This window comes from Vigna unguiculata, chromosome 4 (genome assembly GCF_004118075.2).
Source record: "Vigna unguiculata cultivar IT97K-499-35 chromosome 4, ASM411807v1, whole genome shotgun sequence".
Lineage (NCBI taxonomy): Eukaryota > Viridiplantae > Streptophyta > Magnoliopsida > Fabales > Fabaceae > Vigna > Vigna unguiculata.
The window spans coordinates 34,821,085-34,893,173 of NC_040282.1; the positions used below are offsets into that span (position 1 = coordinate 34,821,085).

The following is a 72,089-nucleotide window of genomic DNA, read 5'->3' on the forward strand; positions in this document are numbered from 1 at the left end:
AAATTTGTAAGTATATGTGGAATTATAATATAAAATTCATATGATTCGGTATTGACATTAATATAATCGAAAGTTGTCTTGGTTTTGGCGAAAGTAGTTTTGACATATGAGCTTTCATTTAAAATTATAATGGAAAACGCAAGGTTAGAAAAATATATATGAGCTTTTATTATTGTTTTTATGCTGAGTTTCTTGTCTTTTTTACTTGTTTCTTTTTTCTTTCGCTCATCTATTTGTTTTCATCTTTTCACGCCGAATTATTATGTTATTTATAATTTTAATTTTTTATACTGTTTAAACTAAAAAGATTTTCATTAACAATTGAAAACAAACAATATTTCATTTATATGATACTATATGAAAATTACGCAATGAATGTTATAATAATAAATAAATTCAATGTAATTAATAATAATTTAATTTAAGAAATAAAAAATTTAAAGTTTTGAAAATAAATAAAAATTAAATTTAAGTAATGCTAAAACTTATTTTTTATATTTGTTATCTTATTTTACATTTACCAATTAACTTATTAATTAGTTTACCGAACATTTCGAAGTAAATAAGTTAGTTTATCACTTATGAACTTAAAAATTAAAAACTTTCAACTAAGAGTTAGCATTATTGAATGATAGCTGCTCATCTATTTTTTGCCAAAAAAGATAATAATCACTTCAACTTATTGAATATAAGAGCGTCATTCACAAGAAAACTTTCATTGAGTTTTAGAAAAGGAACTTTGATTATTTACTTTATCTTTTACATTATTGCATAAGGATAAAGAAAAAATAAATTATTAAATCAAAATAATGATAGAGAAGGAGTGATGAAAAAATAGAGAACGGTAAGGGACAGGAATTGGAAAATGTAGGGTGAAAAGGGTTAGTTAGGTATGAATTGTTGGGAAAAAAACTTGTTCGGAAGAACATAACGTCTTTACTTTAAAAAATTACCCTATTGATAGAAAGATAAGATAAAAATAATCAACACAAAATTATAATATGAAAACTTAAAAATTGGAGTAAAATAGTCAGTCATCACTAAAAAAAAAATATTATCAATAGTTAGAATCCATTAGAAACAACCGATATCCATCGATAAACGTGTGCTTTTGATGGATTATTGACAGGCACATATCCATCAATAAAAGGGTCGTAGATAGGGATGACAACGGATTGGATCGAGTACGGATAGTGCCTACCCGCAACCCAATCCGCCAAAAAAAAAAATCAATCCGCTACCCGTGAATATTTAAAAAATATCCGCGAATATTTTTCAAACCCACAGGTACATGTGGATATCCGATACCCATAAATATTTAAAAAAATATATATTTTATAAATTTTTTAATATAAAATTATAAAAATAAAATATAAATTAAATTAAATTTGACATAATAAAATATACCGTTAATTTTAATTTTAATTAAATTTAACTTAATAAAATATAAATTAAATTTTAATTTTAATTTTTTGCAGGTAATGGGTACCCGTGGGTACGGATAGTATGATACCCGTACCCGACCCGTTTATAAGTGGTTATTAAAATATTCGTTACTCGCTACCAACGGGTAGTAACTATCCGTCACGGATTTTATCCGCAGATATCTGCGGGCACGAGTATTTTTGTCATCCCTAGTCGTAGATAATATTTATTGACAAATTATGTCTTTCGGTAATTACCGACAGATACCAAAGGATATGTCCGTTAATAATTACCAAAGAGCATAATCTGTCTGTAATTACCTACATCAAGTGGTGAATTTTTCGATGAATATGGTGACAGATTTATCCGTCAATATTTTAAATGTCATTTTTCAGTTCATTCTGCAATTCTAGCTTCCCAATTTTAGATAACTAATATTAGACCTGCAATCTCACATATGTACAATTAGACCTACCAATCTCATAATTATCCTAGCCAAATAATCTAAACAACTATCCAAATAAATATTTTAATATATGTCTACATATACCACACAAACATAAATGTTCTAATAACAACATTGAGAGCAAGTCTTTTTGATAGGGGGAATAATTGTAATACATGTTGTAATAACTAGAGATATCAACGGGTGGGTAGAGTACAGGTAGTAGTTCCCTCGTACCCTATCTGCTGGATAAATAATTACCCCGTACTCGTATCCATATCTGTCAAGTATCCGTTATGCGGGTACTCGCATAATTTTTTAATATTCACGGATATCCACGGGTATCCACAAATATTTACAAAAAAATAAAAATAAATATTTAACAATATATTTTAATCATAAATTCTAATAAAATAGAATACATAACATTCATAAATAGTGTTGAATGATAGTTCACAAAGAAATAAATTTTTTTTAAAACTAATTGATAAAAAAATAACATATTCAAAATCAATATGTTAATATTTTAATCATGTTTTTTTTTTAGTTTTTTAAAATTTAAATTAGAGTATAACGAGTACGAGTATCTATGGGTACGGATACTATGATACCTGTATTCGCCCCATTAACATGTAAATATTAAAAATACTCGTACTCGTTACCTGTGGGTATCCATTTACAATATATATTTCCTATCCGTTGAGGGCTTTATCCGTGAATAACCGCATGTACAGATTTTTTTTACATCCCCAGTAATAGCAACCTTTTAAACAGAATTCAATAATTATGTTGTTTAATTAATTTTGTTTTTTTTTTTTTTTTGAAAACATGATTATATATAGGGCATGTATATATGCTTTTGGAGAATAATGAGTTCTCTAGTTTTGTATAAACCTCTACAATCTTCCTTTGAAGTTGTGAGTGAGTATTGGGGTAGTAATTTTGGTGTTACGTGAAGGGGGCTTGGGTGAGAAGAATGTGTAATATCAATTTAGAGATTACAAAAACTCATGACCATATTTTCCACACTTTAAAGAGATAACTCTTTTAAAAAGAATTATCTTTATAATGATTATGTCTACACTTAAAACACTTAATTTGATTATTCACTGCTAAAATTTTTTGATTGGTGGATTAAGGTTTCCATCCTAGTAATAAGATTTTTTTCTCGTTACGTCTCCTTTTATTTGTCCTAGTGATCTATTTTCATTAGACAATCTCTTTCGCAAAACACCACACCATCTTCAACGACAATACAAAAAAGAAGGAAAATAATTGGAATCATAGTTTGCTTTTTGTAACACGACAAATTCGCGTTCCAATTTTCCCACTTTATCGTTCGTTAGTCATTATTCCAGTTTACTTTTCCTCTGCTGCTGGTGTTCTTTTTTTCTGCTTTCTCGTTAATATCAGATGAATTATCGCTATGGTTTAACATTTATTTTATAGTGATGAAAATAAAAGTAATAAATAAAGGCTAGAATTGCTGGGGTTACAAGATTGTAATTTAGTGGATGATGACGGAAGTGTAGGATATTATTTTCCTTCTTTTTTGAAGATGGTGTGGTGTTTTGTGAAAGAGATTATCTAAAACAGTAGTTTGTAGAAGATTACAAAGAGGGTTGTTGCATGCATGATACACCTAAATTGCGAGATAGAATAGGTAGCTATGTGGCATTCCATAAACATTTGACTTGATTTATAGAACTAATGTTAAATATTGATGAGAGCCTGGGAATCCCGCCAATTCCTCGTATGGGCATAATTTAGTGGATTTATTGGTATTTATAACCTCTTAGTTTAATATGATATCTCTTAACTCAAGGTAAAAAAGCGTTTTGCTCAATTTTTAAACTAAAAACTAAGAAGTATTTTTTATATTATATTATTTAAAACTTAGAAATATATAATAATGTTATATTTTAAATTAGTAGTACTCAAATTAAATTTAAATTAATAATTATAATAAAATAAGTATTGACAATAATCCAAGTATAAGTCAAAGTCTCACATTAAGTATAAACGATAAAGTTAAACAAACTAAAAATATTCAAAATTCATACAAAAGATAGAAGAATTGTTTTGGATTTGAGGAAAAAGCAATTGACTACAAATGAAGAAAATTCAAAAGAGGGATTAAAATAAAAAGAAAAAGATTAATACTCCATAAATAGATCCATCATAGTGGTATCAAAGCTGATAATTTGTCATGGTGATCATTATAACAACAACAACAACAAAAACACAACAACACCATACCCACCACAACAATAGTATTAAATAAGGGCCACCGTACACCTTTTCCAAAGGGACTTATCCTTGAGGGGAGGTTGTTAGCAATAACCCAAGTGTAAGCCAAAGTTTCACATTGAGTAAAAATAACAAAGTTAAACACTATATAAGAAAAAAGGTCTATAAATCCATTGTCATAAGATTTTTGGTTAAAAATGGTGTTAATCCCTTATCTAGGTTAGACTCATGTTATATATAATCTCTCTTAATAAATCCCCTTGAAAATACCCATCCTAAGTTATTTAACTAATTAAAAATTTCTTCCTTCTTTCTTATTTTATTTCACTTTCTTCTTTTCTCTCCCTCTCACTTCTTTTTAAAATTGACTCCAATCCTTATCTCTTTCTAGAATTTGATTTCACACCTTACAATATAAGTGAGAAATTATGGAACATTTCTATCTGACCGGATTTTCAAATAGAATAAATTTCAATTTATGCTATATATATTCTCTTTTATTATTATTATTTTATTTTTTGCGATTTAGTCACTAATATTGATGGGTTCGTTGACAAAAGTGATCCTCTAACTATGTTTTATGTTTGGATACCTTATTTCAAGTCTATAAGTTTTGAGTAGCTTTATTACTCAGATTTTTGGAAATTTGCTTTAAGGATGAACATTCTAGGTAAGGAAATCTATTTATGTTTTTAATAGAACCTTGGATAATCTTGATGTAAGGGTGATGTAGGTATAGATAGTATATTGAGAATTTGTGTGAATGCTAGAATCTGGATGTCGTTAAGTTATGTTTTTTATGAATTTATGATATTTAGGAATTTGATGTGAGTGTAAACATGCATACTTTGAGACAAAAGACCAAGATTAATTTGAAATGAGTAAAGGATGATGTTTGAGAAAATCATTGTTTGGATTGATAAATTTGATTAAATGCAACTTGTACTATTAAAATGTTGTCGAAAATTATCCTTGAGAATTGGTTTGATTTCGCTACTAAGGTTGATTTTTCTATTCTTTTGGCTTAAGTTGGGGATTTTTACTTAAGCAAAAAATAATAAAAACATTAGTGCAAAATCATGTTTTTAACTCGCCTTATAGGCCTCGGTTACTACGGAACCAAAGTCTATAAGGACACGGTAGCATTTTTGAAATTTTTTGAACTTTTTTGCCTCGGGTCCCTATCCAACCGAAGCCTATATAAGAGTTTTTATGCTTCGATTATCACTCAATCGAGACCTATAACTTGTCAGTGTTTCCCAAAATTTCAAAATTGCCACTGACAGTAGAGGCTTTGGCCTCGGCTGGAATAGGACCGAGTCCTATACGACTTTATGCCTCGGTTATTAATGGAACCGAGGCCATAGACCTTATTTAGGGTTCCAAATTCGCGAACCTTGCACTTGTTCATCTTCTCTACGCAAACCCAAATCACGAACTGGTTTTTTCTCCTCTGCGCAACTCCCCCAAAACGCAACCAGACAGGGAGCCAGTGCAACGTCAAACCACTGCGTGCCACAGCGACGCGAAACAAGGTTGTTGTTGCGCGTTCGGAGCCATACTTCAATGACAAAGATCGAAACTACTGCGAGCAAAGATGCAGACAACCTCTATTGCGACGCCATCAACCTCGCCATTGTTGCTCTGTCTTGCGAATCAGATCTGCCTCGTGCCTCCGGCGACCACCACGAGTCGCACCGCTGAAGGAACATCACCTGCGACTCGTGCGCCGTTGAAGGAACATCACCTCTGCCACTGCCGCTGCATAATCACCACTGCGAGTCGCGTGCCGCTACAAAAAACCCCTCTCGATTCGCGTCGGCGCTACATGAACCGCTGCTTGCTGCGGAATGCACCTCCATAGACCTGCAAAAAAGGCTCTGCGAAAAAGTGGCTTCGGTTCTCACATACCCGAAGCAAAAAAGTCCCTCTATGACTCTAGTTCCTTTGCAACCGAGACCAAAAGGCACTCCCTTTTGGCCTCGCCCCAATATGCCTCGGGTCTAAAACCGAAGCTGAATGACGAAAATAACTAGGGCCAAAAGCCCTTACTGCACTAGTGAAACTTAAACCTTACCTTTTGCTTTTCGCTCAAGCGAAATTTTTTTGGCTCAAGTAAAAATAGAATTGAAAATTACCTTACTCTTGACCCTATTTTTTTCTTAAGCGAAGAAATTTCCACTCAAGAAAAAATAACACTACAACTCAAGCCCAGTCTCTCCAAAATTCACTCAAAAGAAGAAATTTTCGCTCAAGTAAGAATATTTTCGCTCAAGCTAAAAAAATATTTTCTTTTATCTTTAACTGATTGAATATGTATGTTTTTGTTAATGTAAGATGAATATTAATTTTTATATTTGATTGCTTTGTGATTTTATTTGAATGAGTTATATTCCTTTACAATATTTATTGAGATTGATTGAACTTGTATGAATTTGAGGTCATACATATGGGATAATGTATGAACCATTGTTTGAGTTATTTATTAAGTATTGAAACATTTGCTATAATAGAGTTTCCCTTGTTTCACTAATGATCTAAGTCACATACTAAAATATCAAGTGGGAAGAAGTAGAGGGGAGAGTTTTTGTGTCAGATGTTAGTCTTTAACAGAACATACTTAATATGGATATCAGTCGATATTCCATTTGTTAATTATCTTTTCACACATAGATCCATGTGTGATCTTTATATTTTTGTTTGTTGTATTTGACTGAAATAGGATTATTTATGAATTATTAATAAAGTTGTTTCTTTTATACACATATATGTTTATATGATATTTAGAAATACTTTATGTTATTTATAGGTAATCTATTATAATGTTTTATAGGTTTTATGTTTTATTTTGTTATAGACTAACGAGATCTTAAAACTAACATAAGTTATACCGATTCATTTTATGTGGAATGATAATTCGTAATATCATGTTTTATTTTTTGTTTATTTTTATCTTTTATCGTTATGTTATTATTATTATTTTAGATATTTTAGGTTTTATTTAATAAATTGGAAAAGATGATTATTTAGTTTACATATTTAATATTTTGCAGATAAGCGAAAATATCAAAGAAATTAAGAAAAGTATCAACAAAATTTGATTATCAAAGTTATCAGCAACAAGATATATTTATAAAGTTGGTTACTCCAATACAAAATCAAGTACAAAGTTGCAGACCTAATCCAATTCAAAAAAAAATCTATAAAAAAGGGGTTTGATAGAGAGGTTAAAAAAAACCCTTCAGGCAGAAAAAAGACCCTTTTGGGGGGAAAACCCTATTGGGGGAGAGAGGGAAAAATAATTACTTTGGGGGAGAAGGACACTTGACCTAAAAGGAAAGATGATACAGGCACATTCTAAAAGCTGAAAGCATTCATCTTCATCATTATTCTAGTATTTAGAATGTTAAGAAGTAGCTAACTTCCTTATTTATGGGGTTTGGTATAATGTATTCTTCACTCTATGAATTCTACTATTCAATGTAATTAACTTTCATCACTCTTTTGTTCTATTCTTGGTTTAAATGCATGATAATATAGTGGACAATTAGTTTTTGGCATTGATAGTTGGACCAAAAACTTGTTACGAAATTGACAAATGTACCAAGTCGCACTAGTAATATAATGGACAAGTCCCGATATTGTTTCCCACAAATACTAATGTGATTTAATATAATTGGTTGTTTACTAATAAAGGCAAAGAATAACGAAACATTTTGGTGTATAAAAATAAAAAATAAATTCAAAAATAAAGATATAATAGAAATTTGCGCAATGGAAACAATCAACTTCATCTAAGAAATTATATTGTAAAAGTTTCACCGAGATTGGGTTCCATGATTCCATTCAAAGTAAAATCAACAAACAATATAGTTCTACTTCCTTCTCTTACATTCACATCTTTTATAACAAGTCACAATTTTGTCATAGACAAGTCTAAACTTGAATAATAAAAACTCTATGTCTAGCAATTTTTATTATTAAGTTCGTATTGTTGAACTATATGTTGATGTTAAGAATGATTAATAACCAAATCTATGTCTAGCATGTGAAATCAATTAGTTTTTTTATCCTACTCAAGTTTCCCAAATATCTTTTGGATCAGTACTCCTAAATATGCACCATATATAGAATATGCAATTGAAGATCATAATCAAGTTTCTCAAACTATCTTTTGGATCAGTAGGTACTCCCACATGTGCAAAATTTCTAAACTGTGTAGTTAAAACAAGAATAAAACACAAGAGATAATGGAAAAGACTTATATTGAATGATGAATCCACAAAGAATTAAGAATATGTTACATCCAACTCCTGTGAATGAGGGAGTTAGTTACTCCTAGACATATTGAATATTAGACTAATGATGAAATTGAATGCCTCCACCTTTCAAAATTCCCTTCTCTCGTTAAGTGTGTGTTGGTCTCTTGGCAAGCGTACCAAAAGTCAACTGTAGTATAATGATTTGAAGTAAGAGTGTCGAACCCACGAGGAATGGATTCAGTTAAAATAATTAATTATCTCGATCAGCATATATATACAAAGATTTTAATTTGATTTGACATTAACTATTGCATAAAATTAATACAGTAAAAGCGGAAAAGTTTAGAAAAATACAGTAAAAGAAACTGGGATTGAATTTCATCTATCTCCCATGTCTGTAATCTGATGAATATAATATATAACATCTGAAAATACCAATATTGATGCACACTCAAAAATCATTTATACCGATCCCTCGCGTATAAAATTCATAAGATTAGTTCCCTGAATATTGATTCCTCACATATTCAACAAACTATCCAGCATTACGGTCGAGTGTTAACAGCAATTGATATATTGAGATCTATTCCTAGCATCACAGTATATCAAGTATCATTGTTTAAATCAGATTTTCAGAAATACTTTCCAGTCAGATCTAAAAATCAAAATCAAAACATCTATTGATCAGATAGAAGTAAGCATTAAGAGCAGAACAATAATACCAATACTAAGTAAAACAGAAATGTTATATATAACTATCACCAGATTACATCCAAGTTCGAGTAGATTACATTCAATCCCAAAGAAAGGGATTAGCCACTCATGGTAGCTATCAAAATCCTAAGAACTAAAGAAGAAGAAGAAGAAGAAGAAGAAGAAGAAGAAATATGATCTGTGTTTGCTCGTGGTCACCGCTCTGCAACAAGGATCAGTTCTTCTCCCAAAATCTCCAGCTCCAACTCACTTTCTGATGCACGGAGAATATATACCCACGAAGGTCTCGCTCAAGCTACCTGATTCTCGCTTGAGCGAGACAGCATTCTTCATCCTAAAGAAAGCCTCTCGCTTGGGCGAGACATGCTGAAGCCAACATCTCGCTCAGGCGAGCAAGAATACTTCGAGCTGAAGAAAGAATCTCGCTTAGGCGAGATTGGCAGCATCTGATCTCGCTTGGGCGAGAATGGCTGCAAGAGAGGGTCTCCACTGCACGAGCGCTCGCTTAAGCGAGGTCCTGCGTCGCTTAGGCGAGAATGGCAGCAGTGGCTTTAACTTAGGCGAGCATGCTTTGATTTTGAGCGACCCTGCAGAGTTTCTTTCTTGTTTCTTCATTTCTCCTTTCACTCTTCTTCTGTTCTTTCTTCCGATCATAATTTACCTGAAGATTACACAAAATAGGGATTAATTGTTTTCTTTTCAACAAACACTTGGAAGTTCATTCTTTTCTAAATTTAGGGAGAATTAATCATGGTATAAACACAAATTAAGAACATAAGTGCCCTCATTTCATATGAAAATTACTCATTTTTGGCACTTATCAATGTGTTTTGACCTTTGTCTAACTTACTTACTGGATTGTAAAGTAAGGTTTTCACACACTTGTATACTTTAAATTGAATTTATTTCTAATAATTGTGAGACTTCCAACACTGAATAATTGTGGAAGAGAAAATATCAAGTGAATTCTTCTTCTTAGCCAAGAGCTGTAAAAAAGAAACACTACAAGAGTATCTCAATTAGAAACCAATTTTAGAAATAAAAAATAGTTAGTCACTATAGTGTTCAATTTAGATACCAATTTACAAAATTAAAAATTATTAGTTACTAAAATAATCACTATTATAAATAAAAAATTATAATTTGTCACTAAATTGATTACTAATTAATTAGAAACCAATTTAGAAATTAATTCATTTTGGTAACCAAAACATAGATAGTTAATTTTTAGTAACAAATTTTCTTTGATAGTCAAAATCATGATAGTTAATTTAGTGACTAATTATAATTTTTATTCACAATAGTAATTATTTTAGTAACCAATAATTTTTAATTTTGTAAATTGATATATAAATTAGTCCTTATAATTACTAATAATTATTAATTACTAAAATTGATTACTATCTACAAGTTTTCTTGTAGTGAAATCTTGTAATTTTATAACTGATTATATCTATAGAAAAAAAAAGTAAGTGTAACAAAGAAGATCAAAGATACGTGTTTCAGAAAATTGTGACAGTTTGATGAAAATAATATTGTTGAAGTAGTAATTATGGTATAAAAATTATACTTTTTATTAATAATTTTTATCTTCAGTTGAGTTTTGTTGTTTATCATAAAAATTAAGTTTGAGAACACTCAAATTATGTGTGAGTAATGATTTGTTTTATGAATTTATTAAAATGATTATAAGTTAAATTAAAATATTTCAAGTGAATAACTTTGTATATTTTAGGTTGATTTGAGTAAAAAAAAGAATCTCATTACAAACTTCATTTGAAAAAATAAATTATTTTTGAGGTATAAATGTTTATGGACATAAACTTTGTTGATGTAATAGTTTTATTTAATGAGCATAAAACATAAAAAACAAATGAAGTACTATATACGACATGATTTTGTAAATAGTTCATTTAAATTTGAAAAACATGTTTACGTTTTCATCCAACTCTCTCACCTTGCATTGTGCTCACTTATTAAGATTTCTTATTTAGAGGAAGTAGGGACATGATTTTTTTGAGGATGACAAGTGTGTTCACTTATTGATATTTGAGAGAGAAAGAAAAGAATAGAGAGATTCTATGATTTTCCATCTCTCCTCACATGGGTTGATTTGAGAGTCATTAATGATAAAATACTATTATATCATCAATTCATTTCCACTTTTTATTCATTTGCTATGTTTCTCGTCTATTTTAAAATTATGTTTATCCAACAAAATTTCAATATTATATGTTAATTTATTGTATTTTTATTATTATTTTTATTAATTTTTTTTCAATTTATTCATTTAAATATTATTTATTAAATAAACTTAACCCATCTAAATATAATTTTAAATTATTTTCAATATCAAAGACAATTTAGTAATCTTTCTTTTCTTTCAATTAAATTTAATTTTTAATCTATCATATAATTAAATCATTCTCAAATTTTCACAAACTTTACTTCTAAGTCACATTCAGAGTCTCAAATCACTTAAATATAACAACACAGATTTTATCCTTTAATTCACTCAAATCCATCATTTCCCTACTCCAAATCATTTCTTATATGTGAACCCATCCTAAAAGCATATTTGTTTGAGATGATTCTTAAAATCAGTAGATTTGTGAAAATGAATTGTTAAAAAAATTTGTATTCGTTTTAGATGATCTGTACAAATTTCTAAAGATGGATTTGCACGAATAACCACCTAAATCTCATCTCTCCGTAAAGCCACAAATTTGGAAGGATTCATAGCAATTTGACATTTATAACCTAACGAGACATTTGCTTTGTAGATATATTAGGGATAATGATATTCCAACAAAAATATTTGACAAGATTTTGACACAGATGACGTGGCAGGGGTATTTTTATTTTTTTTAAAATGAAAACCGTGGTCGCACGTGCAGCGGAGAGAGGGGAAAACCGCTTATGTTTATGTTAAACGTTGTTTTAGAGAGAGAAAGTTCAGAAAAAAAGGGGGGAAGTAGGGTCCGTTCTGCAGTTTGAGTGCGAACACAGAGAAGGTCGAAAGTGAGTCGAAGGGAGAATTAACGAAGGCGGTTTAGGGTTGTGGGTGCAGTGGACGAATATTTTCCGCCGGTCAGAAAGTAAACTTTAGAGAGAGAAGGGGAAATTAACGAAGGCGACGAAGTCAGAAAGTGAAGAGGGTAATGGGGGAGACTCAGGCCGGGGTGGTTTGGAAGTGAGAAAGTGAAGACAGACAAGGGGGTAAGTGTGATTCCACCAACCATTTGGGTTTGTGGTGGTGGTGGGTAATTATCAGGCAGTGCGACAGGGAGAGGAGTCATAGTTGTGCAAATCAGTGGTGGGCTATCGGAGCGAAGTCGTCGACGACAAAGGTAACGTTTTTCGGTCGTATTAACCAGAGGATGTGTATAGTTGGCTGTGGATGTGGTTGTTGGTGATATTTTTGCTTGTCACCGATATGGTTGGTTAATGCGCATTTTTTGTCTGTGTAATGTGTATGGCGTTGCAGGATTACAAGATGGACGATAATCGTGATGGACATGTTTATTTGTCGCAGGAGAACAAGGTTTGTTAATCTGGATTCATGTTGTTATAGTTGTGCAATTATAATGAATGACATTCAGTTGGTTGTTATGTTATCCAGATTTTATTTTGTCATTTCTGCAAGACGAAGTTTGTAGGTGCTATAAACAATAGACTAAGTGTGCAACAGAAGAACTATATTCAAGGCACTCCATTTTGGTGGTTTCCCATGGTAACCGATTCGGTGAAGATTAGTAGGAAACTTTTGAGTCTGTTATGTTACAACTGGGTTGAGAGAAGGGGAGGTTTTCGTATTGGTGGGCAAGTCGTAGAATTTAATCTATTAGATGTTTGTTTGGGGTTAGGTTTGAGGGTTTTGGGTGAAAGAATTGATTTAAATGAGACCATTTCTGATAGTGACACTTTGAATCTTTTTGGTGGTCAAACAGTTACTGTGGAGTTGATATACCACTATCTTTTGAAATACGATTATGATGTTGGTGGTGTGGAAGTCTTTTGCAGGATTTACATTTTGTTAGGGATATCAGAGTTCTTGTTGCCCAATAAAAAGGGTATTGTTTTCCCCATAATTTTTAAGCTAGTTGATGATATTGACAACATCGGCAAATATAATTGGGGAACATTAGTGTATGAGTATTTGGTTAGTAGCTTGTGCATTGCTTCATTGGGATTGAAGAACGAGTCAGCCGCAAAGCATTTTGATGTTGTGGGCTGTGTTTATTTGCTTCAGGTAATTACAATATTGTTTTTTATTGTGCTGAAATACTGATGTTGATTGTGCTGAAGATGGCGTTGTAATTTATTTAATTTGTTGCAGTTATGGTCATTTGATCATTTACTTGTGTGCAACACAAAGTTGACATGTCGGATGAACAAGTTTCCTCGACTTTTGCATTGGATGAATGTCAAAGTTGGTGACAAAGTGATAATGAGATCATTTGACAATAAAATGGTGAGGTGAAACTTTAAAATAGGTTGTTTGTTTTAGTTTGTTGTTACGTAGACGGAATTTGTTTATAATTATTTGTATTTTTGTACAGTGTGTTGTTGATGTGTCGGTGTCAGATGAAGAACTTCGTCACGATGTGGTTAAAGAAGCATTTAAACAATTTGGCAATGCGTACAGAAATGAAGAAAAAAAGGAGAAGGAAGAGGTTCTTCGTCTCCTGGAGTACGAAGAAGGTGAGATAGCTAGTATGGAACATTCAATTTCTGAATTAGAAGAAATGGTTGCAAAAGTTGAGGGTGAGGTTGGAAATGAAGACTCCCCAAATGATGGTTGTGCTGATGATGTGTTTGATGATGACGATGATGAAGACGACGAAATTTGTGATGACCCTCCTGTTAAGCCGCATGTGGATGAAGAAGTTGTTGTAAACGATGACGGTGGTCAACATAGCAACATGTATGACCGTATGAAGGCCCAACCACGAAGGCGGTTCAAGAGTGTTGCGACAAGAACACCTTTTTCTGTTTACGGGAATAAGAAAAATGCGAAACGAAAATGACAAACATTGGGATGATGTAGTTATGAATTGACCTCTACTGTGGATGTTATTAATGCAATAGGATGTGTGATGTGTATTTTGTTTCTTTTTTAGGTTTGAACAATCCGCAAGGCATGTTATGTTATTTATGACACATATTATTTTACTTTGTTATGTTTACTGTGTTGCCTTATTGTTGAATTTAATCATTAATGCATGATATGGATTGAGGATGACTTGGTAGTAAAAGAAAGAAAACCACCCACATGATATTATGTTTGGACATTTGTACAAAGAAAAACTTTATGGAGACCTGAGTGAATTACTGAATTGTCCTTAGTGTGAATGTTAAGCAGTCCATGAATGATGGATACAGGTATTTGTAAGTTACTTCTTTCATTCAGTTTAGTATTTATTTTCGGACTGTAGTTTCCATGTAACTCCCCGCTTAGTTGGTCTTAACTCCCCAGTAATTTTGTTGATTTATTCGTGGACATTGGGTGAGGATGCAGAATTTGTGATTCCTTGAATTAAGGATAATGATTATAATGCAGTAGTCCATATATGATTATAAACGACCTTTCCATTAGGTATGAATGGGAGAAATCTTGGGATGGCCTTTGATGACTGAAAGATTAATGAAAATGAGTTTATAACAGAACTTAAGTTGAATGCGGGATGAACAGATAAAAATATACTAGTAACTCCCCACATATGTTGTCCTTACTCCCCACTTGGTTGGCCAATGCGAGATTTGGTTTGTCTTTGCGAAACATTCCATTTGCGTCAATGGTTAGCACTTGGGATTGCCTTTCCTGACTAACATTTTAATGAAAATGAGTATACACGTCAACTTCACTTCAATCAGGGATGCGTAAAAACAAACACGTAACTCCCCACATATCCTGTCCTTACTCACCACTTATGTGTGACACGTGAGATTTCGTTTCAGTTTGCGAAACATCCCATTGCGTGAATGGGAGAAAACTTGGGATGGCTTTGATGACTGAAATATTAATGAAAATTAGTTTATAACTGAACTTAAGTTGAATGCGGGATGAACAGATAAAAATATACTAGTAACTCCCCACATACGTTGTCCTTACTCCCCACTTGGTTGGCCAATGCGAGATTTGGTTTGTCTTTGCGAAACATTCCATTTGCGTCAATGGTTAGCACTTGGGATTGCCTTTCCTGACTAAAATTTTAATGAAAATGAGTATACACGTCAACTTCACTTCAATCAGGGCTGCGTAAAAAAAAACACGTAACTCCCCACATATCCTGTCCTTACTCACCACTTATGTGTGACACGTGAGATTTCGTTTCAGTGTGCGAAACATCCCATTGCGTGAATGGGAGTAAACTTGGGATGGCTTTGATGACTGAAATATTAATGAAAATTAGTTTATAACTGAACTTAAGTTGAATGCGGGATGAGCAGATAAAAATATACTAGTAACTCCCCACATACGTTGTCCTTACTCCCCACTTGGTTGGCCAATGCGAGATTTGGTTTGTCTTTGCGAAACATTCCATTTGCGTCAATGGTTAGCACTTGGGATTGCCTTTCCTGACTAACATTTTAATGAAAATGAGTATACACGTCAACTTCACTTCAATCAGGGATGCGTAAAAACAAACACGTAACTCCCCACATATCCTGTCCTTACTCCCCACTTATGTGTGACACGTGAGATTTCGTTTCAGTTTGCGAAACATCCCATTGCGTGAATGGGAGAAAACTTGGGATGGCTTTGATGACTGAAATATTAATGAAAATTAGTTTATAACTGAACTTAAGTTGAATGCGGGATGAACAGATAAAAATACACTACAAACTCCCCACATATGTTGTCCTTACTCCCCACTTGGTTGGCCTATGCGAGATTTGGTTTGTCTTTGCGAAACATTCCATTTGCGTCAATGGTTAAAACGTGGGATTGCCTTTCCTGACTAACATTTTAATGAAAATGAGTATACACGTCAACTTCCCTGCAATCAGGGATGCGTAAAAAAAAAAACAGGTAACTCCCCACATATCCTGTCCTTACTCCCCACTTATGTGTGACACGTGATATTTGGTTTCAGTTTGCGAAACATCCCATTGTGTGAATGGGAGAAAACTTGGGATGGCCTTTGGTGAATGAAATATTAATGAAAATTAGTTTATAACTGAACTTAAGTTGAATGCGGGATGAGCAGATAAAAATATACTAGTAACTCCCCACATACGTTGTCCTTACTCCCCACTTGGTTGGCTAATGCGAGATTTGGTTTGTCTTTGCGAAACATTCCATTTGCGTCAATGGTTAGCACTTGGGATTGCCTTTCCTGACTAACATTTTAATGAAAATGAGTATACACGTCAACTTCCCTGCAATCAGGGATGCGTAAAAAAAAAAACAGGTAACTCCCCACATATCCTGTCCTTACTCCCCACTTATGTGTGACACGTGATATTTGGTTTCAGTTTGCGAAACATCCCATTGTGTGAATGGGAGAAAACTTGGGATGGCCTTTGGTGAATGAAATATTAATGAAAATGAGTTTATAACTGAAGTTAAGTTGAATGCGGGATGAACAGATAAAAATATACTACTAACTCCCCACATATGTTGTCCTTACTCCCCACTTGGTTGGCCTGTGCGAGATTTGGTTTGTGTTTGGGAAACATTCCATTTGCGTCAATGGTTAAAACTTGGGAATGCCATTCTTGACTAACATTTTAATGAAAATAACTATAGACGTCAACTTCAGATCAATCAGGAATACGTACCAAAAAAAACACGTAACTCCCCACATAGCCTTTCTTTAATCCCCACTTAGGTGTGAGACGTTATATTTCGTTTCAGTTCGCGAGACATCCCATTGCGTGAATGGGAGAAAACTTTGGATGGCCTATGATGACTGAAAGATTAATGAAAATGAGTTTATAAATGAACTTCACTTGAATGCGGGATGAACAGATAAAAATATATACGTAACTCCCCAGATTAGTTGTCCTTACTCCCCAGTTTAATCAGGGATGAACAGATAATTATATTCTGAAGTAGAAAATGAGTGTTGAATAGAAGATAACAGTGGACTGGAACTTTTAATACATAAAGTGTATTGCATATTCCCACATACGTTTGCGGTACTCTGTAGAATGATGATTAACATAGTTGTGAATAAATCACTTGAAGTCTTGAAACGACCAACATACCAAGAGTACTAAGCAGCAAAACTAAACACACAAAATAGACCGCAGAACCAACGACACAAAGAAAATCGTACTTGAAATAAAGGAAATTACATACTAAGCACCACAACCATGTAATTTGTCACATATAATCATGGATCATTTGTGTGCGCAGCGTTAGTGCTTGAGGAGGTACCATCATTGGCAGACGACCCTTGGCCATGGTCAGTCTTCTTGGTCACCATTGGGGGTTTTACAAGTTTTCGCAATAACTCATCAATGTTTGGATCCATGCATGGGGGGAGTACAATGTCAGGCCTTTTAGTAGCATGGATAAGGTCATCCGTTGGTTGACATATATCTGCCTTGAAGATCTAGTACCACAGAGTAACAAAATGCATACCAAGTCAAGGTTTGCGGAAAAAATAACAGTATGTCGTTGGCAATGTTTTAGACTGTGAGTCACACCTTCACAATGTTGCGTGCTGTAATGTTGACATAGCAAAGTCGGGGACGGGGACTGAATGCTGCAACCTATTACAAGAAGTGTTAAACTTAGACACATGATGTTATAGAATGTTGAAACATGAATAGGATTCACTGCTTAAGGTTGGCAACATATGTTCGTACTGTTTGCAACAGCAAAACAGCCCCCACTGTCAGGTTTTGTCCGAATTCTGGATTGAGCAGCACCTTCCTATGCACACTTGCCCACACCGTCGCACTGGTATCCTATTGTTGGTTGAAGTAAAAATATTAATTGAAGTATGTCCTGAACCAAGAATACCAAATGTGTGTTTTGTACGGTTACCTTAATAGATATTTGCATATCTCCTAGCCCATTAGGCTTACATTGTTTGACAATGCATGCCACAAACGGAAGAATGGTTGTGCATTTGCAACTTCCTAACTGGGTTGCATTTTCAATTTTGCCTTCCTTCAGTAGCCCTGCAGAAAAGAAGTTTTTCACCCAAATGTCATTCGTTAACTAATAGGTTGGACATATGTAAAATTATGAGTGACGGAATACCATGGAATTTTATGAACTGTTCTGCCCATAACCATGGATTGGATTTGAAATCTCGCTCGTAAGTTGCGGAGGCAATGTCACGAGCAAATTCCTGAGTGCTTGCAGCTTCTTCATCGTCCCGATTGATCATTGCTGCTTGCACATTTCCCGCAGGTCCTGGAATCAGTGTTCTTGATGAGTTGCCTCTTTTGACGAATGACTCCAAATCCTGTTCTTCAACATCAAGTCCTTGCCAGGGTTCCATTACCTAACAACGTACGACCACATCACAAAAAAAAAAATTTGAACCCAGTAATACAAGGTGGACAAAAAAGCACTTGTACATGTACACTATAAGAAATTTGGAATGGAAACCTTATTTCGTCGATCGTTTAAAATTGCCACGAAGGAATAAATTGGTGGTTTGTGTTGGGTGGCAAAGTGTTGGGCCAACGGTCCAGTACTTATACTAAAAAGTCAGTTGGCGAAATGACTAAAATGCCCTAACTTTTCTTGCATTGTAAGTTTGTATTTAAAGCGGTCTGTTTCCTGTTCCATCCAGCAGAAGTAAATGTCTTTCCAACTCCCCCACCTACCAACTCTTAACTCACCTTTATGGCACCAGCGTCCCCATTTTGAAGATGCAGTTCATTGATGTCTCATAAGTGTGACCCCAGCTACTGTAAGACTGATGAGCCATCAATGCGGACATCACCATAAAGCCATGTTGGTGGCAATCTTCATTGGAGGTAAGTCATTGACCTGTTTTTTTAAAAATTAAATTTTTTTCCGTTCAGACCTGTTCCATAGCCTCATTAATGAAGCACAATGTGTGCAGTATCACAATAAATAGAAGATGGCATCCGTGTGTCATTTGGTTTTAGGGTTCAAGTTTACAAAAGGTTTTTTTTTAAGGTAACAAAAAATAAATACAGCCCTAACAGTGGTAAGTCAAGTTGGTTGAAATATTAATGTGTGTCATTTGTAGGCATTTAATTTACCTCAAGATTGAGGTCATGGAGCCATATCAGTCAGCAGATAACATCCCGTTCGAGGAACATTTGGAAATCAATATACCAAATGCGCAGCCTGAACAAGTACACGTCAAAAGTGGTCTGCTTCACAATGACTCCGCAGATGATATTACACCCAAAGTACACATGTGTTTTGATAGCTTAGATGATGTAAAACAGTTTTATAAAAATTACGGTATTAGAAGCGGCTTTGGTATTCGGACGAGGACTTCAGCAAGGGGCGAAGACAATGAAATCAACTACATCAAGTTGGTGTGTTCACGGGAGGGAAATTATGTGTCCGCTATTCCCCCTGAATTGAAGACCGTCCCAACTAAAGCAAAACAGTGTAAAGCTTCAATCACTGCAGCAAAGAAAGACGGACAATGGTTCATTAGGAGCGTTGTAACTGATCACAGTCATGACATTAGTCCAAAGAAGTCAAGGCTAATACGGGGCAACCGTAAAGTTGACATGCATTCAAGGCAAACTGTTGAGACTAACGATGACGCTGGTGTCCGAATTAACAAAAGTTTCCGCTCTCTTGTCTCTGAAGCAGGTGGATATGAAAACGTTAACTTCATTGAGCGTGATGTTCGCAACTACATTGGTCAACAAAGGCGATCATTGTGTAAGGATGGGGATGGGCAGGCCCTTTTACGACATTTTTCAAAAATGCGGGAATTAAACAATGACTTCTTCTTTGAAATTGACATGGACGAAGACAACCGTATATGTAATGTTTTTTGGGCCGATGCGCGCAGTAGAGCGGCATCTGAGGATTTTGGTGATGTTGTGTCTTTTGACACCACATATCTGACCAACAAATATGACATGCCTTTCGCTCCATTTGTAGGTGTTAATCACCATGGACACTCCATTTTATTAGGTTGTGGTCTAGTATCAGCTGAAGACACAAGGTCTTTCGTGTGGATTTTTGAATGCTGGCTTCGGTGCATGTATAACAAACCACCGAAAGGAATTGTTACCGACCAATGTAAGGCAATGCTTAATGCAATTGCACAAGTTTTCCCTAGTACCAAACATCGATGGTGTCTATGGCACATAATGAAAAAAGTCCCGGAAAAATTGCAAGGTTACACTAAATACAAATCTATCAAGGGTGAATTGAAAAGACTAGTGTATGATTCAGTCACGGTGGGAGAGTTTGAGTTGGGATGGCACGCTTTTATTGGACAATATGATTTGTCCACAAACGACTGGCTCACCACATTGTTTGACGAGAGACATCGTTGGGTTCCTTGCTACCTTAAAAGTCAGTTTTGGGCTGGAATGTCAACCACCCAAAGGAGTGAAGGCCTCAACGCTTTTTTTGATGGGTTCATTAATTCGGGAACTACTTTGCAACAATTTGTTGTGCAATATGACAACGCACTACGGCAAAAGGCAGAAAAAGAATTTGAAGCTGACTTTGCTTCATCCAATACCACTGTTGCATGTGGATCACAATCTCTTATTGAGAGGCAATTTCAAGTAGAGTACACACATGCAAAATTTGCGGAGGTCCAGAACGAATTTAGGGGAAAGATTAATTGTTTCGTCAAAAGGGTGTTCGAAGACGGATGTCTGCTTAAATATGCTGTAAAGGAAGAGTGGTTGTGGGAGGGAAAAAAATACCACAGAATGCATGATGTTGTGCTCGACACGCTGATAACCAATATCCATTGTAGTTGTATGTTGTTTGAGTTTAGGGGGATCATGTGTCGTCACACCTTGTTGACTCTTAGACAAGAAGACATTGAGTGCGTGCCAGAAAAATATGTTCTCCGTCGCTGGTCCAAAAATGTTAGGAGGAGGCATAGTTTGATAATAGCGGGATACAATAGAAGTAATGACGACCCACGGATGCAAAAATACAAAGTCTTATGCAAGAGGTTTTACGATTTAGCGGAGGTGGCATGTGACTCAGACGCTTCATCTACGATGTTGTTCAATGAGATGAATTCTATTGCTAAAGGACTAGGTGTCCCTACCAAATCTAATCCTTTTATACTTAGCCAAGAAGGTGACATTGAAGACAATGGGGGTGAACATCCATGTGTCACTAACTGCAGTAATGTTCGCAGCCCAGTACATGTTAAGAGGAAGGGGAGACCGAGAACTAACAGATTACAATCAACAGTGGAAAAGCTATCAAAGAAAAAGAAAACGAGTGCGGGCAAAAACAAGTCACAAAGAACTTCACAGGTTTGTATTCTATGTAGGTGTATGATTATGCTTTATTTGAAATGAGTTGGTTATGTATTAAAGAATGTTGTTTGGGTTGATTACCAGGAACCTATTGACGTCGATGTGCCCTTAGACTCACAATGTACCCAACTGACAGACGAAGCCAGGATTGGACCATACATTCCGAACAGTGGTTTCATGTCGCTGCTGACATGTATGGAGGCAGAGATTGTTAACACTCAAGTTTCTACCACGAGACTCATTTGACAAGGAAGACGTCCTTCGGTCTCCGTGGATTAGTAAGTGGGGAGATGAATTGTTTTTTGGTAGGATAACCCTTATTTTTTGTGCGTCCTTTTTTTTTTTTGATGTTATGCGCATGAACTACACAAACATGATGACAGTGGATTCATTGTGTTTGGGTATTACATGTGCTTAATTGGTATCCGACGGTGGCCACGTTAAAATTTTCATTGTATTGGGCTTTTGATGTGACGAATATATGAATTGCATAATTATAAATTATTATGAAGTTAGTGGTTGGTATCATTGTTTAGTTGTACATAAATCCCATTGCATAATTTAAATTATTAACCTTAATTACATGTTAAACACAAAAACAGAGCACTTCATAGTTTCAGACAAGGGCAGCACGGTCACAATTGTGATTTGAAAACATTTGTGACTCATCCATAAATTGACCATTGAGAGGAATATGTGTATCCGTTTCCAACCCCTTAGGTCTTCCCATTAAACGGACACGACTTTTCATAACCCCCCACCCACCATTATTTATTGTGACACCCAAACCCTAATGGCAAGAAATTTCAGATTTAGTTTCATAGTTACGGACAATTTAAGCACCACCAGATTCGCATCATGGCCGCAAATTTGAGTGAAAGTGTGGGGGAAAACAATGTTCCAGCAGAAGCCGTTGCAGAGAGGACGGTATTGTGGACTTTCACAACCATCAACATTCATGGTCAGGTATGCCTTTAAGTTATATTCGCCGTTGTGTTCAATATTCGTGGGTTGGTAAATTCTTTGGTAATGTGGTTCGAAGTTTTATTTGTGCATGTAGAACTTCGCCTATGTCGATCGTCATTTTTCGGCGGCATTTGAAAACGAACTACAGGACCAATGGACTTTAGTTGATACTTTTGGGAACACCTTTGTGGTGACTTACAACATGGATACATTGAACCCAAAATTAACTAATGGATGGAAAGACATAGAGAACACATACACTGACCAATTAGTGGACTCATATGTTCAGCTTCGTTACGTTGGAGGCAATCGCTTTCAAATAACTTGTTTTGTGGGCCTATGCGAACCACACAATAAGGAGTCGTTTTTGTTAGGTGCTGAAACGCACCCTGGGACAGCCCTATACGCTGTGAAGTTGACGAAATCTCAGGCACAAGCTAGCCATCTGGTAGTATCTATTCCTTTATCTGTTGCTTGCAAAACTGGGACTGCGCATTGGATGTGACTTCATCTGACTCGATTTGTACTTGTGTTATATGATTGTTTGCAGGACCTCAACGTTGGTTTTGGTGACATCATAAGAAGCCTACAAATGGATGTGGTTTACCTTTTGGGATCAAGAAGTGGAGTAGAGTGCAAACTGCTGGTTTCCCGGAATAACAGATCAACCAAGTTTGGACAAGGGTGGAGGCAGTTCTGTGTTCGCAACCAATTGAAGGAAGGAGACAGACTTGTGTTTGAGGTTGACCATCTGCAGAAACAATGCATAATTGAGGTTTTCATCAATGGCTGCAATTGTGATGTGGCCAAGTCCATCAATTTAGACTAATTTCATAATGTCGCATGTATGACTATGTTGTTTGAACAATTATGGTATCCAACAAAGTTAATTATTTCTTCACACCTAATGGATCTGTTTGTTTATGTTATTGGCTTTATGTAGCAAACGTCATACCTAATTAGTTGTTACTTAAACATTATTCCTATTTCATTGGATAACAAATAAATTCCATTGCGTGACTTAAGCGTAACCAATTTTAAAATACATTTATTTCATATCATACACCCACACAGTTTATGGCTGGGACTAAAGTGGGGAGTTGGGCGTGGGTAAGTGGGGAGTACAGTCAAACTTTTTTAACACTGCTTCAATGTTTCCACCTCAATTATTCTTAAGTAATGTCTTTCGATTTAAATACAGTGTTCGTGCGCAATCACCACGTCTAATACACCAATCAGATTCAATGACCGCTACTGGGTGGATTCCGTTTCAGCACACAATATGAATACCACAACACGGCTATGTGGGGACCAACGAAGCTGTACCTGGGGAGTTCAGGCAAACTTTTCTGAACAGAAGTGCAGGAAGTGGACAAGAACGGGAAAAAAACTTGTTCAACCCTTGAACATATTTCGTTGGATAAGAAATAAACTCCTTAGCCGTAACCAATTTTAAAATAAATTTATTTCATATCATACACCCACACAGTTTATGCCTGGTACTGAAGTGGGGAGTTAGGCGTGGGTAAGTGGGGAGTACAGTCTAACTTTTTTAACACTGCTTCAACATTCCACCTCAATTATTCTTAAGTAATCTCTTTCGATCTTCAACAGAGTTTTTGTTGCGCAATCACCACGTCTAATACACCAATCAGAATTCAATGACCGTTACTGGGTGGATTCCGTATCAGCACACAATATCAATACCACAACACGGCTATGTGGGGACCAACGAAGCTGTACCTGGGGAGTTCAGCCAAACTTTTCTGAAAAGAAGTGCAGGAAGTGGACAAGAACGGGAAAAAAACTTGTTCAACCCTTGAACATATTTCGTTGGATAAGAAATAAACTCCTTAGCCGTAACCAATTTTAAAATAAATTTATTTCATATCATACACCCACACAGTTTATGCCTGGTACTGAAGTGGGGAGTTGGGCGTGGGGAAGTGGGGAGTACAGTAAAACGTTTTTAACACTGCTTCAACATTCCACCTCAATTATTCTTAAGTAATCTCTTTCGATCTTCAACAGTGTTCGTGCGCAATCACCAAGTCTAATACGCCAATCAGATTCAATTAACGATACTGGGTGGATTCCGTTTCAGCACACAATATCAATACCACAACACGGCTATGTGGGGACCAACGAAGCTGTATCTGGGGAGTTCAGGCAAACTTTTCTGAACAGAAGTGCAGGAAGTGGACAAGAACGGGAAAAAAACTTGTTCAACCCTTGAACATATTTCGTTGGATAAGAAATAAACTCCTTAGGCGTAACCAATTTTAAAATAAATTTATTTCATATCATACACCCACACAGTTTATGCCTGGTACTGAAGTGGGGAGTTGGGCGTGGGTAAGTGGGGAGTACAGTCTAACTTTTTTAACACTGCTTCAACATTCCACCTCAATTATTCTTAAGTAATCTCTTTCGATCTTCAACAGTGTTCGTGCACAATCACCACGTCTAATACACCAATCAGAATTCAATGACCGTTACTGGGTGGATTCCGTATCAGCACACAATATCAATACCACAACACGGCTATGTGGGGACCAACGAAGCTGTACCTGGGGAGTTCAGGCAAACTTTTCTGAAAAGAAGTGCAGGAAGTGGACAAGAACGGGAAAAAAACTTGTTCAACCCGAAAAACCTATTTCGTTGGATAAGAAACAAACTCCATAAGCGTAACCAATTTTAAAATAAATTTATTTCATATCATACACCCACACAGTTTATGCCTGGTACTGAAGTGGGGAGTTGAGCGTGGGTAAGTGGGGAGTACAGTATAACCTTTTTAACACTGCTTCAATATTGACAACACTGCTTCAATATTCACTAAACACTATTCTGAAGACCTTATTCATTTGTGATGCGTTAACTAAATAATTATTTCTCATCACCCATCTCTGATTGTAGTGTACCCTCCATGGACCCCCAGTAAAAAATTGTAACAAAAAAGGGGGAGTAACTTGCCCCTATGTGGGGACTATAGTGGAAAATTTTGTATATTACTTCCACGTTCAATCAAAACTACTCATCATACGCGTTCAATGTCCTCCCACATATATTGCATTCACTAAGTGGATACTAAACCACCAGTTTTTCGTTTTTGCTGTGCAATAACTCATAACCATTTCAACCTGCTGTTGTAAGCTGACATACAATTGTCATGAACACATTCCACAGTGTAAAATTATTGGTAGCTGCAGCATATAAATGGACTGATGTGGGTCCTTGTGGTCATCACACAATATAAACAACATATAACAAAATTAAAATACTCATTTACACAATTCATTCAACTACATAACATTGATTAATTGAAGAACACTCTTAACACTAGACCTTAATGTTTTAAAACAGCTATACAACTAGCAATCAACAGGGTAGGATTGTGTTGTCATTGACTCTACAAGTTCATATGTACAACAACTTAATGGCCTTTCCAAAAAATGTTACAAAAGTTCATGGCGTACATTATACCACCCATCCTTTTCAATGCAAACCTATGTTCTATAAAAGCGCGTTGTAGTACTGCAGGACTTCTTGCCTGTAGATATTGTCAACATCTAGGATCCAACGCCAAATGTATTGCTGTCTAATCAGTTGAAGTTGTTCCTGCACAACAACTCACAATTATGTCAATGAAAATACATCAATCTTCAACAACATTTGTAATAAAAATTCCTGTATTAACCACAACTTACATTAGTGTAATTAGGCATGCTATTGCCATCAAATTTCTTCTCACCATCCCACAACTCCATCATTTGAAGAACAATAATGCCACAATCGTATCTAAACAACAAAACAAATATATGTAAATAAACACACTTCCTCACCAAACTGCAGTGCAACTAAACAACAAAGGATAAACTCACAAGTTTGGTTGAATGGGAGTTATCTCGCAGTGAACTTCAAATTTTGGGCACTCATCTTCCGAACACTTCATCAACATCCCAAAAAGTAATCCCATATTACGAGCCTACAGTGTCAAAATAATAACGACCCATTAAGTTAACAAACTACAAATATGTGACAACCTAAACAGAACAAATATCACAATATTGTAATCTTACAACTGCGTTGTCTATTCTTCTACGATTTTTGTTGGAGTGGCCAATCGAATCAAGCACGTACAACTTCTTCTGTTTACAATTGACGACATAACACCACCAATGATCGTCATTCACAATTGGAGCAAACAACTACAAAAAAAATATGACTACTATCAATTAAGTTACAAACATTGACAAAAAAATAAAAAACATCCTAAATATTAAATCTCACAAAATCAGCAGACAAAATGTCCTCCAACACAATCAGGCCTGCACGAAAGTAGGCAGCGTAGTCTCTCAATGTCCATTGACGTCTCTTAACAATCATCATCCGTGAGTCAGTCAGTACATGGGTCTACAATAATGCAATACATGAATACACTATAAATAATCTGAAACAACATACCAAATTAAACAAACATTCTATTTACCGTATATAAAGGATTGAAATGTATTCTCTTGACATGACCATATCGACGTCGTTCAAAGAACATCATTGTGCTCGCAGCAAATAGAACAGCCTACAAAATATTATGTATTAACAATCGTGACGTATAATTGTCGGATTGAAATGTTATGAACAAGTTTCTTACCATATTGTCCACCTTCTTTCCAGGACCAAAACCCCAACACTCATTCGTACCCAGAATTTGCCCATTGATGTTGCAGACCACCCTGCAATAACAGTTTCGTAATTAAATGTCTAACTTTTAAAAATAACCAAATAACTACTGTAATACACACAAATATAACTAATACCTGTTCGGTACACCAAAAACCGTAATACTGCTATACAACTTCATGTAATCAACTTTAAATGGAGTCATTTGAGGCTGTTGCGGAACATAGGGAACTATGGCTTGAAGCGGTTCAACTTCATCAGAAATGCCTCCATGGGATGCACGGTTCATATCAAGGCCACTCCCCACATCACCACCACTACTTCCTTCAACGACATTTCCGTCATCAGCAGGAAGTTGTTCATCAGTGTCACGCTCTCCATCCTCCACCTCCACCTCATCACCGTCGTTGTCCTGCTCTTGTTGCACACCCTTCTGAATTCCACCATCACATCGCAATGATATCTCTTCGCGCATCAAAGTCATTTCGTCCTTCATCATGCGTAGCCGTGTTCTATGGGTTCTCAGCCTCTGCAGCAGAACTTTTGTGGAAGCCAACTTGATATCCACATGCGATTTTTCAGACTTTGCTTCGTCTCCAAGTTGCAACGCTTCACGAATCATAATATTTTGCTTGTCTTCTTCTCTTACCCTCCATTCCACACATATCTAATAAACATGCACACAATAAAATTATTGTTTCAGAAAATAAAAAAGATGGTATCAAGAACAAATTGTTCAAAACAAATAATACGTTGCTCTCCTGGAACAACTTCTCAATCCGTCTTGACTTGAAGTGAACTTCCGGCCACGCCAATATTCTCGGAAAAATTAACTGCAATTCTGGGCCACCCAATGAAAACCTTTCTACAGCCCAAATCTACAAAAAACAACATGATGCATTATTTCATTTTAAACATTATACAAATCAACATAATTTATTAAATGAAGTTTAGTGTACCTGCAACACTTGTGCTGCACCACTTAAGCAAAGCTCTGTCTGCCCAAGTGCCAGAAACCCCCGACTTAAACTTTTAACTAAAAAACTATGAACTGCCTTACCCCAATTGTAATTGGACAGCCCATCTATATCATCTAAAACACTACAAGGGATGTTACTAATTGTTTTTGAATTTCTAGGGAAGTAAAACACAGCAAAACAAACAAATATGTACAAACGACAAACGTTATCAACTTCATTAGAATCACTACCAACCAAACTGTGAATTATTTCAATAATGGTTTTAACGGTTACTATTTTGTCTTGCAAAAGTCCACCCACAACCCCACAAACACTTTTATCAAAATCTACATCTAACCCAACAACCGACAACCCTAAAGACATGCAAATGTCCGCACAGGTAAAAGGAATTGACCGTTGCATTACACGAAATGATTCCTGAGCAGGTAGCCAACGCTTCAATAACTCAAGCAATAGAGGGTTACATATCTTCAATGGTTCTTGCATGTCCAAACACCATTTGAATGGTGTACCCTGAATCCTTTGGCGATGCCTATCTAAGATTATCCCATTCATCTGCCCAATCCACTTTGTCTGACAAAAAGTACGCAATCGAGCCTAACATTCAAAATATTTTCAAAAATTAATACTTCATTAACATTTAAACAAAAAATTCCTGTCAACCCAGTCTACAATATACAACATAAAAATACCTTCTCATTCAATCCACATTCACCATCCATATCTTTGTGATGACATACTACACCGGCCAATACGTTTTCATGGACAAAGGATCTTTCAGTGACCCTCAAACAACCTGAAAAGAAGATGATATTCAAAGGTTGCACATAATATTTTTCTCCTCTTCTTTTGGTAATGGCCAACAACCATGCGTATCTACTGCAAAAGTTTAATGACAATAATGAAGGACAACTCTAACGTACCCAAACCAACATTATGGGGATGTAATCACAAAGCAGAATGTTTTTCTTACACAACACGGAATACCTGACATGGTTCATCAGACTCACATTTTTAACCACCGACTGTGGAAACCATAGAAATCAAATACAAATGACGAAACCGCAAAAAAATTCACAATAACGACAACAACAAACGACCACACACATACGGACTTACAAAACATGGGGTTTCTTCTAAATTTTCAACAACCTAAACCGCTATGACAGACAACACCGAAAGACAAAAATGGGTTCTCAAATATACACTAACATTCACCCTAACACCACCAAATCACTTTTCCCCAACAACATCAATAACGAACATGAAGAATACCAACTTATTCCCAAAAAAATTACAAAATTTTACGATTTAGAGAAATACTACATCATCAACCAACACATTAACCAAATGTGAAAAGGGAGCAAAAGAAACTTACAATGCAACACACACCACCACCACACGGTTGCCGCCGACCAAGCAGCGTCCACTCAGAATTCCAAATACACTACCCACTTCAAAACCGGCGTCTTCTGGATGCTACGGACCGTCTTCGGTTTCCTCGACAACGACCCTCCACTTTCTCACCGGCGAAATGGTTGCCGGAAACCCTAAACCCACTGCACCCACAACTCCGTCAGACTCACTTTCGACCTTCTCTGTGTTCGCACTCAAACTACAGAACGGACCCTACTTCTCCCCTTTTTTTCTGAACTTTCTCTCTCTAAAACAACGTTTAACATAAACATAAGCGGTTTTCCCTTCTCTCCTCTGCACGTGCGACCACGGTTTCCATTTTAAAAAAAATAAAAATACCCCTGCCACGTCATCTGTGTCAAAATCTTGTCAAATATTTTTGTTGGAATATCATTATCCATATATTAGTATGGCAAGGCATTGTACGGATTGATTTGCTCTCATTTTGTTAATAACAATTTTAATTTTTAGAAAAATGAGTTAGAAAACTTTTTCAATTATTTTTAAAGGCAAAATAAATACTGCATGCCACAATAAATAATAAAAACAATATATATAATAATAATATTATATATTAACTAATAATTTTAAATAATTATTATTATAAAAATAATTATAATAATATAATATAATTTATTTTTGTATTAATTTTATTAAATAATAATTTTTAAAATGTAATATTTTTAACTAATGTAAAAATGATTTAATACATTTTTATATCAAGGATATTTTAATAATTTTTAAATCTTATCTATTATAACTTTTTATTTTATTTATTACATCACTCAAATCATTCATTAATTTTTATCAAATTTATCTTCAAATTCACTCACTTTACTTTTTATATTCACACAAAAAAATACAGACACATCCATTGAAATCCATTTTTACACTATTTTCCAAATTCATCTATCGAGGAGAACACAACCTAAGTCTTGGTTATTTTCTGTCTACAAATAATTACATAGATAAATCAGTAGTCGCTGTCCACACCGAAGTGTCAAAGAAAATTGTACCTGATCGGTACTATTTAGGTGCGGAACCAGACGGTCTCAAGTACCCTCTGTGTCGAACCTCCTCTTGGACCTCCCTGGATTCCTCCTGGATCTCCCTGGACTCCTCCTGGATCTCCCTGCCGTCTGCACTCCGGGGGTGGGGGTACCTGCAGACACTCCGACGCTCAAGTTAGAGAGTGTTTGATATGAGTAGTAGTAGGTTAAATCAGAAAGTGTCTTTTTACCTGTTCACTAGGCCTTAATTTATACTAATTTCTTAATGGACCTGTCATTAATATTTGCGGGCCGTCTGTATTTGAGGATCGATTCCTTCCTTTTTGATTGAGGTTACACGTATCAGCTCTTTCCATTCCAGAGTTTGTTCATCTGTACATATCAATTCCTTCCTTTCTTGATCGTCTGTGCTTTCCAGTATCATCTCCTTCCTTTCTTGACCGTCTGTACTTTTCCAGTATCATCTCCTTCCTTTCTTGACCATCTGTACTTTTCCAGTATCATCTCCTTCCTTTCTTGAGGTTTGATGGCATGATGCCCCTCTGTAACGCATGCCCCTCTGTAACGCGTATTCAGCCTGCCTGCTGCCCCCTAGGCCGGGATGTACTCGGCCACCAGGATGGGAAGTACACGGCCACGCCCTTACTGGGCTGCCAGCGCTGCGCTGGAACCAAGCCTGATGCCCCTATCTGGACCGGGATGATCCCGGCCAGATTTTCTTCTTATTGGGCCGAGTACTACTCGGCCATGTACGTACACCAGCCCCCCTAGGCTCGTAGTGAACGAAGTTCACAAGAGGCTATGATGTGCTGCCTTTGGAAATGATGCCGAGACGTTCCCAACCATATGCCTTTATGAGACTTGTTTTTATTACGGGAAAAGGAGAAGAGATTAAATTGGCTCGCCGTTCGAGGCTGTCTTGTCATAATGAGGTGGTTTAGGTGGGGAGTTTTAAAGGAGATGTGCCGATTACCGTTGGATGTAGCGAGATCTTATGGTGATGAGGGGGCTACTTTTGTGAGAGTGGTCCACTATAAATAGAGGTGGGGTCTTAAGATTGTGAGACAAAGGAGTCATTTAGGAAGTGAGCCATCACCAGCCTAGTCCTTCCCGTCTGCGCTACCTCAGGTATGTCGTCCTCCTCTGCTTGTTATCTTTCCAGTAGGCATAGCGACTCTGAGGAGGAGGGGATCTTGTCCGACTCCCCGTGTAGTAATAGCTTGCAGAGGGATGATGAAGATTCTGTGGGTGCCGAGGAGTTCTCGGCCATGCGTCATCCGGGGTACGAGTGGGTAGACCCCCGGGTGAAACTCCCGCTGTCTAGGTTCAGTAAATCTGCCGCCATAGTTGATTTTCGTAAGAAGTATGATATTCTAGCTGATACAGTAGACGACCATGTTATTAGCGTAGAGCGAGCCAGGAGTGGGGATAGTGTGTGTCACGGTCGTGAGGGTCATTCGCATGACTTTTTCTTCATGTATTCTACCTTAATTTCTGATTTGCATGTGCGCCTTCCCTTTGATGATTTTACAATGGGAGTGCTACGGGTGTTGAATGTAGCTCCCACCCAGCTGCATCCTAACAGTTGGGCGTCCCTTCAGGCATTCCGACTAGTCTGTCGAGTGTTCCATTTGAGACCCTCCCCTCAGGTTTTCTTGCAGTACTACTGTACGCGTCCGGGGGATCTGGTTAGTTGGTTGTCTCTAGTGGGTCAAAGCCACCAGTGTCTACTCGCGTCTTACACGCAGTCTTTTAAAAGATTTAAGACTGGTTTCTTTAAGGTTGTCATCCGGTCCGCTGGGGCTAGATATTTTTATTTTGAGAATGGTGAGCCCAAATTCCCGTTCTACTGGACCCAACATCCCACCCCTTATCGAGTTTGGCCGAGAGCATCCCTTACCCAGGAGGATCTGTATGTGCTGTCTTATCGTCGGAGGAGGCTGAGATTGTTTCAGCCATGCGTCCTGAGACTGTGCTGTACGCGCTGAATGAATTTCACGCCAGGGCGATGGTTATGGGTCGCCATTTGAACACAGTGCTAAGTCAACTGCCAGAGTCAAGCAAACTGGCTGCTGAGATAGAGAGTTTACAGAGGGATTTGGCCGAGTCCAATAGCAGGAGACAAGAGGTTTCACTTCAGTTGGGAAGTGTAAAAAATGAACGATCTCAGCTGCTAGCAGAGCGTAATGTTTTGAAGGCGCGCTGCAGGGATTTTGAGAAGAAAGAGGAGGATTCCCAGGCGGCTTTGGAGCGTCTAGAGGAGGAGCTGGCCGCTGAGAAGAGAGATAGTGCTGAGAAGGCCGGCCGGATTTACCAGTTGGAGGGGTACGTGATGTCCCAGCACGAGGAGGGCTTCCACAAGGCCTTGCGCCAGGCTGCTCACTACTTCAACTTTGACGCGGCAGATGGACGTTTCAATATTGACGAGGATGTGTACCAGGGTTCCGTTATGGCTGTGGAGGACATTCCTGTTGCTGAGCAACAGAAGCCTACCCCGGAGGATTGACATGTTACTTTGTATTTTCGTACCTTAAAAACTGTTTCGCGAGTTTTACTTTTCTATTTGCTGGACATGTATTAACACACATCGGATGTGGTGCTTTGAACTTTGTTTTAGACTTTTGTGTTTGCATCTGTTGCGTGTGCCTCTTTGTATGTTGCTATTTGTATTTGCAGGTGAGGGTGAGATGCGTTTGGCCACCTTGGGCCGTGATGTGGCCGGCCACCATTGGCCGGGATGTGCTCGGCCGTACCTGGCCGGGATGTGCTCGGCCACTTCGGGCCAGGATTGCGTTTTGTTTAACGTTTTCTGCTCCTTAAGCTTTCGTTTGTGTATTTATCTTAGGTTTTGGCTTGTATGGGGGGATCATCTAGGGCGATGAAGCTTCCTTTCCCATTGGTATAAGTATGGGGGGATCATCTAGTTCGATGAAGCTTCCTTTCCCATGAGAGAGTGTGAAATTTTGCTGGTTTGCTTGTTCTTGATCAAGATATATGTTTTTGACAATAAACAAGAAAATTATAGGAGAATGAAATAATCATGCTTTATTTATGACTATGATGCCTCGTTAAAACCTTCTTGACCAAAAACCCTCCTTAGGGAAAAAAGATCAAGGTAGGAAAGAGTACATCATTTATTGCGTAATCGAAATCACAAAAGAGTCTGAAAAATAAATGTTTGGTAAACTAACTGTAATAAAACTTGAGATGTGAGGCATTCCAGGTAGCCGGGACAGTGGCACCGGATAGGTGCTCCAACCTGTATGCGCCGTTCCCCACGGCTTCGCTGATTCAGAATGGTCCTTCCCAATTGGGCGAGAACTTCCCCTCGTGCTTCCGAGCGGCACTTGCCATACGCCATACTAGATCTCCCTGGTGAAAAGATCGGGGTTTGACTTTAGTATTATAGCGACGTTGAGCCCTTAGTTTAGATGCCTCCTCCCGAATGCGAACTTGATCTCGGAGCTCTTGAACCAGGTCCAGGCTTGTTAGCATACTTTCTTCATTAAGACGTGCGTCGAACAGTTGGCGCCGTAAAGAGGGCTCTCCAATCTCAACCGGAATCATTGCGTCCACTCCATATGCTAAACAGTAAGGTGTCTCTTGTGTTGTTGACTGAGGGGTGCAGCGATAGGCCCATAGGACTTCTAATAACTCGTCAGCCCACCTTCCTTTGGCATCTCCCAACCTTTTTTTGAGTTCTCGCAGTATGACCTTGTTCGCTGCTTCGGCTTGCCCATTTGTTTGTGGGTGTTCGACTGAGCTGGTTATATGCTGTATATGGAGTCCCTTATAGAACTCAGCTAGCCCCTTGTCGATGAACTGTCTACCATTGTCCGTTATGACGATGCTTGGTATGCCAAACCTGCACACTATATTCTTCCAGACAAATTTTTGTACCTGCTGGGCCGTGATCAGGGCCAGTGGCTCCGCCTCAATCCATTTAGTAAAGTAGTCTATAGCTACCAACAAGAATTTTACCTGACCTTTCCCTGGGCTGAAGGGCCCTAGAATATCCATGCCCCACTTGGCGAAAGGCCAAGGGGAGGTAATACCGTGCAACTCCTCTGACTTGAGATGTATCATATTACCGTGCTGTTGGCACTGGGCGCACTTCCTTACGTACTTCTCGCAGTCTTCCTTGACAGTCGGCCAATAGTATCCTGCTCGTAATACCCGAGCTGCCATGGTTCTCGATCCTGAATGTAAGCCGCAAATTCCCGTGTGTAACTCTTCCATGATATACTGGGCTTGGTGGTTTGTGACGCATTTTAACAGAGGGTTGGAGAAACCCCGTTTGTACAATTCTTCACCAACCAAAGTGAATCGGGAGGCTTTCTTGCGCATGATAGGGTCATCGATTCCGTCTGTGTCTCCGTGCTGAATGAACTGTATAATGGGAGTCATCCACCCTTTCTCCTCTGGTGCGACTGTCTCAGCGGTATTGCATTCTGCCAAAGTTACAGTAGGACGGTCGAGTGTGGCGTGGATCACTGTATGATGTTGTCCCTTGACTTTGGTAGTTGCTAACTTCGAGAGCAAGTCAGCTCTGGCATTTTGGGCTCTATCAACATGCTTTACGCTTGCTGCTCTGAATCTGTTCAACATGCCCTGCACAACGTGATAATATCGTAATAGGAGGGGGTCCTTTACCTGGAAAGTGCCGTCCAAGTGTCCTACGACCAGCTGTGAATCGGTTCGGCATGTCACTGTATCTGCTCCCATGTCTGCTGCGAGGGTCAACCCTGCGATTAATGCCTCATATTCTGCCTGATTGTTAGAGGGTTTAAAGCCAAAGCGCAAAGCTTGTTCGAGTAGTAAATCATTCGGTCCTTGCAAAACAATCCCAGCGCCCCCGCCTTTCGCGTTTGAGGAGCCATCCACTGATAGTATCCAACCTTCCTCGCGTACGTCAGGATCTCCCGTTAATTCATTGACGAAATCTGCCAGGCATTGCCCCTTGATTGGTCCTCGGGCTTCACATCGAAGATGATACTCAGATAATTCCACGGACCACCCGACCATTCGGCCGGCGAGGTCGGGTCGTCTCAAGACTTTGTGTATGGGGTAGTCAGACTTGACTATTACCTCGTTCCCCTGAAAGTACGGTCGCAATCGTCTGGTTGTTATCACAAGTGCTAGGATTACCTTCTCCACTGTCTGGTACCGTAGTTCTGCATCATGTAGAGCTTTGCTAACAAAGTATACGGGTTGCTGGTCCCCTGCATGATCTTGTACAATGGCCGCGCTGACAGCATTGGTAGAGATGGCTAGGTATACTAACAGGGGTTTCCCCTTGCTAGGCTTCTGTAGTACTGGGGGAGAAGACAGATATTCCTTTAGTGACTGGAAAGATTGCTCGCAAGCCTCATCCCATACGAATTTTTGTGCTTTTTTCAGGAGCTTCAGCATCGGCTGGATTCTTTCTGCTAATTTAGGCATAAAACGTGACAACGCAGTTAGCCTCCCTATCAATCTCTGTATCTCCTTGATGTTGGATGGACTCCTCATGTTGACAACCGCTTGGCACTTATCGGGGTTGGCCTCTATTCCCCTGTGGGTTAACATGAAACCCAAAAACTTTCCGCCTGCAACCCCGAAAACACACTTCTCTGGATTCAGCCTCATGTCATACTTCCGTACAGCTGCCAAGACCTCCTCCAAGTCTTTGACGTGTTGTTCGAGTGAATCTGACATGACTACCATGTCGTCGACATAGACCTCCATACATTTACCGATGAGATGACGAAACACCTTGTCCATTAACCGCTGGTATGTGGCGCCAGCATTCTTTAGCCCAAAAGGCATGACTTCGTAGTAAAAATTAGCCTCTTCCGTGATGAATGCCGTTTTTTCTTTGTCGGGAGGAAACATTGGAATCTGATTGTACCCAGAGTACGCATCCAGAAAACTGAGCACCCTGTGTCCGGCTGCACCGTCTACCAGTCTGTCTATGCTTGGGAGAGGGTATGTGTCTTTAGGGCACACCTTGTTGAGGTTGGTGTAGTCTGTACACATCCGCCACTTCCCATTTGCCTTTTTTACCAATACTACGTTGGCTAACCAGGTCGTATAGGTGGCCTCCTTGATGAAGCCTGCTGAAATTAACTTCTGTACCTCTGCTCTGGCTGCTTCCCTTTTTTCTCCACCCATTTTTCTTCTCTTCTGTGCAACGGGCCGAGCTTCCCGAAAAATAGACAGTTTGTGACTGGCTACTCTTGGGTCGATGCCTGGCATGTCGGCCGCACTCCAGGCGAACAAATCAACGTTCCTTTGTAACACTTCCCGCATCTCGGGGGTCTTTACAAGTGTCCTGCTTACATGGGTGTATCGCTGTTCATCGAAATGGAATTCCTCTGTGCTTTCGATTGGTTCCACCCTCTCCTCGCTGCTGACCCGAGGATCCAGGTCTACTTCTGCTTCTCCTGGGACCTTCTCAACGTTATTCACTGCTCGTCTGGGAGGAGACTCGGGTCTTTCTCTCAGGCTGTCCGCGTAACATCTGCGAGCAGTTGGTTGGTCTACATGCACTGTGATTATGTCTCCTGAGGCGGATGGAAATTTCATGGCCAAGTGATATGTGGAGACTACTGCACCAAGAGTATTCAACGAGGGTCTCCCTAGCAAAATATTATAAGAGGTGTGAGCATCAACAATAAGGTACCGAATTTTTACCGTTCGCGTTACCATTCCTGTTCCGAACTTGGTGAACAAGTCGACGTAGCCTTTCGTATTCACTCGCTCCCCTGCGAAGCCCACGATCGGCTCTGAGTATTGCTGGATCTCCTCTTCTGGAATTTTCAGCTTCCTGAGAGTGCCCCAATATAAGATGTCCACCGAACTACCTGGGTCCACCAGGGTTTTCCTGACCGCGAAGTCCTCGATCTCTACTGATATCACCATTGGGTCGTCATGCTGGGGGTCGATTGCTTGGAAATCGTCGTCTCGGAACGTGATGGGTGGCATGTGCCGTCTGGGACATACTGTCACGGCGTTGACACTTTGTATTGCTCGCACATACTTCTTTCTTGCAGACGTAGTGGCCCCGCCTCCTGCGAAACCTCCAGAGATGTAGTTGATTACTCCTCTCAATGGTCTTTCTCTCGTATCCCGCTCATCATCTTCTTTGGGTTCGGTCCCTCTGCGGGCGCGGTCTCCTTCCCTACCTCGGTACTCTGCCGCCCTTCGTGGTCGCTCCTCGTAGCGCTTTTCTCGCTCTCCCCTTGAGGAGAATCCCCCGCCTTCCCGCTTTACGAATCTTCTTAGGTGCCCTGCCTGTATCAATTCCTCGATTTTGTCTTTCAAGGTAAAGCATTCCTCTGTTGTGTGCCCATAATTTCGGTGATACCGACAATGCTTGGTGGTATCGGCGTTTGGGGGAGTCGGGGCCCTTCGAGGGGTTGTTATCAAATCGGTGTTCAGTGCTTCTTCCAGAATTCTTGCCCTGTTGGACACGAGGGGTGTGTACCTGTTGTATTTCGGCTGCCTAGAGTCCTTGAACCTGTGGCCGGATCGGGGTGCTAACGCTCGCTCCTTGTCATGGTGCCTTTTCTCCTGTGCATCCGGTCGAGTTGTGTTGCGAAATTCTTTCAATTCCTCCATCTGCATGAATTTGGTGGCCCTGGTCCGAAGTTCGTCTAGATTGTTCACGGGCTTCTTGCATAGACTGTCAACAAAAGGGCCAGGCTTTAGTGCTGTGATGAGGTGGTGCATGGCGACCTCAGGATTCAAATTAGAGATATTCAAGGATATCTTTCCGAATCGTTCCATAAACTCCCGTAGAGACTCTCCTTTTTCCTGTCGTATATTTACCAATGCGAGAGAAGTAAGGTGGTGTGGCTTACTAGTGGCGAACTGTATGCCGAAACGGGTAGCCAACGTATCGAAACAGTCGATAGAGTTGGGTGGCAATCGTGTGAACCAATTGAGTGCTGGCCCCTTCAGGGATGTTGGGAAAACACGGCAGAGGATTGCGTCGTCCGAAGTATACAATCCTGCCTGAGTGGTGAAGACGTTCACGTGCTCCTCCGGATCAGTAGTGCCATCGTACTGGCTCATAGTTAACCCCTTCCAGTGCGCGGGGAGTGCCGCTTCCATGATCCCGTCCACGAACGGGTGGCGTCTGGCTGCTCTGGGCCTTGCTTCTGTTTGGTTAGTGGCAGTTTGTGCTCGGGACTCGTCTCGTCCGGTACCATCCCCTCCCTCTTCGTTGTTGCGGGCTTCCTCCCTATGGGGGGGATTCTGCTCAATTTGCGCTCGCATCCGTTGGTTCTCCTCTCTTAGGGCATTCAACTCTTCCTGGTTCTTGCGTCTTAACTCTTCCAAATGGCGATTCATCTCTCGTTGCATCTCTGCTGCTACTGAATTATGCTCGACTGCTGCTCTTGTCGACACCATCCTACTTGAGAATTGTCTGGCCCCACGGTGGGCGCCAATTGTACCTGATCGGTACTATTTAGGTGCGGAACCAGACGGTCTCAAGTACCCTCTGTGTCGAACCTCCTCCTGGACCTCCCTGGATTCCTCCTGGATCTCCCTGGACTCCTCCTGGATCTCCCTGCCGTCTGCACTCCGGGGGTGGGGGTACCTGCAGACACTCCGACGCTCAAGTTAGAGAGTGTTTGATATGAGTAGTAGTAGGTTAAATCAGAAAGTGTCTTTTTACCTGTTCACTAGGCCTTAATTTATACTAATTTCTTAATGGACCTGTCATTAATATTTGCGGGCCGTCTGTATTTGAGGATCGATTCCTTCCTTTTTGATTGAGGTTACACGTATCAGCTCTTTCCATTCCAGAGTTTGTTCATCTGTACATATCAATTCCTTCCTTTCTTGATCGTCTGTGCTTTCCAGTATCATCTCCTTCCTTTCTTGACCGTCTGTACTTTTCCAGTATCATCTCCTTCCTTTCTTGACCATCTGTACTTTTCCAGTATCATCTCCTTCCTTTCTTGAGGTTTGATGGCATGATGCCCCTCTGTAACGCATGCCCCTCTGTAACGCGCATTCAGCCTGCCTGCTGCCCCCTAGGCCGGGATGTACTCGGCCACCAGGATGGGAAGTACACGGCCACGCCCTTACTGGGCTGCCAGCGCTGCGCTGGAACCAAGCCTGATGCCCCTATCTGGACCGGGATGATCCCGGCCAGATTTTCTTCTTATTGGGCCGAGTACTACTCGGCCATGTACGTACAAAAATGATATTTCGTTTCAATACGTGAGAAAAACTGATTTTTAAATGCACGGATTTATTCAATATCTTTTATGAAAAATAAATATAAATGTAATACATTTATTTAGTTACGATAAAAATATTATTAAAATAAGATTTTATATATGATTCTGTTTATTGGATAATAATTTATTCAGTGTTATTTATGGTGTACTAATATGATTTTTGTCGGTATTTATTGATGGAAGTGATGATGATATAAAAACGTCATATCCGTTTTGGTTAAGAATAGGGATGAACTTTATTTTTGGATGAACAATATATATATATATATATATATATATATATATATATATATATATATATATATTAATTTACAAATGATTCATGTAAATCTGTTTATGGTTGATCAAACTAAAAACGTTAGGACAACTTTACTCATTCAAGCTCACAACATTATATATTAATTACATGTTATGATATAATATAACATTATAATACATGATATAATATGTAAGGGCTAATTTTGTATCATTCAATACTTGTCACTTGTTCACTGGTCTCAGTGTTCTTGCATCTGTCTCCAACCATGTAGTGTATTGTCGTCTAAAGTTATGGTGTTTAAAGCCATCATAAATCTCTCTTTATACTTTTTCCGGTACAACATTCCTCTTTTCCTTTTACCTCCAAACTAAGTTCAGGACAAACTCTTCCATCAAATGAGCATATTGGTCCAATACCTTTATCATGTTATTACATTCGTTATTTATAACAATATATAAACATTTTTTTTTTGAGTTCATATTTTATAATACTAATTTTATCCTTTACAATATAATTATTTATTAAATTTATTAAAATTGTTATTTTTATCTATTTTTTATAAAACTGTTTTTTTTTATTCATCAATAATTAATTTCTCTATTCATTTCACTTTATTTTTGATAAATATAAATTTATTTTATATATTAATATACTATCATTCATATTTTAAAAATGCGTATATTTATGAATTTCATTGTCATATATCTAAAAGAGGTTAGAGAAAAAAGTGAGTGTAAATCACAAGACTCTTAGAATTTTGCTTCTTATTACATTAGAATTTTGTTATTATAATGTTACAGAATTTTGCATCTCGAATGAAACAAGGAGTTTTAAAGGAGGTTCATGAGAAAGGGGCTTCATTTCTTTTAAGTATTTATAAAAGATTATGTGAGGTATTTTATAAGTTTTTATGTGAATATTAGATGTATAGTCATTCGGTTTGAAGTTGTATTATATTTTATATAAACATTATATTATATTTTATGTAAGTATTAAATTGAATGAAATTTGTTATATGGATGTTTTGGGTAATTATATACAAGTTTTGTATGTGGTAGAAAGCAGAAACGGATTTTTCATAAAAAAAATTAAAAAAAAAATCACTGTTTATATCGATTAAGGTCACAATCGGTATAAAAAGATTGAATTTTTTTATACTAGTTGGAACTATAATCGATATAGTAAATCTTTTTTTTTTTTGTAAAACTATCTTTTCTCAAGTGGACTTTCTATACCAATTTTAGAAATGGTAAAAAAAACGATATAGAAAGTTTTAACTTTCTATATTGCCTGTATTTATACCAATTCTAAAATCGGTCTAAAAAGTCCTTTTTAATTGGTATAAAAAGTTTATTCTGCACAGGTGGGTTGAAAAGTTGATAAGCCCACTTCACTTAACCCAGTGGAGAAGGAGCTTAAAAGTATGAAAAAGACAGAAAATGGGTAATATTTACTTAAAAAAACATCAGCATATTGAGAAAAAGAAGGAGAAAAAAATATTCATGTTTTTTCACAAAACTGTGACTATAAATCAATATTGCAGATTCGTTCACTATGGGATCATGCTGAACATTTGACAACAGGATTGGGACACCCTATTCTTCATTATGACCAGTTGGATCGTTGATACTAGGTTTGAGTTAGGAAATATTCAATTCGCACTGTAGTTATGTATTTAGGTTTTCTTTATCTTTCTTGTTCTCTATTTGCAAGTTTTGTTGCTTGACTGTTTGTTAGGTGTTAGCACTATTTTTTGTGCAGTTGATTAAGACTTTCTTTTTACCCAGGAACAAACCTTAGTTGGTTCTGAAGAGGCCATGCCCCTCTCCCAGTTTTTTTTTTCATACTTTACCTATTAAAATTTATGATATATTTATGACTTTTACAAAAATTAAATTAATTATAGAAAAAATTTAATTATTTGTTGAATTGTAAAAAGATAAAAATATTTATTATCACTTTTTTATTTACTCACTTACTATTAATTAATAATTTTGTAACTAAATTGTTAATGTCATATTGAATAAAAATTTGATTAAAGTTTTAACTTCAGTATTTTATTTTTAATTAATACTCTTAATTATAAATTTGTAAATCTATCGATCATCTTTGAACTATAACAATCTTTGACAAGAATAAGTATATTTTACTTGAACATAAATATTTTTTTTGTCAAACATGATTGTGAAATAAAATGGAAGATAACTTTTTAGCATACAATATAATTTAATTATTTACATCGAGAAAAGTATAACTAAAAATTTATGTTTTGACTTAATTATTGATGGGTTCAATCATTTAACAGTACAAAAAAAAATCAGTAAATATATATGACTTTATAATTATAATTAAGTTATATTTTTTTATATTGGTTATAGTGATAAAATATATATAAATTTTTTTAAATATATTATTTTGACTATCTCAAAGCTAATAGTCAAGATCCCTCACCATTGTATCCTTTGTTGATCATAATCAACTTATTTCTCTAATCTACGAATCGTGATTTTTACCTTTGCTTTGAATAGTTTTCCACCTTAAAAACTTTGATGTCTTTGTGATTTTTGTGACTTATTTTTTCTGATTTTGTTCATCATAGTTGTATCGTAAATTCATAATTACATCATAGTTTTATCTTAAATATTACACCACTATTTAATTCAATCGTTATTTTTAATTATTGAATTAAAAACGTCATCAAACAAATGCATATATCTACCCAATATATATATATATATATATATATATATATATATATATATATATATATTTATTTATTGAAGGAGGAAAAAAAGTTCAATAGCGACAAATGAAAGAAAACTCATTCCATGATTGTGAATAATAGAGTGGGACACTGACACAGTGTTTTGCTACTTACTACTTTAACCTAAAACTTCATTTTCTATCAAGGTATTACACCTATAGTAATAAATTGGAAAAGAAAAAAAAAATGAACTTGTATAGTCAATTTCGTTTTGTTATCTTGTCGTTGAAAAGAGTGTTTGAGGACGACTTCATTAAAAATTATAGTTTGAGTAGAAATATAGTGAAGAGATACTTCCCAAAAGGTGGTTATGACTCCTCTCGTGTTCATGGTAGAACATGTGTAAAAAATAATTGGACCTTGCAGCAGTAAAAGTTGTTTCACTTTATTATAACATTAAATAAAAAAGTTATGATCCTCTATGAAGCTTTTCAACAAGCAAACAGAAAAAGAAAAGATTTGCAATAATTATTTACTTCAAGCCTTTATATGGAAAGTTTGGGATGAGGGAAGATTAAGAATAATAATGATAGCATGCGACGTCAAAGCTCTAAGAAAAATTATTGGTTCTGTTCATCAACAATTTAAAAGAGTGAGCCCAATCTTATTTCTTTCTTTGGATGTAATACCTTTGCTTAGCAACTCTCTGATCTTTTTATAACACTCTTTTTCTGTAATTAAAAGTAGTTTAATTAGGAGTGGCTGTTGTTCTCAAGTTTTTGTTGATTATTATCTAAACGATACTTTTCGTTTATGGTTTTATCCCTGTATATTGTAAACGGTGACTGATCATGACAAAAAATTTTAAAATAATTAAAATAATATATTTAAATTTTACATATTTAATTATTATTATTATTATAACAAAAATATATATAATTTACTATATAGATTTTCTTTAATGTTTTTTATTATAAAAATGATAGTTTTGGAGTTCCATTTAATATGGAAATCATTTTAAATAAGTTTTTCTAATTTCATCGTCTATTTTCTTGGATATTAGATATTCTAAAGAATTAATATTAAACTTCCTCTCATAATACCAAATAATTAATATGAAACTTATCACCTATAATTCCTTGAATTTTAAGAAAGGGTTATCTAATTTAATAATTCAATCCTTAGTATCATCGATGAATATAGGTAAAAAAGTAAATTTGTATTGTTTTCATCTTCACCCGTATTTTTCCTTTTATCACTTAAAAGAATGAATCTATTATTTTATTCTTAATCGATATACCTATATTTTTTTTAAAAAAAAGAAAAATTAAGACTAAAAAATAATTTATCAAAATCTAATAAAAGATTAAAAGACGTAATTATTAATATATATATATATATATATATATATATATATATATATATATATATGTGTGTGTGTGTGTGTGTGTGTGTTAATCAAGTGACGTCTAAAACATAATTATGAAAAAACATATAGTCCAGAATTTCTCTTTCTTCATAAAAAAATAAATATAAAAAAACTCATAAGAGAAAAAATATTAAATATCAAACTAATATTTCATTATCAAGAGACAAAAGAAAGTTACATTCTTTATCTTAGAATCTTTTTTTTTATCTTAGGTTCCTTTTTATCTTAAAGGAAGAAAGAGAAATGATGAGAAATGAGGAATCAATTTGTGTTTAACTTTTTATTTATTTTTTAAAATAAAAAACAAAAGAAGATGTGCAAGAGTAATAAATGAAGAAACTTATAATGAGGAAGAACAAAAAACAATATCTCAATAAATTTTATTATTCTTTATTATATTTAATTTTATATTTTATTATTTATTAACATTAAATATTATATTCTATAAAAAATAAAAATCAATCTAAAAAATTTAAAAAAATAAAAAAAATTTAAAAAAATTTAAAAATTTTTGGGGGACCATGGTCCCTAACGACCTTCTAAGATCCGCGGTTGATTATTAAACTTTTAGTCGAGAGTTATTATTATTATTTTTTATTATAAACAGTCTAAGGTGACAAGAAAAATCAATAAAAAGAAGAAAAGTGAAAATTGAAAAGTTTGATGGTGTAAACTTCAAATTTTGGAACATGCATATTGAAAATAATATATATTATAAATTATATAAACTGTTGGAATATTTATATCAATAACAATACAACAATATTATAGTATATTCAAGTATATATTTAAAGGGATTTGAAGTAGGAAGTGAGAGAGTAATTCCAAAAGTAGGAAGTGAGAGAGTAATTTCAAATATTTTATATAAACTAGAAAAAATATTGTATTTAATTTTTTTATGATAATAAAAAAATTATAATTATTGTTATTATTATAATTATAAAATAAAATATAAATATTTTTTATAATTTTATTATAATTAATTTTCATTTAAAATGATTAATTTAAAAAAATATATAGTCAAATAAAAAATGATTAAATTAAATAAATGATTACTTAAAAGATAATATTTATAAAATAACTATTTTATTTAAAAATAAAGGTATAGTTGAAAAATAAACGTGGACAACAAAAAAAACTTTTTTTTCATCTATAGATATAAATGTATAAAAAATTTAGAATATCAAATATATAAGGTATATTAAAAATATTAAATTTATAAAAAATATATTTGAAATTATATATTAAATTATATGTGTGGGGTTTGGGATGTGGGATGGGGCTTTGTCATTATTATGGTTCATCAATGCATGTCATAAATCGATAGGGTACGAGAGACGTCATTAACGTAATATAAAATTCAAAGCACATTGTATGAAGAAATAATAAAATACATTAATAATAAAATATCGATATAGCGTGATTAATATTAATGTAATATAAAATTAATTAATGAAATAATTAAATTATCTTATTCACACCATAATATGTGAATTCACAATCATATAAAATTATATTATTCATGCTTAACAAAATATAATAAAATTTTATTATCTATGAACAACACATTAAACAACCACAAAACATGTAAACATTGATACAAATAAGGATCAAACAATTTAATTCAAACATAAACATGCTTCCAGGGAAAGTAGAGTACATTAACAAGAACTTGTATAAAAAAATTTCAGAACAAAAAACTGAGAGTATAATATATGAAATTAATTTTTATTCAAGAATTAATTAAAATAAAATACCTACATGTATCCAAAAATTACAAAAAAGTAAACCAAATAACCAGAAATTTCATTATTTATTTTTTTTTAAATTGTCCAAAAACAAGGGTGGTGACTCTTTAGTGTGGTGGTAGTGGTTGCACGGTGGTTGTAGGGTAGTAGTGGTGATTTTAGTTTGATTGTGGTGGTGATGGCAACAACATTGGTGGTGGTAGCAATAATGAAGATCATGAAATGAAGGGTAAATGTGATGAATGAGTGAATGGTGAGGACCTTGATGAAGTGAAGGTTAAGGTAATGAAGTGGAATATGAGATTAAATTGAATAAATTTAATTAAAATATGGATTTATTTGAATTTATTTTATTTTATTATAATAAATTTATATATATGTATATATAAAATTTTATTTTTATATTAAAAATATTTAAGTTAATTTTATAGTAGTTAATCAAAACAAATAAGTTTTATCATTGTTAAAAGTAATAATACAATATAATTTTATATTACTTAACATTTATTCATTTGAATCTTCAAAAATAAATATTTTAATATAAGTTCTTCATATCTTTATTTTATTTATAGTAATAACATTATTGTTATTTTTTAATTTAGGTTATTATGACAAAATATATATATATATATATATATATATATATATATATATATATATATTAAGAAGTAAATATAATAAAAAGAATATAGGTATATAACGTGAAATCATTATAATACAATAAAACTATCACATGATAATAAATATGTTTAGAGATCAATTTTTTAATTAGAAACTAACTTTTTTGATAATATTAATAATAATGACCAATATAAAGACTAATCATTGAAATTATTTTAATTACCAATTACAATTTTTTGAAATTATTTTATTGTTACCAATAATTTTTACTTTATAAATTAATATCTAAATTAGTCATTATATTGACTAATTATTTTTAGAACTAAAATAATATTTATTTGAAGATATTTTTTGTAGTTTTAGTCATTAATTAAATAATATTGATTAGTTATAAATTCTTAAATACATTTAAGAGAGAGAAGACAAAACGAAATTGACATATCCTACTTGCACATCTTAAAACTAAATAAAGTCAAGATTAACATTATGATGTTAATATAAAGTAGGAGCCAAAATGCAAACCAATTAGTATTTTCTAATAAGTATAGTCAGCGTCAGAAATGCTCTCGTTATCTTCCTACCCCACCCACAAATAGAGCACCAAGTGTACACACACATTCTCAATGTATATATTCTTATAAACAACGAGAGAAATTCTTACACATTCAAGTGTCCAGGTTTACATTTATTTATATATACCTTTTAAACTTATTTTATTTTGGATTATGAAAAAAATTTGAACATATCATTGTATTCTTCAAATGTTAACCTAGAATATTATTTAATATAAAAATAAAAAATTAGATTAAAAAAATTACATATATTAATTTTTTAAGTTCGAGAATCAAAATATATACAAATTTGAGTAAAGAACGAATTTTAAATTTAGACTAAAAATATTTTTAATTAATAATATTCTTTCAATTTAAACATCAGTTTAAAATATTATTTAACATGTAAAGAAAAAGTTGATGGTATTAAATTAAAATGATTATATCTATTAATTTTTCAAATTTGAAATCAAAATATATAAAAATTTGAAACAAGAATAAATTTCAATTTTATGTTCAAATTTAGACAAAAAAACATATTTAAATAATAATATTCTGTAATTTAATTTATAAAATGTGAACAAAAATATCATATAAAATGTAAGATATAACAAAAATCCTAAAATAAACATTTCCGAGTTATGTAAAATAAGCCGATCGAACACTATCAAATATAGATTGAAAATGTGGGGTGCAGGAAGCATTTGAAAGTATTTCAAAAATATGAGAGGTATAGGAAAATGACATGGGGGTGCAGAAAGCAATTGGGGACTTGAAATTAAGCTGAGTCCAATAATAAAATAAAAACATTTTACCCTCTTTCCGGTTTGGACTTGGAAAGGATATGACTCATTTTGGAGACTATTTGTGTGTGCAATGTCTGTATTTTCGTGACACCTCTGTAATAAAGAATCTAATAACACAAAACGAATTGATAAAATAAAATAACAAAAAGAAACAAATGATACAAAAAGAGCATTATATATAAAAAACTATTTCTTCCTCCACCCCATGTTTTCTTTATGAACTTAATAGAAGTCGGAAAAGTCTAAATTGCTCATTTTGAAATCTAGAAACATATTTTAAATTAATTAAGAATGTAATTTTGGATTATGTAATTTAAAAATTAATCCTGAGTGTATGTTTTTATTGTCTAATTTGGAAATATATTTTAAATTATACCATCTAAAATATACTTATTTAAATTCAGAAATATGTTTTAGACTATCCAATCCGGTATATGTTTAAGGTTGTGCAATATTTTTAATTTTTTATTACACAATTCAAAATAGATTAGCAGATTACACAATTCAAAATAGATTTCATATTCTATAATTCAAAATGTTTTATAGACAATTTAGAGTCTTCCCCCTAAAAGTGCAAGAAAAAAGTAATAAGATGGCAAAAGAAATTGTCTAAGATAAAAGTAACAATGTCCTAGTCAATCCCATTAGTTCATCTTAAAGATTTGGATGAGTATGTGTTCTAAAATTAGAATATGTATTTTAAGGAGGTGTTGGAGTTATATTTCAAATTATTTGAACTCCATTTAATATTCTACTTTATTCCAAATGTTTTGAATAAAAAGTTATGCTTATTGGAAAAATTGGTCTTGGAGGGTTATGTTTCTTGTCTCTTGTATTATGCATCTTTTAAAGGTCCATAGTTTCTTTGCTTGCATTCAACTCACATTTGATCACTTGTCTTATGAAAGTATAATCATGAAGCATAAAGTAGAGCCCAGGATCACCCATAAAAAAAAGTATATTCATTCCTTTGTCTACATCTTCTTCCTAGAGGAAATTCTTCAAGGAGTTGCAGTTTCTTTCCTGCAAATTGGGACCCTCCCTTCACCACTTTCATGTGGATGGTCTACAAAAGTTCATAACTTACACTTTAACGTGCATTTACACCAAGACTACTAGAACTTTTAATATTTTATAATATCTTTTCTGCAAATTTGTTATAAAATTTTACAAGAAAAGATTTTTTTTTTTAAAAAAAAAAATTTAATTGATGGATAATTTCTTCATAAGTAATTATTTATAAAAAAATTATAAAATTCGCAAGTATTTTCTACAAATTTTTTTTGAAAAAACGTTGTGCAAAATATTTTGTAAAAAAATTAGTAATAAATTCTTGCAAATCATTATTTATAACAAAATTTGTCAGTATTTTTTAGGAAAAAAATTTCAAAAAAAAAATTGGTAAGAAATATGTACGTTTTTAGTAGTGGTATCTAACCAAGTTGTGTTGCAAGCTGTTTTTCGAATATCAAACGGATCAAATTGTAAACTTATGTGTTTTATGAGATGTAATTAGTAATAGAAATATTTCAAGAACATCACAAATAGCCATTTTCATTATCTCTTATAAATGTTGTATATTTATTATACAACAAAGGTTTTCTACTTCATGCAAAACAATAATCTTTGTATGAAAAATGTAAAAGAACTACTCGAGCATATCATTCTTCAAATATAAACAAAACAGCACAACATATAAAAGCAAAAAGGTGTATATGCAGAAACTGATCTTCCCAAGTCTTAGTGTGTTGGAAAAAATCATCATCAATTAAGAATATTACCGTCTTTACCATCAAAAATCACCCTATTAACATATAAATAAGATAAAAACAAGGAACACAAGAATATAACGTGGAAATCCCAAAATCGGAGAAAAACCACGACCACCAGATAATAATATTATGTGAAAATTTGTACAACACATAGACTACCTGTTGCAACAGGAATCGCGACGGGACAATGAACCAAAAAAGAAAACGAGTTTTTAAAAAAAAAAATTGGAGTCGCCACCATAGTTATTCTGGAGAACTATGGAAAACCATAAAGATAAGACAAGTCTGCGAAAAACCGAATTTTGGGTCCGAGAATCGGTTACGCGTAGGGAAGGTGGTAGCACCCTACCGCGCCCGCCCAAAGGCGGTACCTTTAATTAAACATGCAAAGTTGATGTGGTTTTTAAAATGTTAATTTTCCCCAAAAATAATAAGTCAAGAATATATAAAAGAAACAAAAATATTTTTTTGATTTTTTGGGCCTCACAAGGATTGACCTTGGTTCTACGTATTCTCATTCAAAATGAGAAATCAGGGTTACGTAGTTCTTTAAAAGATATTTGAAAAATGATTTGATTTTTTTGGAAATGAACATGAAATTGACTGACTTTGCTCCTACGTATCTCACAATAGAGAATCAAGGATCACATAGTTCTTAGTAAAGATATCGTTGTTTGAAAATGTTGATATTTTTATATTTTTTTGGTATTTTTAAAAATGAGTGTCACACTGTGCAGGTGATCGGACAGACACTATAGAATGAAAGAGAATATTTCTTAGATTTTTTTTCTATTTTTGTAATTTTTATAATTTTCAAATATTTTTTGGTTTTTTATAAAGAAACATGTGCATAAAAAGATGGGACAAAAATTAAATGTAGGTAAGAAAAAAATAAAAATAAAAATAAAAAAAGTGCATGGAGGGTGTAGGCATAAAACAAAGTGGAGTGCAATGAGTAAAAATCTAAAAATAGAGCAAAAATACGAGGAGGGTGTAAATTCTGAAAATTTGGGGTGCAATCAACAAACACAATCAGACCATCATAAATAGGGGTGCAAGGTTATCAATTATGGTGGTGTGTGAAGTAAAACATGAAACAAATGTGACAAGGGTGTGAGGTTAGTAGACATCAGGGGGTACTCTCAGCATAAAATTAAAACAGGGGTGCGAGATTATCAATTATGATGGTGCACAAAGTAAAACATGAAACAAGTGTGACAGGGGTGCGAGGTTAGTAAACATCAGGGGGTACTCGCAGCATAAAATTAAAACTGGGTTGCGAGGTTATCAATTATAGTGGTGCACGAAGTAAAACATGAAACAAGTTTGGCTGGGGTGCGAGGTTAGTAAACATCAAAGGGTGCTCACAACATAAAATTAAAACAGGGGTACGAGGTTATCAATTATGGTGGTGCACGAAGTAAAACATGAAAGAAGTGTGGCATGGGTGCGAGGTTAGTAAACATCAGGGGGTGCTCGCAGCATAAAATTAAAACAGGGGTGCGAGGTTATCAATTATGGTGGTGCACGGAGTAAAACATGAAACAAGTGTGGCAGGGGTGCGAGGTTAGTAAACATCAGGGGGTACTCGCAACATAAAATTAAAACTGGGCTGCGAGGTTATCAATTATAGTGGTGCACGAAGTAAAACATGAAACAAGTGTGGCTAGGGTGCGAGGTTAGTAAACATCAAAGGGTGCTCACAACATAAAATTAAAACACGGGTACGAGATTATCAATTATGGTGGTGCACGAAGTAAAACATGAAAGAAGTTATTCTAAAAAATATTTAATTCAAAATTTGTTTATGTATGTTAATTTAAGATGATATTGATTCATTAAAAACTTCATCACGATTGAACTTCATAAACCAAATAAATGCAACACTAACACAATATATCTCTAACTTATTCTAAAATTTACACATTTATCCTAATTTCTTAGAAGTAAGTTCTAAACCTATATATTAAATCACTAATTTCTTAGTTATGTTAGCATACTATTTACATTAAGATAAGATGTCTATAATCCAAAAGATTAAGTTTATTCCTAGAATTAAACTCTTGGATATTTTATCTATGTCTATGTTTTAATTCATTTTCTAATGATTAAAAATTAACAAATAATATGATATTCCCATCATATATTGATAGAACATTTAATAATCCTGTAATTTTCTCTTAAAAGTTGCGTAATTTCTCTTAAAATTTGCCTAATTTTGTGAAAAAGTCATTGGAAACATATTCATTTCATCAATGAAGTTTAATGCTATGTAAGTTTCACTTATTTCTATTATGAAATTATTGTTGTATCTTATATGATTAATAAATTATTTTTAATATATAATGTTACAATTTAAATGTTCTAACCTAGGTACGATTACATTATTTCTCGTAATCGATTACATTACTTCCTATTCGATTACATTACTCCCCATAGTTGATTACCACATAACGTTAAAAGTTTCTTAAATTTGGTAATCATACTTTAATCAATTACGAAAGTCCAAGAAATATTTGTAGAAATTGGAAGATTTATGGGAATTGGAATGGAAGTCGCATGTTCTCTAGTGACATTCCTACTAAAAGTCGTGGAACCCGTGACATTCCTACTAAAAGTCGTGGAACCCACAACTGTTAATTTAAATTAGGCTTAAATACCTTTTTGGTTCTCATTTTCATTTTCGTAGTGTTTATTGCGGATGATCCTCATTTTGACAAAATGTTTAAAATGGTCCTCATTTTTACAGAATGTTTAAAATGGTCATCATTTTCGCAATTCGTGTTTTATTTGGTCTTTTTCTGTAACGCTGTTTAAATAATTAACAGAACATTGTACATGTGGCACGGTTTGTATTAGGGTGTGTTACGTGTATTGTACATATGGCTAATTAACGTTAATTTCTCAATTTAGGGGAAATTTTGCAATTAGGGAAATTTCTTCACCTTCGTCTTTCTTGAGCTCGGATTTGCAGAGGAAGCAACTAATACTTGCTATTTTATAATTGGATTGCAGTTGCGCTCTTCATTTCAATTTTCCAGTTAATCATCATCAACGAGGTAAGTGGGTTTAGGGTTTTCTGGGTTGTGTTTGCTCATGGGTTAGGGTTTTCGTAATTCTATTTTGGGGTTTGTTTGTCTTTCGATTGTTGTGATGTTCTGCATGGTTTCTAAATTATTTTCATGATGTTGTGTAGTTTGTGTATGTAGGTGGGGTTCAGTGGGGTATTATTTTAGTTAGTTTGTTTGTCAGTTGTTGGTGTAATGGTCCCCATTATTTTATTTGTAATTGATTGTTTTTTAAAAGGAGAATACAGAGGTGAGTTGTTGAGTGTTGTGGGTAAAGATGCTAATTATCAGTTACTGCCCTTAGCGTATGCTGTTGTGGAAGTTGAAAACAAAGAAACTTGGACATGGTTCCTGAAATTGCTTATTGGTGATCTTGGAGGTATTAATGTGTGTGGGACAATGACCTTTATGTCTGACCAACAAAAGGTATGTTTAATATATGTTCAATTTATTAATTTTTATTTAATGTTGTAAGTACTAATAATCATTGCACAGGGATTAGTGCCTGTCATTTAAGACCTATTACCCACTATTGAGCACAGGTTTTGCATGAGGTATCTGTATGCAAATTTCAGAAAAAGATTCTCTGGTCAAAAATTAAAGATACTCATGTGGAAGGCTACTATGAGCACACACCCAGTAGTTTGGGAAAAAGTGATGTTAACAATTAAAGAGTTAAATATTGATGCTTACAGATACGTTATTGCTATACCTCCAAGGTATCTCTACTGTACAAATACCTGGTTTAATGCAAACCCATAATCACCATGCTCGAGGAAATCAGAGTTTATTTGATGGAAAGGTGGGCCACCAAGAGAAAAAAGGTTACAACTTTTGAAGGAAACATCTGTTGGTTAGTTTAGAAGATATTTTGTTTTATGCAGTTACTGTTCTGTTTCTGTGATCAAATAAATTTATTTAATATGCTATTTATTAGGGATAGTGGTTTGAAGTCTAAGTCAGCACCCACCCATGGATTTAGCATGAAATTGTGGGAGTGGAGTTAAAATCTGTAACTGCTGTGTATGGCTTTAAAAGCTAATCTTTCCCGTTAATAAAAGGTGAGTTGACAGTACATACAAATATATTTCTCTATTCTGCTGTGTTTAACAATTGGTATTAAAGCTCCTACCTAGGGGCCTGATCCAATATTTCCTTGAGTGTGTGAGAGAAACAGTCGGTGAGAAAGTGTGTAGAAAGAGCGTTGTGAGTATATTGAAGAGAGTGAGATACAGAATGACAGACAACAACACCGACAAGTATGTGCAACCGGCGATTCCAAAATTTGATGGTCATTATGACCATTGGGCGAAATTAATGGAAATTTTTTTACGTTCCAAACAATATTGGAATCTGGTGGAACAAGGGATCGCTAAAGTAGCGGATGAAGCTGTATTTTCAACAGAAGACGCTAAAGTGCTAGAGGAGCAGAAACTGAAAGATTTGAAGATAAAAAATTATCTTTATCAGGAGATTGATCGCGAGATTCTGGATACTATTCTTAGTGACGAGACCTCTAAGGATATTTAGGATTCAATGAAACAAAAATTCCAAGGTTCTACAAGGGTTAAAAGAGCACAGCTGCAAGCATTATGCAGAGAATTTGAAATGTTACAGATGGAGGAAGGAGAAACTGTCAACTCCTATTTTGCTCGCACTCTCAAGATCGCTAAAAGTATGAAGGCGTGTGGTGAGAATATAGGTGAAAACAGTATCACTGCAAAAAGTCTTAAGGTCCATGATCTCTAAATTTAATTATGTAGTTTGCTCAATTGAGGAGTCCAACAATTTAGAGATTATGACAATAGATGAGTTACAAAGCAGTCTTCTTGTTCATGAGCAACGAATGAACGGTCAAGAAGAAGAAAATGTGTTACAAGTTACCAATGAAGATAAAGGATGGAAAGGAAGAGGAAGGGGACGTGGAAGAAATTCCAGCAGAAGTGGTCAAGGGAGAGGAAAAGGCAGACAATTCTTCAACAAAGCTGAAATTCAATGCTTTAAATGTCACAAGATGTGACACTTTCAATATGAATGTCCCACTTGGCAAAAGAAAGTCAATTATGCTGAAGTACATGATGAAGATGAAAAGGAAGCGGAAGATGAGATCTTATTAATGGCCTATGTTGATATGAAACAAGGCACAAAAGAAGAATGGTTTCTTAACTCTGGATGCAGTAATCGCATGAGTGGATATAAGGATTGGTTTGCTGACATAGATGAAAGCTTTAGACACACGGTAAAGCTCGGTAATAATACCAGAATGCCTGTGATAGGGAAAGGGAATGTTCGGCTGAATGTTAATGGCATTACAAATGTGATCTCAAATGTCTACTATGTTCCTAATCTTAAGAACAATCTCTTAAGTTTAGGGCAACTTCAAGAGAAAGGACTCACCATTTTAATTGAGAATGGGAGGTGTAGAGTTCATCATCCTGAACGTGGTCAAATTATGGAAATCAAGATGAGTAGCAATAGGATGTTCTCAGTGATTGCTACTTTGATGCCTAGAAATTCTACATGTCTTCAAGTAGAATCAACAGATGAATCCCACCTTTGGCATCACCGATTTGGTCATTTCAACTATAATGGCTTGAAAATACTCTCCTCCAAAAAGATGGTCAATGGGCTACCTTCTATATCAACTCCAAAGGAACTTTGTGTACAATGCTTAGAAGGAAAGCAACATCGAAACTCTATTCCAAAGAAAAGTAGGTGGCGCGCATCAAGCAAACTTCAACTTGTGCATGCAGATATATGTGGGCCTATCAAACCCACTTCAATCAGTAACAAAAGGTACATTTTAAGCTTTATTGATGATTTCGCTCGTAAGACTTGGATTTATCTCTTACATGAAAAATCAGAAGCATTCTCTATGTTTAAAAATTTCAAAGTTTGTGTTGAAAAAGAAACTGGAATGTATATCACTTGTTTAAGGACAGATAGAGGTGGTGAATTCACCTCCAATGAATTTAGAGAATTCTGCAGGATTCATGGCATAAAATGGCAGTTGACAACAGCTTACACCCCTCAGCAAAATGGAGTGGCTGAGAGGAAAAACAGAACAATAATGAATATGGTGAGATCCATATTGATTGAGAAACAACTTCCAAAGATATTTTGGGCAAAGGCTGTCAGGTGGTGTGTACATGTTCTCAACTAGTGTCCTACTACAGCAGTACCAGATAAAACCCCTAAGGAGGCATGGAGTGGAGTCAAACCTACAGTGGAATATTTTTGAGTCTTTGGATGCGTAGCACATGTTCACATACCAGATCAACACAGAATCAAATTAGACAACAAAAGCAAAAGGTGTGTCCTGTTGGGAGTAAGTGATGAATCCAAAGCCTATCGCTTGTTTGATCCAATCTCTAAAAAAAATCATCATCAGCACAAATGTATTTTTTGAAGAACAAAAGCATTGGAATTGGGAGAAAAACGAAGAGGCTACAACACAAGATCCTTTAGATGTGGAGGCTGAAACTGAGGAAGAAGCTGCTGAAAATAATGATATTGGTGACACCATGCAGGCTGCTACACATCCTGGTGATTCCAACAGAGTTGATACAAGTATTGATGAACCACAAGCCCATGACAATCCAATTGAAGGGAGGGTTAGAAGAAATAGACGAGAACCCAACTGGATGCTTGATTATGAAAGTGGTGAAGGCTTGTCTGATGAAGATACTTTAAATGTTATGATGACAGTAACTGATACTGATCCACTGTCATTTGAAGAAGCCGCTAGAAGCAAGAAATGGCAAAATGCAATGATGAAAGAAATGGAATCAATAGAAAAAAATAAAACCTGGGAATTGGTTGATGCACCAAATGGAGTAAAGCCCATTGGAGTTAAATGGATTTTCAAGACAAAGTTCAAAGAAAATGGTGAAGTAGATAGATTTAAAGCAAGATTAGTGGCGAAAGGATATACTCAAGAATATGGAGTTGACTACACAGAGGTGTTTGCCCCTGTGGCCAGACTTGATACCATTCGCATTATACTTGCTATGGCAACCCACTATAATTGGCAAGTTTATCAGTTAGATGTGAAGAGTGCCTTCCTTCACGAAGAACTTAAAGAAGATATTTATGTACAACAACCCACTGGTTTTTTGAAGAAAGGGAAAGAAGACAAATTTTACAAATTAAAAAAGGCGTTGTATGACCTTAAACAGGCTCCAAGAGCATGGTACAACATGATAGAGAGCTATTTCTCTCGTAAAGGTTTTGAAAGGTGTGTATGTGAGCACACTCTCTTCACAAAATCAAAGGAAGGAGGTAAAATTTTAATTGTAAGTCTTTTATGTTGATGACTTGATTTATACTGGAAATGATTGGATCATGTGTGATGAATTTAAAGAATCAATGATGTTAGAATTTGACCTGACCGATTTAGGCAGAATGAGATATTTTCTTGGAATAGAAGTTATGCAGAATTCAGATCGTATTTTCATTTGTCAAAGAAAATATATTCGTGAGATTCTAACAAGGTTTGGCATGGAGAATAGTAATGCAGTAAAAAATCCTATTGTCACGGGTACAAAACTATCAAAGAATGATGGAGGAGCCACAGTTGATTCAACTGTGTTCAAGCAACTCGTTGGAAGTCTTTTGTACTTGACTGCAACCCGCCCAGATATTATGTATGCAGTTAGTTTAATTAGTAGATTCATGTCTTGTCCTTATGAATCTCATTGGCTGGCAGCAAAATGCATATTAAGATACCTAAAAGGTACTACTGAAATGGGCATCTTCTACAAGAAAGGTCGTGGAAGCACTGATGTTGTAGCTTATTCTGACAGTGACTTTGCTGGAGACTTAGATGATCGAAGAAGTACTTCTGGATATGTGTTTTTCTTTGGTTTTGGAGCAGTTTCATGGGCCTCGAAGAAACAACCTATAGTTACATTATCTACAACTAAGGCTGAGTATATAGCAGCTGCGTTTTGTGCTTGTCAATGTGTGTGGATTAAAAGAGTATTGGAGAAACTTGATCCTAAGGAACAGAAGAGCACGTTAATCTTGTGTGACAACAACTCAACCATACAATTATCCAAAAATCTTGTTTTTCATGGAAAAAGCAAACATATTGATATAAGGTTCCATTTTTTAAGAGACTTGGTGAAGGATGAAGTTGTCAAATTGAGTTACTGCAAATCAGAAGTTCAAATTGCAGACATTATGACTAAGCCCCTGAAGCTGGATCAATTTGAAAGGCTTCGATGTATGCTAGGCATGACTGACGCTTCAAATATAAACTATATATCATAACGTGTATAGTTTAAAGGAGGGAATGTTGGTTAATTTAGAAGATATTTTATTTTATGCAGTTATTGTTCTGTTTCTGTGATCAAATAAATTTATTTAATATGCTATTTATTAGGGATAGTGGTTTGAAGTCTAAGTCAGCACCCACCCATGGATTTAGCATGAAATTGTGGGAGTGGAGTTAAAATCTGTAACTGCTGTGTATGGCTTTAAAAGCCAATCTTTCCCGTTAATAAAAGGTGAGTTGACAGTACATACAAATATATTTCTCTATTCTGCTGTGTTTAACAACATCTGCCCCAAGGTCCTTGACAGACTACAACTCAACCACCAAGGAATGAAGTGGAGAGTCAAGCAACACCACTACCAACACCAGAAGAACCATCTCAGTAGTTTAGGATGAAATTACAGATTAAGAGGAGGCCATGATAGCAGCTACAAGCGTCTTAGTTATTTTTTGGAATTTCTGATGTAGAATTCATTATTGATGTACTGCATTTTGACTTTCCTTAAACTTCGTCCAATTTCACTTTTGTCAAACATTGATGTAGTGCATTTTGATGAGGATGGATTAATGTTATGAATTTAACTTCTTCCCGTCTTAGATCAATTTAATTTTTCCCAAGCTTAGATCAATATCACTTACTTCAATTCTCAGATTAAAATGTCATTTTGAACATGTTGGGACTAATATCAACATAATCAAACTAATTCATTTCTTCATTTAATGCTCAAATTAAAATGTTATTTTGAACATGTTGAGACTAATATCAACATAATCAAACTAATTCATTTCTTCATTAACAATAGTACAAAACAGATTAGACTTTAAAAGATTACACACAATAACAGTACAAATAATACAATAACAACACAAGTGAATCCTATTACTATATGCAGCCTCTTCTCAGCAACCTTCAATGACTTCTCCAAATCATTAATCTGCCTCATTTGTGTCATAATGAACATCCTTTTCATCAACACCACCATTTGAAAAAGTTGCAACCCACATTATTGGAACCATCACTCTGTAAATCAATAAACCAAAAATTAAAACCAATTTATTATTAACACAAAAATAAAAATAGATTGTACCCAAAATTTTCTACCAATATTCTTTGAGTTCTTGTCATCCTCAAAATTGCCATCTCTCCGCAGCTACAAATCGGGGTTAATCCATTTCTCGTTGAACTACCAACAGTGCACGAAGTGATACAATACGGTTACCTCCAACGATTACAACCAGAGGTAAAGGAAGAAGATTGCAGCAACACCAATTGGGAATGGAGGAACAAGATTGTTAAAACTCACCAACTGCCCAAACATTCCTTACCAAAACCTTAGCTCACTTATTTATCCCCAAATATATAATTACCACACCTGTACAACACACTCTAATACAAACTAAATTGCGCCACCTGTATAATGCTCCGTTAATGATTTAAACAACGTTACAAAAAAAGGACCAAATAAAACACGAATTGTGAAAATGAGGATCATTTTAAACATTCGGTAAAAATAAGGACAATTTTAAATATTCTGTCAAAATGAGAATCATCCAGAACAAACATTACGAAAATGAGGACAAAAAAATATTTAAACCTTTAAATTAAAAAATCGTGTGACCACACAACTTTCTATTGGAAGTTGTTTTGCCTCCACAAATGTCTGGTGAACCAATTTCCCACCATAAACTTGTTAAGGATTACAACTTTATTATTTATAAAAATTTGGTCAAATTTATCAAAACAAAAAATATTTATACCACGGTTGACAAGACTAAATTTTTAAGTAGTATACGCCATATCAAGATTCAAAAGAGAGAGTAAAATGTTTGATAATTGATATCTAAACCCCTTCGTTGTGATATGAAAGCCAAACCAACATGTACTTGAAAAGATTCTTAAAATTTTGTGGAATCAACCCAAAAGGCAAGCCAATTCAGCAAAAAGATGATGATGACAGAGAAGTAATCTTAAAGATCAGATTTTTCTAAATGAGTTGAGATTTATAGGAAGTTACTGAACCCCAAAAGAAAACATACTCTCCGATGACCACCCTTACAGTGACGGTGACCAGGGATTCACCCTCGAACGATAGTTCTGGCCAAATATGAAGGTTCCGACACCGCCACTACCAAGGTTTCGACTCCCTCAAATGATGTTCCCAAACCGCCGGCACCAAGGATTGGACTCCTTCAAACACGGCAGCACCAAGCCTTGAAAACCACCACTTCTCTCTCCTCTCTTTCTCTCAACCCATCTATTCTTCTGCCGTTTCTCCCAACCGTAAGAAATTTAGAAATATTTAATTGTGCATCCATATTACCTTTCTAACCTTTGCCATCTAAGCAATATTTGTCACATTATCAATGTCAAAATGGGAGTAAATTTTCCCATGCAAGACAGCATTTTCCTTCTTAAAATGCACACGGTCATTCTCCATCCTTTTGATAAAAGAGAAAGCTCTTAGCATTCTATGGCCAATCTTTACAAACTGTGAGGAATATCTGAACATGTGCTATGTCCATTTCAGAAAAGAACGTCACTCTCTTCGACTTGTGAATCCTTTGCTCTTCTTCCCTCTCTCTCGCACTCATTTTTAACATAACCAGAGTAACAGTTTCAAATTCATGAAACCAATTCCTCCATTTACTCACCAATTTCCTAAGTTACAGACCTTGTTTTCTTCAATTAGAAATTCATCGGGGTCCTCACAAAACCCAGTTCTTGTTTTGGAACTTCTGGGCAAAGCGTTAGACCAATACCCAGATATCAAAGCATTGAAAAATGTGCATTCCAAGGTTTTTAATCTCAGTTTTCACGAAAACCCATCTCTGGGAATCAAACTAATGCGGGCATATGCAGCCTGTGGAGAACCTGGGTTGGCACGCAAGGTGTTTGATGGAATTCCTGAGAGGAATGTTATTTTCTATAATGTTATGATCAGAAGCTATGTGAATAACCATTGGTACAATGATGCATTGATTGTTTTCAGGGACATGGTTGGTGGTGGATTTAGTCCTGATAACTATACTTACCCTTGTGTTTTGAAGGCTTGCTCTTGCTCTGACAATGCGAGAATCGGGTTTCAACTTCACGGAGCTGTGTTTAAGGTTGGGTTTGACTTGAATTTATTTGTTGGAAATGGTCTCATTGCGTTGTACGGGAAGTGTGGTTGCTTGCTGGAGGCACGGCGTGTTCTTGATGAAATGCCAAGTAGGGATGTTGTTTCATGGAACTCAATGGTTGCTGGATATGTTCAGAATATGCGGTTTGATGATGCGCTACATATTTGTCGAGAAATGGAGTGTCTAAGGCATAAACCGGATGCTGGTACAATGGCTAGTCTCCTTCCTGCAGTAACTGACACTTCATCAGAAAATATTTCATATGTTAAGCAGATGTTTGTGAATTTGGAGAAGAAAAATTTGGTCTCATGGAATGTGATGATAACTGTGTATATGAAAAACTCAATGCCTGAAAAAGCTGTTGATCTTTATCTACAAATGGAGAAATGTGAAGTGGAACCAGATGCAATCACTTGTGCTAGTGTACTTCCAGCATGTGGCGATCTTTCAGCTTTGTTGTTAGGAAGGAGGATTCATGAATATGTTGAGAGGAAGAAGCTGTGTCCAAATTTGCTTCTGGAGAATTCATTGATAGACATGTATGCTAGATGTGGATGTCTAGAAGATGCAAGAAGAGTGTTTGACAGAATGAAGTTTCGTGACGTTGCATCATGGACTTCATTGATATCTGCCTATGGTATGACTGGAAAAGGCAATAATGCCGTGGCACTCTTCACTGAAATGCTAAATTCAGGTCAAAGTCCAGATTCCATTGCCTTTGTCGCGATTATCTCAGCCTGTAGCCATTCAGGATTATACAATGAAGGGAAGCTTTACTTTAAGCAGATGACAGACGATTATGGAATAACACCAAGAATTGAACACTTTGCTTGTTTGGTGGATCTTTTAGGACGATCTGGACGAGTAGATGAGGCGTATAATTTCATCAAACAGATGCCAATGGAGCCTAATGAAAGAGTTTGGGGGTCACTGCTTAGCTCCTGCCGGGTGTACTCCAACATGGATATTGGGCTTGTAGCTGCTGACAAACTGCTTCAGTTGGCTCCTGAGCAATCTGGCTACTATGTGTTGTTATCAAATATTTATGCAAAGGCTGGTAGATGGACAGAAGTAACAGCTACTCGATCACTAATGAAGAGAAGAAAAATTCGAAAAATGCCTGGGATCAGCAATGTTGAGCTGAATAATCAGGTCCACACCTTTCTTGCGGGTGACACGTCACACCCACAGTCAAAGGAGATATATGAAGAGCTAAGTATGCTGGTTGGAAAGATGAAAGAGTTAGGATACGTCCCCGAGACTGATTCTGCTCTTCATGACGTGGAGGAGGAGGATAAAGAATGCCATCTAGCTGTTCACAGCGAGAAGTTAGCTATTGTGTTTGCTATTTTGAATACCCGAGAACTTCCAATCAGAATTACCAAAAACCTCCGTGTTTGTGGAGATTGTCATATTGCTATCAAGCTTATCTCTAAGATAGTTCAACGTGAAATTGTCGTCAGGGACACCAATCGATTCCACCATTTTAAGGATGGTACATGCTCTTGTTGCGATTATTGGTGAAGCTACTTCTGGCTGATTATAGTTGGAGAGAACTGCAAGTTCAAAGGTTTCTATACATGCTGATGGATAATTCTCTTATTTCTTATTTGTTTGGTACATCGGTGGAACAAGAACTTGGATAAAGGAGGGATTAAATGGTGTAGAGGGAGATGGATTTTGCAGCACCATCAAACTCCAATGTTACAGATTGGAAATGGTACTAGTTAGCTTCCTCTATGATTGTACAACAAAGAAAAATCCTTTTTGATGCAGGACAATGCATTTTAGTAGTGATTGATTCGTCTTGCAGGATAAGGCAGAACCATTGTTGTTCTTATTCATTACACTGTCAACAGGTTATTTAAAGGTTGCAATTTTGCATTGGCCACGCTTTAGGGACAATGCTGTTCTAAAGTTAGGTGACAAAAGTATATATTCCTATTGGCTTTGGATTTCTTAAAGCCTTTACTTGCTTTCAAAATAATGACCAATTTGGATAAATCTTCTCGTAAGTATTTATAGAAGAAGAAAATATGGAGTTAAATTGAATCAAACTTCCGGAAGTTAAAATCTACTTCTGTGGCATAATTTGATTATAAATAGAGTAAAATATGTCCAAACTGATCCAAATTCATTTTGTAGAACCCTTGATGAACTGTAAAGTCACAGTCAAGTTCATACAATAATCCAAAGTCCCCCTAATGTAGCATAAGTTTGACCATGAATGTCAATCCAAAGAAATCCTATTCCAACATGTAAAAGGAATAATATGGGGGAAACGAAATTAAAAGAACTACAGACAATGAATGGAACTTAAATTGAAACCTAAAATCTGAATAAAAGATACAGAGAGATATGCTAAAACAATGGAAATGAAAATGTTCGATAAAATGCCACAAAGCACTAAAAATGTGGATTATGCAATGCTAATGCTTAGGACACGTTTGAACGATTTTAACAATGTAAGGAAAATATTTAGAATCACTAAAATACTCAAACAGAAAAATCACGTATAAATCTGGAAAACTAAAAAACCTCATTTCTAAATATGGAAATGAACGGAACTAACCTATAAACCTAAAATCAAACGTGTTGAAGGTGCTTCGTACAAATTTCCTAAGCTAATAAATGCAAAACAGTGAATTAAAACATAAAGAATAGTGCAAAACTGAGAAATTGCAAAGCTAAACCAAGAACAACTATATTAAAGGTAAAAACTAAATAATCTAACTTTTGAATTTTCTGAAACTTGGTGCAAGATGTGTTTATGAGTTAAAGGATTGTATACGTATGATAAGAAAGGAAAGAAAGAACAATGGTTTGAATTGAAGAAAACAGAATCAAAAGTCAGAATTGGTGAAAATAGAACAGAACTTGAATATTCTGAAAAATTAGTTCATAAACCATCCTTGTTCATGTTACTTTCAATTTTGATTTCTAGTAGTTCAAATCTGAATTTCCTAGATAAGAAAGATCCTTTAGATCAATTAACTACAATCCAATCAGAAATTGGAGTTAGGTAGGTACAAAATTAAAAGTAGCTGAACAAATGTGATGTCTATGGTTCATAATGCAGAAAAAGTTCAAGTTCAACGGAAAATATAGAAGAGTAAGATGAAGAGAACAAAGCTGAATGCATTATGAAATTACAAGAGCTGGAGCTAGAATGTGGAACACCTTGCTAGAGTTGCTGTCCCACTCCCAACTTCAGAGAAATGAAAAACAGATGTTGGAGCTGGAATTTGGAATGCACCAAAGATACTGTCCCCTCTCCCAACTTCAGAGAAAAAAATGAAGAAAATCTAAACTAAAATGAACTCTCCTTTTTTAAAGCACACGAATTCGGTCAAGACTAAGCCTTATATAGGCTACTAAGAGAATCAAACCTAGAAAACCTATAAACTGTATAAAACAAGATATGCAGTTGGGACACAAAGAATGATGCAAAGAATAAAAATCATGCATGGAAACCAATTCTGGCAGTTTTGACAGGTTATGAACACAGGTTCAAAGCCAATTCTACCTTCCAGGTTGGAATGATTTTAAAATGATGATTATGAATGGAAGATGCAAGCTAATCACATAAAAAATATGCAAAATCAAGAAGTTCTGAACCTAACTTTGAAAGATTGTGCAGGTATGAAGATTTCAACTTGTATGATGTATGCTGTGATGATAGTCTAGCAAGAATGCACTAATGAAGTTATGATCTGTTGGATGATGAAAGGAACATGTGCTGACGGTATAAATGCAGGAAGGGTGTGAATTGGTGTGAAATCTGAAACTATTTGATGTAATGATGAAAATGCAGAATTTGTGAAACTATTTGATTAAATGCCCCTATGAACCTAAAATGCAGTTTATGCAGATGTACTGGTTTGGACAAGTATATAATGATGAGAGCATATGGAAAATGCTGTTTAATCATGCAAAGTATACAAAGAACCCAAAACCACACTTTGAACCAAAGGTTGCCAGCTTAATATCGTGACAGCACTAAGGTCTGAACTGTGAATTCAGTTTCTATGCACCTAGATGACCTAAGTAATATGCTAATTAATCATGCAAACTCAACTAAGGCAATGTGAATTGAACCTAAGAACAGCTAATTAACTCAAAAGATCAACAGAACAAAATTTCCCCTGTTAGGGTAAGATGCTAAAATTGAACATGAACTGGAAATTTATGAGTTTAATATGCACAAACAGAGGTAGCGAGCACAATTAAATACATTTGGCGGTGTGAAGTATGATCCCACAATTCTTGTACTTAAACCTAAAAGGTTGTTCTTATAAAGACAAGTGAGGGATGCTTGAGAAGCCATGAAGTTGTAAAGGATAAGGACCAGCTTCTATGAAAGTCAGAAATTTAAAGCATCACATAATCAGATAATCATGACCGTTGGAACTCATCATACTTTATTGGTAAATTATACGTGAAACATGCAGACAAAATTTGAACCATTGGATCTTCATTTTAATAATATTGGTTCTTGTGTGCATGGTTTCGTGAATGCAGCTGATCCAATTCGGAGGATGTTTATATTATAATGGGGAGGAAGTTTCACCACTATTACTATGAACGTAACCTTGATATTTTAGGTAGTTTTGTCTTCATTTCCTGCTGTTTATATTCATCTATCTTCACGTCTTTTTGTCGTCTCAAACCCTAGTTTAATTGAATTAGTAAAAGTTATTGTAAATCTTCTTATTCATGGTAAAAATAAGAGAAAACATATAGAGAGAGAGAATGTCTCGTTCTACACTTTATTGCACTTGCTATATGAATAATATATATATAATATAAGAACCGAAAAAATAGAACACATAGAAAAGTAACCGAAAAAACAGAAAATTAACTTAACTTTCTAACATTCCAGCTCTCTTAGATTTCCAAACCTATTGACCTTTAAAGATATAGTGAGAATATCCCCTAATTGTATTTAAGAAAAAAAATAATTAAATACTTAATTAATTTATAAAATTAAAATTATTAGAATTTAAAATAGTCTTTATTATGAATAAAAAATTATAATTAATTTATGAATTAAACTCTAAATTAATTACTAATGTTAATTATTAAGGTTTTAATTTTAAAGTAATTAGTGAATAAAACTTAGGGATCGAAGGAACTTTATAACAATTAAGAACAAACTACTTAAAATAAAATAAAAAAAGTAATATTCCAGTATTTTATTAAAAATATATAAAAAGTTGAATTATCTTTATGATAAAATTATAAAACATACTTCTAAAAAATTAGTTAAATAATATTATTCACTTATTCCTGTCCCTTTTCATCTTCCCCTTTTCATCTTTGCATACAATACAAAACGTGTTCTTACATGACGGAATATGCACATTGTAGACTCCATAAGAAGTTCTGTTAAGTTTCTAGTCTTAGATGTTCCTAGGTTTGGATGTTGTATCGAGTCGAGTGGGGTAATCAGTGTATTTTAAAGACACAATAGATAAACAATACAAAAAAACCTAGTAGAAAATTTAAATTCGAGGAGTACACAACAGTACAAATAGGGGATTTGGTCGCGGTTATTTTTACTATTCTGCCCTGGTTTCAAAACCGAGACATATAAAACCGAGATCAAAAAGGTCACTTTTTTGCCTCGGTTGAAAACCGAGACATATTCAACAGTTACTGCCTCAGTTCATAGGCAACCGAGGCCTAATGAGCATTAAAAAAAAATCAGAATTGGACTTTCTGCTTCGGATATAGTTGCAACCGAGGCATAAAAGTGATTAAAATAAAAAAAAAATACGGGTTGAATACTTTCATCACTCTACAACCCAACATATCCCACTTTTCCTTGTCCAACAATTTCCTGCTCTTCCTCGGAGCCACTTTAACATGAGCCGGAACCAGAGGTGCCTCCTCCACCAGTCACCGAACCCAGACTGCCCTCAGCCTTAGTTGACTCAGACTCGATCTGGTCATTCAATAAATTTGATTTCTCCATTTTCTCTCTACATCAGAATCATCACTATAATCACTATCACTTTCATTCAATTTTCTCTTCCCCATCCTGCAAAACACAAGGGACCACCATTACACACATAAAGGACAAAAAATAAATTAAAAAATGTAGCAAAAAAACCAACGATGGTTTCGTGCAGCACTGCACGACCTCTATCCTCCACAACACTAACAGTAGCTGTAGTAGTGGAGACGTGATGAACAACGGCGATGGACGGGCACAACGACGGCGACGAACGAGCAAAGCAGCGGTGGCGGACGCGCATAACAGCGGTGGCGACAGTTGCGGTGGACCGACACAGTAGCGACGACGGCAGCTGCAGTGGACCGACACAGCAGCGACGGCGACAACTGTGGTGGATGCGCACAACAGCGGCAGTGGACGTGCACAATAGCGACGACGGAAACTGCGGTGGATGCACACAGCAGCGACGACGACAACTGCGGTGGACGTGCACAGTAGCGACGGTGGAGGTGCAGAACAACGGTTCCAACGGGAGCAACACGAAGAGGATGAAACAGCAGCGCGCATAAGAGGGAACCCGTGACTCGCGAAGAGAAATGCGAAAAAGATTATATATTTGCCCAATTTTAAACCCTAGAACCTTTCCCCTTCCGCTTTCTGCCTCGGGTACCTAGACAAAAGATTTTTCAAAAATGCAGTCCCTTTTTGGCTTCGGGTCTTGTTGGACCGAGGCCTATAACACTCTTTGGCATCGATTTTGCGCGAACCGAGGCCTATAGCTGTCTTTGGCTTCGGGTGTTAGCTGAATTGAGGCATAAAACTTGGTTGGAATTGCAAAAATGCCACCGTGTCATTATATGCTTTGGTTCCTGGCCAACCAAAGCATATAAGGCGAGGTAAAAAGGAAATTCTACACTAGTGACATCAAATGGTAATAAATATTGTAATAATAAATATATAATTAATTATCTCGTGAGCATTGCCATTTATATTATATTAGGTTTTATGGGTCTTTATCTGGTTAGGCTTGGACCACATAAATAATCAACTTAGTTAATTTACTTCACGTTCAACTAATATGTTTTAACTCTTAACTTCAACTGATTACATTTTTCCCACAGGTTTTATGGGTCTTTATCTGGTTAGGCCTGGACTACATAAATAATTGGTTAATTTGCTTCATGTTCAACTAATATGTTTTAACTCTTAACTTCAACTTATTACATTTTTCCCGCTTGTTAACCTCTACCACAATTTCCTTGCCAACATGATGTAGTTGTTTGAGGAGATCTAGGTCGTACACATCACAATCTAGAATGATATCATGCACTCAACAATTTGAGGATGATCATGAAAATATAGGTTGAAATGATCTCGAAAATGTATAGTACAAAATTTTTATTACTTTTCTCGTTATATCATACATAAAAGGGACATAACAATAAGAAAAAGAAAATCTTAAAAACTGTAACACCCCATTTAATTAATAGTCGTAATTAAAGGAAATGTCACAACAAAATAGCATAACAGCACAGTCTTAGAGTTTCCACAAGACGCCTTCCGATGAACCAAGGCATACAATGATGTTAACTAAACAAATACAGAAATTTAACTGAAAAGGAATAGAAGTTTTAAAGGACAACCAAATACATGGGCCATGGCCCCAAAAGAAAGCTCAGAAAAGAATATCCAGCCCAGATGGCTAAGCAGTGGAGTCACCGTTCCCTTGTTGACCGCGAGGACCTCGCCCATCTGCTCTCATCAATTAAATTGATGATCATCGCAAGAAAGAAGAGCCACATACAAGACAACCAGACAACAAATAGGGTAAGCTAGAGTAAAAGAGTTCATCAAGTAGTTACATATCAATACACAATCCAAACATTTTGTATATCATCCAAACATGTTCTGACTTCTCAAACAATACACTAGACCCTGACTCGACTCATCCGGATACGTATTGTCTGGTCGGATTCACCGAATGTTTGCAGTTGTGGTGGATACCTCTGCTCACCCCGAGCTTTGTGTTACAAGTGTTACAATGAATCAATTTTCCTCACCACAAGATTAACCCTTAATGAATTTCGGGCCTCTTGCTACTCTCACCACAGGAGTCAGTCCACTCTAAGTGAGACTAACTGACTCCTTAGAGTGTCAGGATGCAACCTTACCTTGAATCCTTACTAGACCATACAGATGGGGCACCACCATGAACACCCACTAACAGGGATCATGGAATTACGTCCCGACCACTGAAGCGCAACCTCGGAGGTCTCGCCTAGAGACTCTAAGGAATTACACACTAACACGGACCAAAATAATAAATCAACAAAAAGAGAACACTAATCATGCTTACAATTTCATACCAACCTCTAAAAATCAATCCTCATTCGTATCACATGTTGAATCTATACCACTGGTCATTACCACTCCATGAGTATTGGGCCTCATCTCATATCAATACCATGCCTCTTTAATTCCAACCCACTCATTAATTTCACATGCCATGATCCCTCAATCACGTCTATCTAATTTATAATACAGAACATACCATGCCTTTCATTTCACAGACTTCATACATCATACAAAACACATCATAAACCAACAATCCAATTACCAATTGAAGAAAGTCATCCAACCTGCAGCGGATCTCGGTCAAGCCAAGAGCCCTCGCTTAGGCGAGAGGGGTACTCTCGCTTAGGTGATAGACCCTCGCTTAGGCGAGATCGCGACTAGTGCTGGGAAGTTCTTGCAGGCTCGCTTAGGCGAGTCCTGGCTCGCCTCACCGAGACAACCTCCCGCCCACCAGTGAGGTCCCTCGCCTGGGCTAAACCACAGCAGCGTTCCAAAATTTTTGCTTCACCTCGCTCAGGCAAGTGGCTCTTGCCTGAGCGAGATTGGGCCTCGCTCAAAACCAGAGTTCTCCGCCTGAGCGAGGGTTCGCGAAACCCCTGGTTGGCTCCTGCAAGTCTCGCCTGGACGAGATTAATAGATCTCGCCACTGCTCCTCCTGCAACAGTCGCATACTCACACCCAAGTAACAATACAAGGTCGTTCACACATCCATCATAATCATATAGTTCATACCACACTCAACAAACTCTAAATCAGCCAGAAAACCATTCAAGACTCAAACTCTAACTTCCCCGTACCTGGAAAAAGCTTAGCAAGGATCTTGACGGCACGACCACGAGCACAATAGCTCTAAGGATGAACTATAGGGCCAAAATAAGGGTGGGACAGAACCAGAAGATGGAGTTAACAGAGGCTCTTAACTAAAATTACGAAAAGGTGATAAAAGGGAAACTAGCATGAACTAGAAAGGGTACTTACGTGGAGCAACGAGTCCTCCTAGCTCAACGTAACAGCGGAAGCAAAACCCTAGCAGAGGGGTTGACGACTGCAGCTCAAGGTTTACTGAAATGAGTGGAAAGTGTGAGTTAGGCAACTAGGAGTGATTTTATCTGCTGGGCCAGCCCTTAGACCCACTTACAAGGGGCAACCCTTTAATTTAGAGCAGGAAGTAATGATATAATTTTAATGGGCTTTACAAAAACATTCTACAGAAGATATTTAATGAAATTCTTAAAATTTTGATCCAGAACTAAAAACAAATTGAGAATATTTTGGTGACATGAGGTAAAATAGTAAATACTTTTCATATCGTAAATCTTAAACCCTAAACTCTAAATCTCTGTCTAGTTAATCTTCATAAAATCAATTTATAAAATAATTATACTTTGTAAATTAACTTCTTTAGTTAACATAAATATTATATACTAACATGAAAAAAAAAATAATTATGATATTCCCTCCCTCTGAGCTTTTTTAACATTATTCGCATTTTTTTCCCAATCTCTGACTAAGGAGATACAACACTAATGAGACTTAAGTCTAATCACATAAGGCATTGACACCACTCTCAACCCAAAATTGTAAGATAATGAATTTATGGATCTTTATCTTTATATAATGCTCAACTTTCTCATTTTTAGTCAATGTGGGACTTAGACTCACACTTAGATTTCTAAGAGAGGAAGGGTCATTTAATCAAACTATCACTATTTGTATTCCATTTTCTACACTTCTTCCTAGTGCAGAAAAACCCCGAAGGAGTTGGTGTTGTTTTCCTACCAATTGAGGTCCTCCCTTCACCACGTTTATGAAAATCCTGTGCAAGGTTTTTAACTACTCTTATAATAACAGGACACTTATCCTGTCAACTTTTAGATCCAAAATGTAAAATTTACAGAGTTTTTGGACATCAAAATGTAAAATCTATCTGCGAACTCTGTGACTAGTCATAATAACTTTCATGAATCCGTGATGTTAACAAATCCTCAATTATCTCTTTTAAACAAAGTATATTTATTATACAGTGAACAGAAGAAACAACGAAATGAATTTCTACTTAGAAAAGAAACCAATTTAACTTCACTATAAATGTAAAATTGAGCTAGTCTAGAATAATATTCTTAGAATAACATTCGTAGGGTTAAGTATATTTTTAGTCTCTGAACTTTGACCCAAAATTGAAATTCGTCCTTGGTCGAAACTTTGATAAATTTTGGTTCCTAAACTTTAAAAATGAATGAATATAATCCTTTTAACCTAATTACATTGACTTTTTTTAACATGTCGAGTGTGTTTCATATTAATATTGGAGTTGTTTACACCGTTTGACACATTCTCGGCTCAATATTTACTGAGAAATGCGTTCAAACCTAAAAAAAATTAATAAAATTGGGTTAAAAGAACTATATTCATTCATTTTTAAAGTTTAATGACCAAAATTTATCAAAATTTCGACCAGAGATGAATTCCAATTTTAGGTTAAAGTTCAGAGACTAAATGCATACTTAACCCTTCTTCAAATTTAGATAAACAGAACAAAATATCATTACTGAGGACATACTTAACCCTTCTTCAAATTTAGATAAACAGAACAAAATATCATT

General features: G+C 35.5%; 5 protein-coding genes across 5 annotated transcripts; 3 read left to right on the plus strand and 2 right to left on the minus strand.

Moving 5' to 3' along the window:
• Positions 1–12,257: 12,257 nt before the first annotated feature.
• On the plus strand, positions 12,258–14,126 carry LOC114180823 (protein MAINTENANCE OF MERISTEMS-like). The gene is made up of 6 exons (XM_028067112.1): positions 12,258–12,289; positions 12,371–12,446; positions 12,584–12,640; positions 12,719–13,348; positions 13,436–13,570; positions 13,659–14,126. The coding sequence occupies exons 1-6, from the start codon at positions 12,258–12,260 to the stop codon at positions 14,124–14,126; spliced, it is 1,398 nt and encodes a 465-aa protein (XP_027922913.1).
• A 5,188-nt stretch (positions 14,127–19,314) lies between these two features.
• Positions 19,315–23,317, plus strand: LOC114180824 (protein FAR1-RELATED SEQUENCE 5-like). Its single transcript, XM_028067113.1, has 5 exons — positions 19,315–21,519; positions 21,607–21,744; positions 22,372–22,488; positions 22,583–22,936; positions 23,039–23,317. Exons 1-5 carry the CDS (start codon positions 19,315–19,317, stop codon positions 23,315–23,317), a joined length of 3,093 nt encoding a protein of 1,030 aa, XP_027922914.1.
• A 2,687-nt stretch (positions 23,318–26,004) lies between these two features.
• Positions 26,005–29,145, minus strand: LOC114180825. The gene is made up of 11 exons (XM_028067114.1): positions 29,139–29,145; positions 28,844–28,947; positions 28,131–28,748; positions 27,924–28,049; positions 27,309–27,838; positions 27,143–27,224; positions 26,782–26,904; positions 26,571–26,699; positions 26,373–26,476; positions 26,199–26,289; positions 26,005–26,109 (listed from the first exon to the last, which is right to left on the minus strand). The coding sequence occupies exons 1-11, from the start codon at positions 29,143–29,145 to the stop codon at positions 26,005–26,007; spliced, it is 2,019 nt and encodes a 672-aa protein (XP_027922915.1).
• Positions 29,146–33,868: 4,723 nt separating this feature from the next.
• LOC114180826 lies at positions 33,869–38,974 on the minus strand. Its single transcript, XM_028067115.1, has one exon. It carries the CDS (start codon positions 38,972–38,974, stop codon positions 33,869–33,871), a length of 5,106 nt encoding a protein of 1,701 aa, XP_027922916.1.
• A 21,080-nt stretch (positions 38,975–60,054) lies between these two features.
• Positions 60,055–63,136, plus strand: LOC114182217 (putative pentatricopeptide repeat-containing protein At3g49142). The gene has a single exon (XM_028069033.1). It carries the CDS (start codon positions 60,675–60,677, stop codon positions 62,694–62,696), a length of 2,022 nt encoding a protein of 673 aa, XP_027924834.1. The 5' UTR covers positions 60,055–60,674; the 3' UTR covers positions 62,697–63,136.
• Positions 63,137–72,089: the final 8,953 nt, after the last annotated feature.

Excerpts from the sequence above, each read along its gene's own strand:
- LOC114180824 (XM_028067113.1), top strand. The coding sequence starts at position 19,315 with ATGGAGCCATATCAGTCAGCAGATAACATCCCGTTCGAGGAACATTTG. Across the intron at positions 22,489-22,582 it reads CCATCAACATTCATGGTCAG|AACTTCGCCTATGTCGATCG; the intron begins GTATGCCTTTAA and ends TTGTGCATGTAG. Across the intron at positions 22,937-23,038 it reads AGGCACAAGCTAGCCATCTG|GACCTCAACGTTGGTTTTGG; the intron begins GTAGTATCTATT and ends GATTGTTTGCAG.
- LOC114182217 (XM_028069033.1), top strand. The coding sequence starts at position 60,675 with ATGAAACCAATTCCTCCATTTACTCACCAATTTCCTAAGTTACAGACC.
- LOC114180826 (XM_028067115.1), bottom strand. The coding sequence starts at position 38,974 with ATGGTGTCGACAAGAGCAGCAGTCGAGCATAATTCAGTAGCAGCAGAG.
- LOC114180825 (XM_028067114.1), bottom strand. Across the intron at positions 26,700-26,781 it reads ACATTTTGTCTGCTGATTTT|TTGTTTGCTCCAATTGTGAA; the intron begins GTGAGATTTAAT and ends TTTTTTTTGTAG. Across the intron at positions 26,477-26,570 it reads GAAGAATAGACAACGCAGTT|GCTCGTAATATGGGATTACT; the intron begins GTAAGATTACAA and ends TTGACACTGTAG.
- LOC114180823 (XM_028067112.1), top strand. The coding sequence starts at position 12,258 with ATGGGGGAGACTCAGGCCGGGGTGGTTTGGAA. Across the intron at positions 12,641-12,718 it reads ATTTGTCGCAGGAGAACAAG|ATTTTATTTTGTCATTTCTG; the intron begins GTTTGTTAATCT and ends TATGTTATCCAG. Across the intron at positions 13,571-13,658 it reads GATCATTTGACAATAAAATG|TGTGTTGTTGATGTGTCGGT; the intron begins GTGAGGTGAAAC and ends ATTTTTGTACAG.